This window comes from Callospermophilus lateralis, chromosome 5 (genome assembly GCF_048772815.1).
Source record: "Callospermophilus lateralis isolate mCalLat2 chromosome 5, mCalLat2.hap1, whole genome shotgun sequence".
Taxonomy (NCBI): domain Eukaryota; kingdom Metazoa; phylum Chordata; class Mammalia; order Rodentia; family Sciuridae; genus Callospermophilus; species Callospermophilus lateralis.
Genome location: NC_135309.1, coordinates 9826561 through 9898649, shown reverse-complemented (window position 1 = coordinate 9898649; position 72089 = coordinate 9826561). Strand labels below are relative to the sequence as shown.

Below are 72089 nucleotides of genomic sequence, written 5' to 3'. Positions count from 1 at the left end.
ACACACACCAGTAAGGATGTGTGTCCTCAAGGATGTAGAGCCTGTACCTGGGGGTGAGGTAGGGTTATTACATGGAGGAGGAAGTATTTTATGGTGACTGATTGTGGGCATTGGTTAGAGAGAAACTTCCCTTTGTTATTAAGCATATTGAAATAGCAAATATGAAATCCAGGTTCTGAAAAACATTTAGCACTTTTTTTTTCTTAATGGGAGTCTCCTGCAAACTTGTGACTTTTTCACCATAGTCAATAGGTCATAGCTGGTTGGTAGGGTTTCATTGTTTTGTATACCAGTGACTCCTGTAATTTAAAACAAGCTTACCTTGCCCAAAGCTCTTTTTATATCTCTTCTGGTACTTTGAATTTTATTTTACCTTTGCCAATAAACAGTGTCTTTCCACTGACATTTGTCATCAAGTTGTGCAAGCTGAGTACTCAGTAACTTTGCTGTCTGTCTCATTCAATGTTTTAAGCTCACCCATATTAAAAACTACCTTGCCACTGAAAAGCTGAATATCCAGGTGTCCTGGTGTAAATGCCAGTGTGTTGCACTTCGTACCCTCAACCCCCAACAACCACAGCATGCCAAGATGGAGGATCCTATCTTGGTGAGACCTACAGCTCCAGGAGCAAAGCCTCTTCCATTTTTGTGCTTGAAGGGAAGAAGGAACCCTCAATGCTGGCAGCTGGCTTGGATCAGGGAGGCCCAGCAATTGAGAAGCAAGATATCACAGGAGCTAGAATAGTGTCTGGATCTTCTAAGAGACCCTGCAGTGTAGGCCCCTCCCTCAAATTTCACAGGTTGCTTCTCTGGGAGCTCAGGTGTACGACTGAAGCAAGTGAGGTTGATCAGCACCGTGAAGTGGACCTTCTCAAAATCACAAGTAGAAAGAGAAAAAGGAAAGACCAATATCTAAGATCAGTGTTGTTAAGAAACAGATGCACAGGGGCTGGGGTTGTGGCTCAGTGGTAGAACACTCGCCTTGGACATGTGAGACCCTGGGTTCGATCCTCAGCACCACATAAAAATAAATAAGTGAAATAAAGGTATTGTGTGCAACTACAAGTAAATAATAATTTTTTTTAAAAAGAAAGAAACAGATGCTTAGTGCTAGTCTGACTTACTTATATACTGAGGTCTGGGGTTGAGAGAACAGGAAGTTGTTCTGACCAAGGAAGAAGAAGCTGTGAATGGATGGGGTCTTCGTATTTTTGAAAAAGTAGAATTGTCTGGTGATTGGTCTTTGGCTGACACCATGCACCCCATTTTCCAGGAACATCAACTCTGCTGCTGGTGACATCAGCATTCAGCTCATGGGCCATTATCAATGTGTGCCTCTTTGGTAGCTCTGTTTGGATATGTGGAAGTTCCCGCAGTACTGTTTGCTAGTCAAGACATGATGTTGTTGGTCCTGGTGCATCAGGACTCCATGTCCATCATCTTTTTTTTCCTTGAGAAGCATGGGTGCCAATTTTAAGCCAGAAAATGTCTGTAGTATGAGGATTGCCTTCATCTTATAAAATTTTATTCTTCTTGTATGTATCACAGTATTTTTCACATGTGAACTATAATTCTATATGTAGTATAATTTTGATAATTATTTGACTTTCTCATTTTTTTGTGGTTGGGGATATGTTAGTATTATAATAAGGTTTTTCATTAATGAAATAGGTGGATTGGATCAGGTGATTTCTAATTCTGATTTCATCTTTGATACACCTTTTAATCTTTTACAGTTATTTGATATGTGTTTCTTTTTTACTGAGCACCTAAAAACATTTTTTATTCATTCTATTTAGTTGTACATGGAAGTGGAATGCTCTTTGACACATCATACATAAATGGAGCATAACTTCTCATTCTTCTGGTTGTACATGACGTAGACTCATGCTGGTCATGTAGTCATATATGCACATAGGGTAATTATGTCAGAACCATTCTGCTATTCTTCCTACCTCCATTCCTTTCCCCCTCCCTTCACTCCCCTCTGCCTTATCCACAGTACCTCTGTTCATCCCTAGGAACCCCAACCCTTATTGTTAATTAGCATCTGAAATTCAGTGAAAACATTCAGCCTTTGGTTCTTTGGGATTAGTTAATTTTGTTAAGCATGACATTCTCCAGCTCCATCCATTTACCACCAAATTCCATAATTTTATTCTTATTTAAGGCTGAGTAATATCTGGTTATGTATGTATACCACATTTTCTTTATTCATTCATCTGTTGAAAGGCACTTAGACAAGTTTTATAGTTTAGCTATAACATTGATGTGGCTGCATCACTGTAGTATTCTGACTTTAAATCCTTTGGGAATGAACTGAGAAGTGGGATAACTGGGTCAATTCCAAGTTTTCTGAGGAATCTCCATGCTGCTTTCCATAATGATAAATTGAAAATTTGCCTTCCCACCAGCAAGGTATGAATGAACCTTTTTTTCCTACATCCCCCCAACATTTATTGTTGCTTGAATTCCTGATAATTGCCATTCTGACTGAAGTGAGATGAAATCTCAGTGTAGATTTGGCTTGCATTTTTATAATTACTAAAAATGAACATTTTTTCATATATTTGTTGATGGTATTTTTCTGCTGTGCAGTGTCTGTTCAGATCCTTAGTCCATTTATTGATTGGGTGGTTGTTATTGCTGTTGTTATTATTAATATTATTATTAGTAGTAGTATAAAGTTTTTGAGTTCTTCATATATCCTTGAGATTAATGCTGAAACTGAGGTGCAGGTGGTAAAGATTTTCTCCTGTTCAGTAGGCTTTCTCTTCATATTATTGTTTCTTGAGCTGAGAAGAATTTTAAAGGCTGCTTCTTTGATTCCATCCCATTTATTGATTCTTGATTTTACTTCTTGTGCTGTACTGGTGTTGTTAAGAAAGTAAGTTCCTAAGCTTACATTCCTACTTTTTCTTCAGTTAGTTGCAGGGACTCTATGTTCTAATGCCTAAGTCCTTGATCCACTTTGAGTTGTGTGCAGGGTGAGAAGTAGGGGTTTAATTTCATTTTGCTACATGTGTATTTCAAGTTTTCCCAGCACCATTTGTTGAAAATGCTATCTTTTCTTCAGTGTTTGTTTTTGGTGCTGTTTTATAATATTAGATAACTGTACTTATGTGGGTTTTTCTCTGTGTCTTCTCTTCTTTGTCATGGTTCTGGTACTGATTTTGATGCCTCCTGCATCACTTTTCTTGCTAATGACTGCTTTGCCTATTCTGATTCTCTAATATTTCCAAATGAGTTTTATGGGTGATTTTTCTATTTCTACAAAGGAACTCATTGGTATTTTTATAGGAATTGCATTGAATCTGCAAAGCACTTTGGGTAGTATGGTTAATTTGACAATATTAATTCTGCCTAAGATAGGCAGAATTAGGGCATGGGAGATCTGTCCATCTTCAAAGGTCTTTAATTTCTTTCTTCAGTATTCTGTAGTTTTCATTGTAGAACTATTTCATACCTTTTCTTATATATATTCCAAAGTATTCTATTGTTTTCTGAGGCTATTTTGAATGGAATATTTTTCTAATTTCTTTTTCAGTTCATTTGCCATTGACATATAGGTACATAAATTATTTATGGGTGTTACTAACCCAATGAATTTTGACATATTGTATCCCTGTTCCCATTTATTTCTGAAATTTTTTCTCCCCTGATTGTATCTGTGATCCAATCCTAATCCAAAGTTGTGTATTTTAACCTCCAGGCATTAAAAGGTTTGTTTCTTGTCATTAACTTCTTATTTCTTTCATTTATGATCTTATAGGGTGCAAGAAGTTATCTCTATTTCTTGTATTTACCTTGTACTCAAAAATATGATTTTTTTGGTTCAAGGGATTGAACTTAGAGGCACTTGACAATTGAGCCACATCCCCAGCCTTATTTAGATACAGGATCTCACTGAATTGCTTAGCACCTTTTGTTTGCTGAGGCTGGCTTTGAACTTGCAATCCTTCTGTCTTAGATTCCTGAGATGCTGGGATTACAGGTGTGCTCCACCACGCCTGACAATATAAACTATTTCAAAGAATGGTCATTGTTTCATGGAGAAGCAAATGAATTTATTGTTGATGGATTAAATAGTCCATAGATGTCTGTTCAATCTATCTGATTAATGTTTTCTATTTAGTTCTGAAGAAGCTAGGCTGGCAGGGTTTTTCTTTTTGGGTGGGCATGGTACAGAAAGGTTTCCCCAAACATCAGCAGTGCAAAGAGTATGCAGTGTGGTCCTCACAAGGCCTTTCATCTGCCACAAAAACTCTGTGTTCCATATGTGGCTCCCTCCAATTGTCACCTCAACCACCGCCCCCAACACCAGACCATTTTATAGGAATCTTGTTTTGTTTAAAAGCATTGACCCAGGTGTTGGTTATATGGCTTAGTGGTAGAGTGCTTTAGTGTGTATGAGAACCTGAGTATGGTGCTTATCTCTTTAAAAAATGACTTGCCAAAATTATTTTTGCCAATGAAAAAGCTTATCAAGGGAGATTGAGGGATACTGGCTGATGTGGGCCATATGTGGAGGTCCTGACCTGGAAGCCTAGAGAAGCAGAGAGTCCATGAGTGTCTCCATGCGTCTATTCACTCATTTGGCAAATTTTACTGAGTCCTGGAAGATAAAGTGCAAGTCAGTTATGTAGGTTAGAACAGTGTCCAAGATAGTATGTCTGGTCTCCTTCATTTCAGTTAATATTTAGGGATAAAACAAATTAAGTACAATAAATACAATAAAGAAGGCTCTGTAAAGGACACAAATTAGGCATTCAGTGTTCACGGTTTCAAGACTGGCTTGCTTCTGAGTGAGGGCTTCATCATCCTGTGATGGCAGGAAAAATGGAAGCAAGGTGCTACCAGAGGCATTGGATTAAGTGCAGGGATATGAAATAATGCCACAGGCCCTGAGGGGAGGGAGCAAGATCAAGGGAGGGTACAAAAGGATTACGGAGATCATTGCCTGGTCATGGGGACTGTGGATCGTGGTGAGTATTTTGAACTTTATTCTAAGAGGAATAGGAAGTCATCTGTGCCTGAATCAGGGTGGGTGTCATGGGTTGGCTCCTGGTATAGACTTTCTTCATTGAACTGATTTTGTTTTAACCCAACTGTTATGTTGTTCTTCCATTTTCATTATATCAAGGTCTCTAATTTTGTTGGACCATTCATTTAATGAAGACTTTCTGTATTCCTTGTTTTAACACATTTCTCTGATTCTTCTTGACCCTAGTAGCTTGAAAAGGTGCATGCACATTTGAAGAAATCATTACTTCTTCCAGACTTAAGGACTTATTTGAGGATGAGAAAGCTTTCTCCTGCAGAGCAGTATGGGAGGACATGCTGACCTAATATAGCACTGGTCTAGTGGCATGGAGCAACATCTTTGTTATCTGAGGTTGAAGGATGCATTGCTCCTCTTTTAGCAGGCACAACTGTTGGTAACATGAGAACCTTCATGGTCATTGGTGGCTAGAGCTATGGGAAATCTAGAGTTGCTATGAGGACTAGCTGGGTCATAGATAGTGCCTCTAGATCCATGCAGAGAAGACTAGAAAAGGTGAAAGACATATGGGCCAGGCAGTGTGCACACATTGGTGCAGTGTCAGCTGCAGGCATGTGCAATGTAGACAGGCTACCTGTGGGTAGAGAAGTAGTAAGGAAAAGCTAGGACCAAGGACAGAAGTCAGGGCTGGCAAAGAGTGCCTATGAGGTGGGACCTAGTTTGTTAAAGCACAGGACTGTAAGATCAGATCTGATTGTAGACACACGGGGCTTCAGGGAAGAACCAGAAGCAGAGCTTTGCCTGGCTGCTGTATATCTACAGATCTGGGGCCTAATCATGGATGCATAAAGCTAGAAACCTCACCTGTGAATTGAAGTATGGTGGCAGGGACATGGAGGTGTTGAGGATGGCTGAAAACATGCACTATTTTTTTTTGTGAGTGGAACTGAGGAGAAACGTGTGCAGTGGCACAAAACAACTCTCTTCAGGCAAAGCTACATGGTGGTGGGGATGGTTAATGGGACTCTGGGTGCTTACATATGTTAATATCACCATGAAACAGAGCTGGTGACACATGTGTATGTAACTTCAGAGGCTGCTAAATATGGCAAGCAGTGGCTCATGGCAGGTGTTGGAAGTGGTATTGTGCATGTGCAACTGCCAGTCCAACATCTGGCAGTGTGTGTGGATATGGCTGCAGGTGTACACCCATCACATGGGATTGTGCCTCCAGTATGGACTGCAGCCTTCATGTTCTCTTGCACAGGAAAAGGCTGTTTGGGGACCTTGGGTCTGGATTTGTGGCAACTATAGCTGAGGTTACTTTGGGTAGGCAGAATCTAGAGGTAGTGGTACAGGTGCTTGGAGACTGTGAATGAAAACACCTTTGAGGCTTTTTGTAGTAAGGAAAGATGCAGGGTTCCTCTGTGGCTGTTGGTTGCCTCAGTGGCAAAAACTACTGCAGTCTGTTTGGAGCAAGCACTTGAAGTATGTAATGGCAAACCCTGAGGGAATGCCAGAAATGAAGGCTAGAGTTGTTTACAGAAGGAGACAGTGCAGAGGTTGTGGGGATTCTGGGCAGAGTAGCCATTGGGGATCATGATTTCTTCAGCTGCAAGTTGATCCATGTGTTGCACCACTTCTTCTTTGTTTCAGGTCATCTCCAAATAGCTCATCTATTCTTCTCTGCTCAGTAATCTGGGTTGGGAGAAACTGAATCAGGACATTTTGGTACTACACTGGAAAGCCTAGGGTGATGGTTGTTACACTATTCTCCTTTTGCTTTTGAGTGGAACTGGTGGGCTGCTTACTCCCTCTTTGTGTTGAGCAGAGCTATGTCAGGGAGTGGATGATGCAGCAGAGTGACACTAAAATTGCTTTTGGTGCAGTTATTCTGTTGTTTTCTTCTAATCTGTTGTTTTAAGTTAAATGCATTCCTGAATTTTTCCAGATTTTTTTAATGGACATCTTTAGTCAGGGATCTCCTTTTCTGCCATTTACTGAATAAAGTAATAGGAAGAGTGCAGTATTTGTTTCCTTCTGTGGACATAGGCAGCTGTGCAATGGCAGAGAGGATGAGTCCTGCCCACCCAGGTCTGGGTGTGGGGGGTTCTCACCTGCCCACCATTGAGGCCCACCTGATTCTGGTGGGGCATCTCACTCACTGTATGGGTCTTGGGGGGGTCTCAGGGGAGTCCCACCCGGTTCTTGGTGGGGTCTGTACAGAATAGCCAGGCGCTGATCACAGTAAAAGGGGCGTACCTTCCAGGAGCCAATCACCTAGGGCCATGCAAATTGTGGAATGTGCATTTGTGTTTATCAGTGTCACCTGGCAACGACTATTTTGCCAGTTGGTTGGCAGATAGGTGGTGGCAACCTGCTTCGGTAGGCCACTTGACAGAGGTTTTACCTAATTGTCTTTAGGATGGATAGAGCCTGGAGAAAGTTTATTTATATAAGCCTGGGAATCAAGTTTTTCGGATATAACCCTCTTGGGAAGATCCACCAAGCTGCAAAAAATTGTGAACTTGGAAGAATTAAACGTTACCTGGGACGTGGATGTCATGTTGATCGCACGGATCATAAAGATAGGTAATAGGGTCTGGGAGGCCAGGGACTGAGGGGTAAGGGACCAATGGGCTGATGGAATTGAAGCCTGCACCATCCAGGCTGTGCCAATGGGAGCAGAGCAGAAAGGATACCAGTTCTCCTTTCACCAGAATATTTAACTTTAATATCCTGTGGAGTCCTCAATATCCAGGACCTGCACACCTTGGAAGTTCAGTACCCAGGACTTCTAATGGGCAGCTAAACAAAACCAAATTTTTAACTGGTTTCCCAGACACTTAAAATTTCCCTATAAGGTCACTGATTTTTTTTTAAATAAATACACACAACAGATTTTAATGTACACATTTTCAAAAGCATTGAAAATTTTTCAGATGTAATCTATTACCTGTTGTGTCCCAAGAGCCTCACAAGAACTCTGAATTGGGAAGATGGCTCAATGTTCTTTCTTCTTTTTTATATTTTTAAAATTCCTTCACACTAGTATATTTAGGGGTGTGTCTTCTACCTCTAAAAATAAGATTTTACTTATTTCTCACATGCTTCACTCACTAATTTATGAAATTCTTAGGATAACTTGGTGTCATCTTGATCATCCAACCATTTTCATAACAACAGTGTTGACAAGCCCTGAATTTTCTGCAAATACTTCATTAACTTCAGTTAATGAAGTTAACTACCTTTAACTACCTTTCCACAGAGGACACTAGAGTTCACTGGCAGCTTTCACACTTTCCAAAACACCAAACACAGCATGCTTTTTCAATTTTGTTATCACTTTAGACTAAAGTAAAAAAGCATCTGCCAAAAGCTTCTTGCACAAAATTCCAAAATTGCTGATTCCACTGTTCCAGTACCCTTTCCTGTAGTTATCCATTACTGTGTATCTGTACAAGCATGAAGAGTAGAGCATTGGTTGAGAGCATCCAGGCAGTGCAAGCTCTCAGTCACCAGGGCCAAGGGAGTAGCACACAAAGGGTGCCTAGTCTGTACAGTGCTGCCTGCTGCTGCCCTACTGTAGCTTGCCCTACTCTGTTCTGAAGGGACTAAGAGTATCAAAGGTAGGCCCTGCTTGTGGTTTGTGCATTAGAATACTCATTGACACCAAATGTGAGCTCTCTTTGTGGTTATCAATTTCACAAAAAACAAATAAAAATATCTGTACATTTTTTAGTTCCACACGCAGTCATTTAGGGTCATGATGACACTAAGAAAATGTTTGCAATGAACAAAGACTTGCCATTCTGTGTATCAATATACATTATTAACTTTCACAAATTACTTGTTTGCCAATGGCCAAAAGATAAGTGACTGGAACAGGATAAAAAGAATACTCAAATATCTGGAAGGAGAGTAAAATGGAATTGGTAGGTAGTGGCATGCAGAGTTTTAAATGTGGCACAGCAGTTATCATTAAATCATCTATTTGAGGAGCAATAAACAGCTCAAGCCATAATCAACAGCCCAATACCACTATTCTTCATCTTCAAAATATTGTAGCTGAGAAATTTATTTCATTTGTTAGACTTAAATTCCTTCTATTGCCAAGGACATAAGTATTTTTTCTATGTTCATATGTCACTGTCACTTGAGCATCTGTAAAATTAAGAGTATTTTATCTGATTAAATTAGAATTCCAAGGTTGGAAATGTAGCTCAGTGTTAGAGCACTTCTTGCGTGTCAAAGCAAAGGGTAAGGGTGCAATCACCAGCAAAACAACAACAATACATTGTCATCACCATCAACATAATAAATTTTAAAAAGAGAGGTAGGAAAAAAAGAAGTCTTCTTTCAAATTCATTATTTCTTAGAACGCCTTAGCCAACATGAAGAAAGCATTTATGTTTTCTTCTAGTACATTTCTATATAGATGTCCTATAGTGCATTTCATCTATTGTATATATTACTATACATACATTTCTTATATATGTATATTTTATTTTACATATGCAATTATAGGTTAATAATTTTGTTTTGGTGAGTATAGAAGAGAGCAAGTATAAAAGATTATTACTCCTGAAAAAATATTGCTTTACTTTATAAAAGTTTCACATAAAAATACTAAACTTCTCAACTTTAGTATTTTTAAGTGAAACTTTTATAAAGTAAAGCATTAAAGAATTATTCTTTAATTCTATTCATTTGTACTCATAAAATGAATACGTTTTTAATGCACAAGAACTGCACAGCTACTTATTTTGTATTTGACACATTCTACTATCTCAGAGAACTCTTACATAAAAACTTTCTAGGTGTGACCAGTTAATTAAAACTGACGTGATAGGACTCAATTTCAAATGAAACATTTCTTCCTCCTTTTCAATCATGCATTCATAGAGGTAAGAAATTGTAAAAGTCCCTTGTGAAAAATTAAGACAGTATTAAATACTGAACATTGAAAATACCTGATTTATATATAAATCCCATATAAATAAATACTGAATTAATTTAACCATACTAATTCATTTGGGTTCTTTTTTCTTTGGCATTAAGTTTGCTTTCGGTTTGGCCTTTTACTGTTATTATTCAGCCTACTTTACCTATCATACTTTTAAAACTGAATTTAAATGCCATCCATGTCATGAGAACTGCCATAAATCTATTGTTTGACTCACATTTCACTTAAGGTAAGGCACCATGAATTATGGTGGTTCTTTATTTTGTTTATGAAGAAAAAAATAAATGCTGCCAATTATAGTTGTAATGCAGCCCAAATTATTAGTGGGATTCCATTGTCAGTGTTGTTAAAATGATAAGAAAAAAAATCCTCTTAGACTCATTGAAATACATAGTTTTAAAAATATATTTTTAAAACTCACTACAATACTACTAACTTATTAATTGAAATACTCTTAGTTGATAAAAAGCAATAATATTGATTACAATAGCTACCAATTATGGAGCTGTTGCTGTTGCTACAAAATCTTCAAATGTTTTATATAGATTCTCCATAAAGCATTTTGGTAGTATTCAGGGAGATACTCATTTTAATCCTTACTTTTTTAGGAAATTGAGGGAGAGTAAGACTCTGGGATAACTAGTACATCACAGAGTCTAAAGTAGAATTCAAACTGAAGATGAACTAAATCTCAAGTTCATCTTCTTTCTAGGCAAGTGGGCTGCTCTGCTCTGGGGATGTGGTTCTGTGGTAGAGCCCTTCCTTACCTAGAATGCTTCAGGCCTGGGTTCTATCCCCAGCAATATGAAAACAAAGCAAACAAAAATAAGTAAAATCAATGGAACCAGGCACAGTCACACATACCCATGATTCCAGTGACTTAGGATGCTGAGGCAAGAGCATTGGATGTTTAAGACCACAGTGGGAAAATATAAGGGGGAGAAATGAATTACAGTAGAGGGGGTGGAGAGAGAAGAGGGGAGGGGAAGGGGGGGATAGTAGAGGATAGGAAAGGCAGCAGAATACAACAGACACTAGTATGGCAATATGTAAATCAATGGATGTGCAACTGATGTGATTCTGCAATCTGTATACGGGGTAAAAATGGGAGTTCATATCCCACTTGAATCAAAAGTGTGAAATATGATATATCAAGAACTATGTAATGTTTTGAACAACCAACAATAAAAATTAATTAAAAAAAGACCACAGTGGGCAACTTAGTGAGACCCTGCATGAAAATTGTTTATATAATAAAAATGTGCTTAGGATATGACTCATTAGTTGAGTAACCCAGGGTGCAATCCCCAGCAGTATCAGAAACAAGAAATAAGAAGAAAATGTCAGTGGCATAGGCTGATCATTCATTAATAAAATAAGTAATGACAGCTACTAAATATTGTACTTTCTTCATAAGAAAATAGAGGAATTATGAGCTACTTAATGTTTATAATTGCATAAATAGTTGTATATTTCAAAAGGTACCTTATGAATTCCTAATAAAGCTTCTTACTTGCACAGAACACCTCTACATTATGCCTGTGCCTATGGCAATCCAGCAGTGGTGGCTCTTCTAGTGAAGAGGAAATGCAATGTCAACTTGTGTGACAGTGATGGCAACACACCATTGATGAAGGTAGATATACCAGTGGTTTTGCAGGAAATGAATTTGATGAAATGCTTAGAAGAAAAATTGGTTAATGCCATTTAGTTATAACTAATGAGTAAAATGTGAAATATTTTTCTTGGATTTCCAAAATTTACAATGTATTTCTTGGTTAAAACCAACAGGCCCTACAATATGAGGAAGAGGAATGTGCAATTATTCTTCTAGAACATGGTGCCAATCCAAATATTCACAACAACAAGGGTGAAACTCCGCTCCACTATGTTATCTTTTATAGGAACACATTAATAGCAACAAAACTGCTTTCATCCAACGCAGATATTGAAGCCAAAAACATGGTATATAATCAATCACTATTATTTTCAAAATATTTAAAATTTTTCTTAAAATTAACAGTATTGCATGTTAAAAAATACTGATTATAAGCAAATTTTCTTTTTATTAAAATACTAGTAAATGTTGGGAATTCTCCTCATGTTCTTCCTCCTTCTTTTGTAGTTCATGTGTGTATTTAGTTTGCCTCCATCAGTTGAATCCACACTTAGAATTCAAGAGACTCATGCAGAAATCTGAACTTCAAGCTTCTGTGAAGGAACCTGATGCAGTCCCCTTGAGCCATAGTACTGTGTGGTGTGGTGTGCATGGTTTGCCTCCCACATGCTGGGCACACATGTTCTTCAGTTTGCTTCTGGCAACTGCAGCACTTACTCCCAATCACCTACTTTGCCTGTATAAATGAGGTTACAGCTCCTCTTTTTAAATATAGTGTGATAAAGATTTCATGGTGTTTTCTACTGATATACAAGAATATGGACTACATAATATATTATGAATCTTTTGCAAATGGGATTAAGTGTTTGAATTTAGAATTTGGAAGTTAAATAGTTTTCTCTATATATACTATAAAAATCATGTTCCCACTGGAATTTTTGAAAGGCTGATTATGTCACTCATTGCTAGAATGGATAAATTATTGCTAGAAGTAGATAACTCATGGATTTCACCAGCTGTACTATGAATCAGTCTTCAGCTTTGTTCCTTAAAGTGCAAATGTTTAGTGCCTTTTATGATGCTACAAGTAATCTGTGTAGATCAGCATAAATCTTGATGATACACAAAATTTCTGAATTAAATTTTGCCTAAAATTATAAGTAACTTTAAGTAGCAATTAAAGTAGATGAGAATAAAAAAGAATTTTGGAAAATAACCAAGCATTATGTTACCAGGATTGTCATTACAAGTGAGAATACATTTTCAATGTTATTTTTATTAGAGTTTATAGTTTTACATAGTAGTTGAATTCATTCCCCCAAAATCTTACATGCATGGAATTCCAGTTGAGTCATTGATTTCCTCTTTTCCATCTGTCTACCCCTCCTCCTCCATTCTCCCCTCCTATTCTCCTGGACCTCCTTTCACCTGTCTATTTATTTATATTTGGTTGATTCTTTTTTACTTATACTAAGGGTGCAATTACCTGTGGTATATTTATATATGCATATAACATGAATTTTAAAGATTTCCTTCTTCATTGCCTTCCCTTTTTCATTATCTCTGTGCCTCTCCATCTTCTTTTTCTACACTAATGATCTTCTTTACATCTTTTGATATTCTGTTCTTCATTTCTTTTTCTTTAATTAACTCCAGCTTCCACATATGAAACATTTTACCTTTGAGTTTCTTATTTGACTTATTTCACTTAGCATGATATTCTTGGATACCAACTCATTTACCAACAAATGACATAATGTATTTTTATGGCTGAGTAATACTCCATTGTATGTATGTGCACCAGAATTTCTTAATCCTTTCATCCATTCACAGGTACTTGGTTTAATTTCATAATTTACCTGTTGTGAATTGTGCTACTGTAAACACACATGTGACGGTATTAATATACAGTTACATGTAAAATTTTGTTTTACTAATTTTGGGAAAATACTGAGTCATGGGATAGCTGTTTCATGTTGTGGTTCCCTTCTTAGATTTTGGGGAATCTCCAAAGTGTTTTTCAGGGTGGTTGTACTAGTATGTAGTCCCACCAACAGTGTAAACATGTGCCTTACCCCCACATTCTTTTTTTTAACCAGGGAGAGAGAGAGAGAGAGAGAGAGAGAGAGAGAGAGAGAGAGAGAGAGAATTAATATTTATTATTATTACTTTTTTCATCTTCAGCAGACACAACATCTTTGTATGTGGTCCTGAGGATCGAACCCGGGCCACAGGCATGCCTGGCGAGCGCACTACTGCTTGAGCCACATCCCCAGCCCCACATTCTTACCAGTATATATTACTGTTTGTGTTCTTGATAATTACCATTGTGCCTGGAGTAAGATAAAGTCTTAGGGTAGTTTTTATTTGCATTAACATAATTGCTAAAGATGTAGAAGACTTTTTTATATATAGTTTGGACATTTGTGTTTCTTTTGAGAAATTTCTGTTTAGTTCTTTTGCTCAGTTATTGACTGGGTGGTTTTTTTGTTTGTTTGCTTGGAGTTTTTAAAAATATTTATATTTTAATTCTTATTGGACACAATACATTGATTTTATTTATTTTATGTGCTGCTGAGGATCAAACCCAGGGCCTCACATGTGCTAGGTGAGTGCTCTATCACTGAGCCATAATCCCAGCTCTGCGATAATTTTTTTTTTTGAGTTGGTTATTTCTCTTTGTTAATCCCCTCTCAGTGGATTAGTTGGAAAAATGTTTTCCAATTGCATAAAAATAATATATTTTTGTATTGAACTTTCTGACATGTAAGATAAATATCTTTCAACTTATAATAAGAGAAGACACAGGAACAATTATGAAAAAGCAACATAGTTTACTCAAACTCTATCAATTTTAAGCAGAAATTCCTTACATTGGAATCTGGGATTCTGATTTCATAAATAAAAAGGAATCAAGTGGACTTGTATAACATGGAGAAAACTTCCATGTTGCTGGAAAGCTCTCAGAAATATATTCCTGTAACTTCAATTGTTCACATGTGAATATCTCCAATATAAAATCGGTGTCAAGTAGGTGTTAAGCAATGGAAAAGCTATTTCTGTACTTCTGGACTCACAATGCACAGTTGTGTAAATTTTTTCTAACAGTAAAACAAGGAATCTTTTCTATGCTGCTTGGTATTTCTGGAAAAGTAGATGTTCTTCAGAATATGATTTATACACCCTACTAGTGGGTTGAGAATTTGGCTTGTTAATGAAATATAATACTTATAACCTTTACTAATATGCATTAGGGAATGGGGCTATTGGGATATAAAATACAGTTTATGTCCTAAATATGCTCTTGGTTGAGGAGGGTTCATGTTACATAACTCCAAGATGCCATGATGAATGCTGGACAGCGGCAAAGATCCATGGAAACAGTGAATGTATGAAGCAGTTTTAGAAACTCTGGAGTTCATGTGGCCACTCTAGGCAGAGGAGAGGCATCTCAAAATGAAAGAGCAGCACGTATGGAAGCAGAATGGGAAGAGAAGAGAGTGGCCACACTTAATTTACATTATTATTATATGCTTATATTCATACAGTATTTTGTAAGGTTAACTTCAGTTGAAAAGTAGTAATTTTGTGAATAAATTATATTTATTGTTTTTCAGAGTGGCCAAACACCACTTTTACTCGCCATAAAGAAAAACAGACGGATGATGGTAGAATTTTTTATTAAGAATAAAGCAAACATACATGCAGTTGATGATAAGGGAAGGTATAGTACTTTATATTTTTTGGAACAGGGTTAATATTGTAGTAAAATCACTCAAGTTAAAAATATTAAATTAATGGGAATGACATAATCATTGGAATAGAGTGAAATTCATGAACATAAACTAAAATTGAGGAGAAAAGCAATTATTCAAACTGAGCAACACAAATAAGAGTATGTAGTATGATTCACATGCCCTTATAATTATTGCCTGATGATTACTATTTGATTTTGTTGATCACATAATCTTGAGTTAGCTAGAGTTTTCATGTTAGTTTTGTAAAATATAGACTTTTAGTTTGTGCTTTTATTCAGTATTGAACTTCTTAAATTTTCTGTAATATTTCATCTTCTCCTGGTATAGTTTTCTTTTGGAAATGCTGTGTTGAGTATAGGTAGACATTGAAAATTATTTTTCCTTTATATGACTATTTGCTTTAAATTACTTAATTTGTAGAATATTGATTTCAGATTTTTCCTAAGTGACGTCTAATTAGTCTTGACAAATTTTGAACATTTATAATGAAAAAGAGTGTAACATATGCTTGAAATCTGGTTGCAAGATTATACACGTAGCATTGATTTCAATGCCTGGCAAATGCTTCTCAGAGTGAATGACTGAAGCAACAATTATTATTATTATCACCAGTGCTGCTGTTATTATGTTGTACCTGCAAATACCTTTTTTACTCCTTGACTTTTGGCTGACTGTGAGTTACAATATATTACATCACTCTAAGAAAGAAATGGAGCTTTATTCATTGAAATCTTTGCCAACTCCAGATGAATGACCTCATCATAATTAACGTTCATTGAAGGATTTTAAGTTTGTAACTCTCCTCTTTTGGGACTCGTGATTTATTTTTTTATGTGTTTGTTTTCCTTTTAGACTTACAAATGATTTAGAAAGATAAAGAAAGATAAAGATTTGATCTTCCAAGATGTATATGTCTGTTAGTGTATGTAAAGCTAGATGTCAAAGAGGTAAAATGTATTACAATGGCTTTTTAAATAAACTTATTAAAATACCTAAATTTGAAGTTATCTCTCTTATTTTAGAACAGCCCTCATGTTGGCTGTGGAACATAAATCAACACGCATAGCTGAACTTCTTCTTCAATGTGGTGTTAATGTGTCTGCTTCAGATAATTGTGGAGAGATTGCCTTGTCTTATGCCATTGCTAGTGGAAATACTGAGTAAGTATTTACATTACAATACTAATCAACATTAGCTGTATATCCACAATAGTTACACCTGTTGCATCTTATATATGAGGTGAGATTTCATAGCATTACTATGTATGGAACCGTAGTGAGTTAGGACAGTTCATTAGTCAGAAACCCTTCAAAGTGTAGCCAAGAAGCAGTGATGATACTTTGATTGGGCAAAGAGAAGGATGGAGGGGTAATGGAGGCAAGAAAGATGGTGGAGTGAGATAGACATTATTACCTTGGTACAGGTATGACTGCATATAGGATGCAATGGTACATCCTGTAAAATCAGAAATGAAAGTTGTTGCAGTTGTGTCCAATGAATCAAATTGCACTCTACTGTCATATATACATAATTAAAATGGATTAGTTATTTAAAAAAAATAAGTAGTGATGTGTGCATGAGTCACCTTCAAGGTTTGTTCTCTTCTCTCTCTTCCCCTCTCCTTTCTTTTTCTTCTCATGCATGCTGGGAAATTTTCCTACCACTGAGATATACCTCTACCTAATATCTTAGGACTTTGTAAACCTTCATCCTTAGGGTTTCCAGCATTATCCAATTCATTTCAAGCATAACCCCTCCTCACAGGGACAGATAGTATCACACCTATGATTTTATAATTTGTTATTTGAGTCTTGAAATTCCCTGTTTAGCTGAAGTTAGCTATTCTACCATCCCCCTTTAATTTATCAAGGACCTAATGATATCCTTGAAGTGTAAGGAAGATAATTCTGTAGTCAGATGGAGGGGAATAAATAGATTTTTAAATTGTTCCTTTGTCTCTGTCAGTTCTGTTGCTGTGGTGTTTCTGCCAGACCTGGACCTGCAGTCTGGTAGTGAAGAGCTTTTATTTCAAAATATCCTGACTGATCCAATCCCTGAGCCTTCATGGTAACCCACACTTAGACTCAACACTTTTTTTAGTTCTCATGCACTTATGCTTTTTTATTCAACAGTTGTTTCCTAGCAGAAGCACTCTGCTTTGACAGCTTGGCCTCTAGCTTTGGCCAACAAATACTAAGCACTCTGACCCTGTCCCCCTTTTAGGAACCTTATGTGGAATCCCCATATTAGCCTTGCCCTTTTTGGTGCATTATCCTTTTAGGACTTTGTCTTTTCTGTCATAAAATTAAAATCATTCAAATCTATTAGAAAGCTTCAAGTAAAGCTTCAAGTAATCTCTGGAAGAGATCAGAGTTTTCTGTCTTCTTGGCTAACAGATCTGTGCCCCAAATCCTTCCATCCCTTGAAATAGATTTCCTTTGACTGCAGGGGGTTCCACATCACTGTTTTCCATGGTGAGTGCCAATTTAGATTGGCATTTCTAGTAGTTTTCCCAAGTAATGGAAATTTTCAAGCTGTTGGAATCGCTGCCTAAAGTTTTCAGCATTTATTAAGGTCTGCCTCAAAAGGAATAGATTAAGCAGATTTATTGAATCTAAGAGAGCTAAGCCCCATCATGACTCCTCAGTATCCATAGTTTTAAAGAAAATTTTGTGTTCCAAGTCAGTTGGAGATCAACATGGAAATGTAGCTACACTTATCTGCTGATTCTGTTCAACTAGGTAGAGAAGAAATAGTAGTAGTCCAAGTTTTTGGCATTTGTTAATTTCTTGCCTTTGTTATTATTGATTAGTCTCACAGAAGGGGATGATTATATTCTCTAATTTAAGGAGATATTTATAAATAGTTATAAATTAATTGTTGATTTGCTTTGAGTTATAAAGCACAAAGAAGAGCCCAATTGATCATGAAAATTAGGACTCAAGCATTTTTAAAAATAATTTTAACTTTTGAATATTAGAACCTATGAAAAATGCACATTAGTTCTAGCTGAGATTGTAAGTTGTTAAGTATGCCATTATTTCACTATTTTGCTTAACATGTTTCAATATTATCTTAGTAAATCTCCATAATAACCTGGTGAACTAAAGTGATACAACCCTTATTTTTTAAAAGGCCTTAAGCCTAAGAGGAAGAAGTTGCACAAGAACAAAAAACTATTTTTTACAGACACAAGACATTTTCTGAGTTCAAGCTACACTAGTTAATATATTTACCTGTCCTGTTCTCAATTAATGATCATTTTATCTTTTTTCTTCTTTAACTTCAAGCTATGGGTGCAGTGACACATGCATTTACCCCAGCTACTTAAGAGCCTGAGGCAGGACAATTGCTTGAGCCCAGGTATTTAAGATCAGCCTGACCATCATCATGAAATACCATCTCACAAAACAGAAAAAAACAAACATTGTACAAATAATTTTCAAGTTAACAAAATGCTTATAGGGCATACAGATTAGGAGAGCATATGAAAAAGTTCTGATACTAGATCTAAAACATTATTAAGTATTGAATTATATTTGGTCAGTGTTTTCATATGAGTGTTAAAATACCAATTTTATTACTTTTTTCAAATACAGTAACAGGAATTTAATTCTTCAATACATGAAAGCACAATCTAGAACATCAGTAAATTTCAATCCAGGTAAGACTTGAAAAAAATGAGTTACTTTTGGTGTTCATGCCCTGTGAAAATAAGAGTAAGAATGTTTGATCACAAAAGAAGAGTGGAAAAAAATAAATGTTCAAATTCCATTCATATTTTTTATATCTTTCTTGGTCATATAGAATCCAGGATATCTTAATAATTAACTATAAGAAATTTATCATCTAAATGATATTGTCTGAAGAAATTTTACATTAATTTTGACCCTGAAATTTTATGTCTTTGCAGAAGTAAGAATATTTTTAAATTATACATTCTGTTTTGTATATGGTCACATGATAGCAGATTGGACTTGTTATAAAACCAGGTGTTCTTGTCGACTGTTAATATCAGCTCCTATTGAGTGCCTACATTAGTGAATTTCACAGTGATATTTCTATACACACATATACAATACTTGAATCCTGACCACTCTCCTTACTTCCATTTTCCCCTCTACTCCCTTTTTCATCCCCAGTTACCTTCCCTCTTCCTTAGTATTCCCGCCATCATTTTCTAGTCATTCTTATTTTCTTCCCAGATTCCACATGTTAGGGAGAGAATGTGATAATTGGGGTTTTGTTTCTGATTTTTTTCACCTTAACATGATGACCACCCTTTCCATCCATTTTACAATTATTGTCTTTGTTTCTTTTTTAACATTTTTATTTGGGGTTTTAAATATACCATTTCCTGGGCCTTAAAATTTCTACTCAGAAATCTAATATTTTTCTGATGTGTTTATAATTGCTTTGGCCCTTATTATAGATTTCAGTGTACCTTTGGTAATTTTATAGACTATGATTTGAAGAAGTTCTTTTCGGGCCATGTCCATTTGGTGTTCTAAAATCTTATACCTGGATGTCCATAACTTTCACAAGATATAAGAAATAGTTTTTTTAATTCACTGAGAAAGCTTTCATTGCCTGTAGCCTGTACCTCTTCTCCATTATGTGTACCAGTGATTCACAAAAGTATCTATGAATTGTGTCTAGTGGTTTTGTAATTTGTTTACAATTATTTTGATTGTTGTTGATATTGTCTGAATGTGATATTTCATCATCAACTTCAAGCTCTGTATTTTTTTCTTTCACTTGATCTAGTCTATGGGTCTAACTTAAAATGGATATATTTATTTGAGGTATTGAGCTCTTTATTTTCAAGATTTCTAATTGATTTTTTTCAGAATCTGTATTCAGAATCTTTCATGCCCTGCATTGTTTTCCTTAATCTACTCAGTTTCTCTTTGCTTCATCTTTGAAATAATTCACTATTTTAACATTTTTTTGAATTTTATTCTGGCATTTTTGTATATTGCATTATCTTTGGAAATAGTTTCTAGGGTAATTAACTATAAAACAGTCATGCTACTTTGCTTTTTATCTTTCTTATATTTCTATATTGAAATTTGTACATCTTCAGGGATATATATCTTTTCCACATTTATTTGAGTGTCTGCTTAGAAAACTGTTTTCCCTGGATGATGTGTCTTATGCTATTGATTAAGTGTGTGACATTGAAGTATTTTCCAAATGGTGTCTCTATTGTAGTTTCCTATGTCTTATCTGTGACTCCTGAGTGGTGACAGCTTGCAATGTTAAGTAACAACTTTCTTTGTCAGTGTTGTGAGAGTGGAGTCATGTTAGTGAAAAAGTGATATAGGCAGTAGAGTATCTGAAATTCATTTTCTGTGGTGGTTCCTCCATACTTGTTAATAATATGGTGTCTTCAAATATATGGAAGCTACCTAGGCTGAGAACCTGCATAAATGAAGATCTCAAACTCGCATAATTCTGTAAGATTTTCTTCATTTATTTCTAGTCTTGCTTTAGTGTGTCCAGACCACTGAATTTTAGCCATCTCTTTCCATTACTAAATGTGTATGTTAGGTTAAAGCTTTTTATCGCTGTTCTTATTTTTAATTTTTTTTCAACACCAGGTTTTATTTTATTTTTTTAGATATGTATGACAGTAGAGTGTATTTTTTACATACATGGGCTACATCTGATTCTATTTAGGATCAGAGAGAACTTTTGGCCTTTGGGTTTTTTTGGTATTGGCTTATTTCAGTAAATATAGTAGTCTCAAGTTCCATTCATTTACCAGCAAGTGCCATAAATTTCACTCTTCATCTTTTGAAGCTCACCTAGGTTGTTTCCATAGCTTAACTATTGTGAATTGGGCTGCTGTAGACATTGATGTAGCTGTGTCACTGTAGTATATTGATTTAAAGTCCCTTGGAGATATATATTTATATGCCCAACTCTCCATCATGTCAACTTAGGAACTTATTTCCTCAACAAGACTTCTAAATTGCAACAAATAAAATCAAGATTCAACTGGGGTGATAACTGGTTGAATGGTGTTTCCATTCCAAATTTTCAGAGGAATCTCCATACTGTTTTCCAGAGTACTTGCACCAATTTGCAGTCTCACTAGCAAAGTATGAGTGTAACTTTTTTCTCAAATTCTCTCCATCATTTATTGTTATTTGTATTCTTGATAATTCCTATTTTGACTGAACCAAGAATGGAATATCAATGTAGTTTTAATTTGCATTTTCTAATTTCTAGAGAAATTTAGCATTTTGTGGTTTTTTTCCTACTTTTTATTGATTTTATAATTTTTTAAGTGCACGACAACAGTGGAATGCACTACAATCCTTATTACACATATAAAGCACAATTTTACCTCTGAATATAAAGTATGTTTATGTCAATTTATGCCATTTTACATATACTTTTTTTGTACTACAATTCGTTTTTTATTTTTATTTGTTTCAGTTAGTTACACATGACAGTAGAATGACCTTGACATATCATACATTTAAACCACATGAGATACAATATCTCATTTTCCTGAGTATACAGGTTGTAGATTCACATTGATCATGCATTCACCTATATACACCAATAATAATAATGTCTATTCCATTCTAATATCCTTCCTATATTTCCAACCTCTCCTCTCCCCTCCCATCACTTCTCTCTTCTTAATCTAAGGTAGCACTATTCCTTTGTTTTCTCACTTCTTCATACATGTAGGTTGTATAACAATGAGGCTCTCCTTCCACCATCCGTGCAATTCCCTTTCTCCCACCCTTTCCCTCCCACCCCTCTTCCCTGTGTATAGGTAATCTTCTTCCCATGCTTTTCCTCTCTTCCCCATTTTGAGTCACCCCCCTTATATCAGAGAAGACATTTGGCATTTGTTTTTTGGGGACTGGCTAAATTCACTTAGCATAATCTGCTCTAATGCCATCCTTTTCTCTGCAAATGCCATGATCTTATTATTTTTTTAGTGCTGAGTAATATTCCATTGTGTATATATGCCACATATTTTTATCCATTCATCCATTGAAGGGCATCTAGGTTGGCTCTACAGTCTAGTTATTGTGAATTGTGCTACCATAAACATTGATGTGGCTGAGTCCCTGTAGTATGCTGTTTTTAGGTCTTTTGGGAATAGTCCAAGAAGAGGAATAGCTGGGTCAAATGGTGGTTACATTCTCAGTTTTCCAAGGAATCTCCATACTGCTTTCCAAATTGGCTGCACCAATTTACAACCTCACCAGCAGTGCAATTCTGATCAAAATCCCAATGACATTCCTCACAGAAATAGAAAAAGCAATTATGAAATTCATCTGAAAATATAAGAGACCCAGAATAGCAAAAGAAATTCTAAGCAGGAAGAGTGAAACAGATGGTATCACTATACCAGATCTTAAACTATACTACAGAGCAATAGTAACAAAAACAGCATGGTACTGGCACCAAAACAGGCTGGTGGACCAATGGTACAGGATAGAGGACACAGAGATTAACCCACAAAAGTACAACTACCTTATCTTTGACAAAGGTACTAAAAGCATGCACTGGAGAAAATATAGCATCCTCAACAAATGGTGTTGGGAAAACTGGAAATCCATATGCAACAAAATGAAATTGAATCCCTATCTCTCACCATGCACAAAAGTTAACTCAAAATGGATCAAGGGTCTAGGAATTAAACCAGAGACTCTGCATCTAATGGAAGAAAAAGTAGGCCCTAATCTTCCTCATGTGGAGCTAGGCCCCAACTTCCTTAATAAGATGCCTATAGCACAAGAGTTAAAACCAAGAATTAACAAATGGGATGAATTCAAACTAAAAAGTTTTTTCTCAGCAAGAGAAATAATATGTGAGGTGAATAGGGAGCCTACATCCTGGGAACAAATTTTTACCACTCACACATCAGATAGAGCTCTAATCTCTAGGGTATACAAAGAACTCAAAAATCTAAATACATACATACATACACACACACACACACACACACACACACACACACACACACAGAGAGAGAGAGAGAAATAATCCAATCTACAAATGGGCCAAGGACCTGAACAGACACTTCTCAGAAGAGGATATACAATCAATCAACAAATATATGAAAAAATGCTCACCATCTCTAGCAATTAGAGAAAGAGAAATTAAAACTATCCTAAGATACTATCTCACTTCAGTAAGAATGGCAGCCATGATGAAGACAAACAACAACAAATGCTGGTGAGGATGTGGGAAAAGGGTACCCTCATACACTGCTGGTTGGATATTGAGCATTTTAAAAGTATATTTGCTCACCAATTGTATTTCTTGTTCTGTAAACAACCAGTTTCAGATCCTTTGCACATTTATTGACATCCTATGACCACTAGAAGAGAATATTAACTATATTGGGCTGTGTGTGTGTGTGTGTGTGTGTGTGTGTGTGTGTGTTTGTGTGTGTGTGTTAAGTTTTTGATTTTTTTTTTCATGGGGGCAAGTAGTGGGAATTCAACTCAGGGGCATTCAACCACTGAGCCACATCCCCAGCCCTATGTTTTATTTTATTTTATTTTTATTATTTTTGTTGTAGATGGACACAATTTACTTATTTACTTGTTTATTATTTATTTATTTATTTTTATGTAGTACTGAAGATCAAACACAGGGTCTTACACCTGCAAGGCTAGTTCTCTAACACTGAGCCCCATACCCAGCTCTGTTTTGCATTTTATTTAGACATAGAGTTGCTCAGTGCCTCACCATTGCTGAAGCTGGATTTGAACTCTGATCCTCCTCTTTCAGCTTGCTGTGCTGGTTTGTTTTGAATTCTTTATCTATCCAGAAGACTAATGTTCTGAGGTGCAGGTGGTAAAGATTTTCTCCCATTTTGTAGGTTCTCTGTTCATGTTCTTGATAATTTTCTTTCCTGTGAGAAAGCTTTTTACTTTGTTACCTTCCCATTTATTGATTCTTGATTTTATTTGTTGCAATTTAGAAGTCTTGTTGAGGAAGTCAGTTCCTAAGACAAGATGATGGAAAGTTGGGCCTATATTTTCTTCTAGTGGGTACAGGATGTCTGGTTTAATGCCTAGTTCCTTGATGTATTCTGAGTTGAGTTTTGTGCAGGGATAGGGGTAGGGGTTCAATTTGATTCTGCCACATGCATACTTCCAGTTTTCTCAGTACCATTTGTTTAAGAGGCTGTCTTTTCTTTTAATGTATGTTGTTGGTGCCTTTGTCTAGATTAACAAGACAGTATGTATGTGATTATTGTCTTTGTGATGTCTTTTTTTCGTAGCACTATAGTATAATTTGAGATCGGATCTTGTGATGTCTGCTGTCTCCTTCACTTTTTTTCACTAAGGATTGTTTGGAATATTCTGGGCTTCTTGTTTTTCCAAGTGAATTTTTATGTCTGCTTTTTCTATTTCTTTGTGAAATATCATTGACATTTTAATAGGAGTTGCATTAAAACTATAGCATTTTGGTAGTATGTCAATTTTGGTAACATTAATCCTGCCAATCCATGAACATTTGAAATATTCCATCTTCTATGGTCTTCTTCAATTTCTTTCTTTAGTGTTTGGTAATTTTCATAATAGAGGTCTTTCACTTCTTAGATTGTTTCCTGATTATTTTATTTTTTAAATTGTTTTGAATCCATTGTGATTCATCAGCTGATGCATAATTTGTGTACAGGATCATAATTGATTTATGAGTGTTAATTCTATATCCTGCTACTATGCTGAGTGTGGTTATGAGTTTTAAAAATTTTGTGGTGTAGTTTTGTGTCTTCTACATATAAAATATTGTTGTCAGCAAATAGGAATATTTTGAGCACTTCTTTTCATATACATATCCCTTTAATCTCTTTTTCCAAACTGCTCTGGTTAGAATTTCAATATTCATATGTTGAATAGAAGTGGTGAAAGAGGGCACCCTTGTCTTTTTCTAGTTTTTAGAAAGAATGTTTCATTTTTTTTTCCATTTGGAATCATGTTACTCTTGGGTTTTTTTGGTATAGAGATTTAAAAATGTTCAGTTACATTCATATTATCCCTATTTTTTCTACCATTTTGAACATGAATGGATGCTGTATTCTGTCAAATGCTCTTCCTTGAACTATTGAGATAATTATGTTATGTTTTTTAAGTCTATTAATGAATCCTGTTTTGATTTCTGTAGGTTTAACCAGCATTGTGTCCCTGGGATGAACCTTACTTGATCATGGTGCACTATGTTTTTTTTTTTGTTTGTTTGTTTTTTGTTTTGTTTTTTTTAAAGGTTAAGCTCAGCATGCATTTTATTTTATTTATTTTATTTTTTTATTGGTTGATCAAACCATTACAAAGCTCTTGACATATCATATTTCATACATTAGATTCAAGTGGGTTATGAACTCCCATTTTTACCCCAAATACAGATTGCAGAATCACATCGGTTACACATCCACATTTTTACATAATGCCGTATTAGTAACTGTTGTATTCTGCTACCTTTCGTATCCTCTACTATCCCTTCTCCCCTCCCCTCTCATCTTCTCTCTCTACCCCATCTACTGTAATTCGTTTCTCTCCTTGTTTTTTTCCCCATTCCCCTCACAACCTCTTATATGTAATTTTGGATAACAATGAGGGTCTCCTTCCATTTCCATGCAATTTTTCTTTTCTCTCCCTTTCCCTCCCACCTCATGTCTCTGTTTAATGTTAATCTTTTCCTCCTGCTCTTCCTCCCTGCTCTGTTCTTACTTGCTCTCATTATATCAAAGAAGACTTTTGGAATTTGTTTTTTAGGGATTTGCTAGCTTCACTTATTATAATCTGCTCTAGTGCCATCCATTTCCCTGCAAATTCCATGATTTTGTCATTTTTTAGTGCTGCGTAATACACCATTGTGTATAAATGCCACATTTTTTTTATCCATTCATCTATTGAAGGGCATCTGGGTTGGTTCCACAGTTTAGCTATTGTGAATTGTGCTGCTATGAACATCGATGTGGCAGTATCCCTGTAGTACACTCTTTTAGGGTCTTCAGGGAATAATCTGAGAAGGGCAATAGCTGGGTCAAATGGTGGTTCCATTCTCAGCTTTCCCAGGAATCTCCATACGGCCTTCAAATTGGCCGCACCAATTTGCAGTCCCACCAGCAATGTACAAGAGTACCCTTTTCCCCACATCCTCACCAGCACTTGTTGTTGTTTGACTTCATAATGGCTGCCAATCTTACTGGAGTGAGATGGTATCTTAGGGTGGTTTTGATTTGCATTTCTCTGACTGCTAGAGATGGTGAGCATTTTTTCATATACTTGTTGATTGATTGTATGTCCTCTTCTGAGAAGTGTCTGTTCAGGTCCTTGGCCCATTTGTTGATTCGGTTATTTGTTATCTTATTGTTTAATTTTTTGAGTTCTTTGTATACTCTGGATATTAGGGCTCTATCTGAAGTGTGAGGAGTAAAAATTTGTTCTCAGGATGTAGGCTCCCTATTTACCTCTCTTATTGTTTCTTTTGCTGAGAAAAAACTTTTTAGTTTAAGTAAGTCCCATTTGTTGATTCTTGTTATTAACTCTTGTGCTATGGGTGTCCTATTAAGGAATTTGGAACCTGACCCCACAATATGTAGATCGGAGCCAACTTTTTCTTCTATCAGATGCAGAGTCTCTGATTTGATATCAAGCTCCTTGATCCATTTTGAGTTAACTTTTGTGCATGGCGAGAGGAGGGGATTCAGTTTCATTTTGTTGCATATGGATTTCCAGTTTTCCCAGCACCATTTGTTGAAGATGCTATCCTTCCTCCATTGCATGCTTTTAGCCCCTTTATCAAATATAAGATAGTTGTAACTTTGTGGATTAGTCTCTGTGTCCTCTATTCTGTACCATTGGTCCACCCGCCTGTTTTGGTACCAGTACCATGCTGTTTTTGTTACTATTACTCTGTAATATAGTTTGAAATCTGGTATCGCTATACTGCCTGATTCACACTTCCTGCTTAGAGATACTTTTGCTATTCTGGGTCTTTCATTTTTCCATATGAATTTCATGATTGCTTTCTCTATTTGTACAAAAAATGCCATTGGGATTTTGATTGGCATTACATTAAACCTATAGAGAACTTTTGGTAATATTGCCATTTTGATGATGTTAGTTCTGCCTATCCATGAACAGGGTATATTTTTCCATCTTCTAAGATCTTCTATTTCTCTCTTTAGGGTTCTGTAGTTTTCATTGTATAAATCTTTCACCTCTTTTGTTAGGTTGATTCCCAAGTATTTTATTTTTTTTGAGGATATTGTGAATGGGGTGTTTTTCCTTATTTCCTTTTCAGAAGTTTTGTCAATGATATACATAAATGCCTTTGATTTATGCATGTTGATTTTATATCCTGCCACTTTGCTGAATTCATTTATTAGTTCTAGTAGTTTTTTTGTAGACTCTTTTGGGTCTTCTAGGTATAGAATCATGTCTAGGTATAGAATCATGAGGTAAGTTCCTGTTATCCCTAGTTTTTCTAATGTTTTGAACATAAAGGGATGATGTACTTTGTCGAATGCTTTTTCTGCGTCTATCAAGATGATCATATGGTTCTTATCTTTAAGCCTATTGATGTGGTGAATAACATTTATTGATTTCCGTATATTGAACCAGCCTTGCATCCCAGGGATGAATCCTACTTGATCATGGTGCACAATTTTTCTGATGTGTTTTTGTATCCAATTCGCCAGAATTTTATTGAAGATTTTTGCATCTAGGTTCATTAGAGATATTGGTCTGTAGTTTTCTTTCTTTGAGGTGTCTTTGTCTGGTTTTGGAATCAGGGTGATGTTGGACTCATAGAATGAATTTGGAAGAGCTCCCTCTTTTTCTATTTCCTGAAATAACTTGAAAAGTATTGGTATTAATTCTTCTTTAAAGGTTTTGTAATACTCCGCTGTATACCCATCCGGTCCTGGGCTTTTCATGGTTGGTAGTCTTTTGATTGCTTCTTCTATTTCATCCATTGATATAGGTCTGTTCAAATTGTGTGTATTCTCCTGACTCAGTCTGGGCAAATCATATGACTTAAGAAATTTATCAATATCTTCACTATCTTCTATTTTATTGGAATATAGGTTTTCAAAATAATTCCTAATTATCTTCTGTATTTCTGTAGTATTTGTTGTGATGTTGCCTTTTCATCCCGTGTGTTAGTAATTTGAGTTCTTTCTCTTTTTCTCTTTGTTAGCATGGCTAAGGGTCTGTTAATCTTATTTATATTTTGAAGAACCAACTTTTCGTTTTGTCAATTTTTTCAATAGTTTCTTTTCTTTCCATTTCGTTGATTTCCGCTCTGATTTTAATTATTTCTTGCCTTCTGCTACATTTGCTGTTGTTTTGCTCTTCCTTTTCTAGGACTTTGAGATGAAGTGTGAGCTCATTTATTTGTTGGTTTTTTGTTTTTTTGAGGAATGACCTCCAGGAGATGAATTTCCCTCTTAAAACTGCTTTCATTGTGTCCCATAGATTTTGATATGTTGTGTCTGTATTTTCATTTATCTCTAGAATTGTTTGATTTCCTCCTTTATGTCTTCTGTAACCCAATGATCATTCAGTAACATATTGTTCATTTTCCATGTGATGTAGGATTTTTTTCTTCCTTCTTTTATCATTAATTTCCAGTTTCATTCCATTATGATCAGATAAAATGCATGGTATTATCTCCACCCTTTTATATTTACTGAGGGTTGCCCTATGGCATAATATATGGTCTATTTTTGAGAAGGATCCATGTGCTGCTGAGAAAAAAGTATGTCCACTTGATGATGGATGATATATTCTATATATGTCAGTTAAGTCTAGGTTATTGATTGTGATATTGAGTTCTATAGTTTCTTTATTCAAATTTGTTTGGAGGATCTGTCCAATGGTGAGAGAGGTGTGTTGAAGTCACCCATAATTATTGTGTTGTGGTCTATTGGATTCTTGAACTTGAAGCGAATTTTTTATGAACATCGCAGCACCATTATTTGGTGCATAAATATTGATAATTGTTATGTCTTGTTGGTGAATGGTTCCCTTTAACAGTATATAATGTCCTTCATTATCCCTTTTGATTAACTTAGTCTTGAACTCGATTTTATTTGATATGAGGATGGCCACCTCTGCTTGCTTACGAGGACCGTGTGCATGGTATATTTTTTCCCAACCTTTCACCTTCAGCCTGTGTATGTCTTTTCCAATCAGATGTGTCTCCTGGAGGCAGCATATTGTTGGATTCATTTTTTAAATCCATGTTACTAGCCTATGTCGCTTTATTGGAGAGTTTAAGCCATTAATGTTTAGAATTACTATTGATATATGGTTTGTATTTCCAGCCATGTTTGATTATTTATCTTTTTTTTTAAAATTTAGTTTGTTTCTCCATGATTAGCTTTCCCCCCACGCTCTGTCTCTACTGAGGTACTTCCCAATGTTGGTTTTGGTTATTGTTTTTCATTTCTTCCTCGTGTAGTGTTTTGCTCAAGATGCTTTGCAATGCTCATTTTCTGGCTACAAATTCTTTTAACTTTTGTTTATCATGAAAGATTTTTATTTCGTTGTTGTACCTGAAGCTTAATTTTGCTGGATACAAAATTCTTGGTTGGCATCCATTGTCTTTCAGTGTTTGAAATACGTTGTTCCAGGATCTTCTTGCTTTCAGTGTCTGTGATGAAAAATCCATTGTTAACTTTATTGGTTTACCCCTGAATGTATTCTGCCTCCTTTCTCTTGTAGCTTTTAATATTTTCTCATTTTTCTGTATATTGGATATCTTCATACCAATGTGTCTTGGCATTGGTCTACTGTGATTTTGTATGCTTGGTGTCCTGTATGCATCTACAATTTGTATATCCGTTTCCTTTTTTATTTCTGGAAAGTTTTCTATAATTATTTCATCCAGCAGGTTGCTCATTCCCTTGGTTTGAAACTTTGTACCTTCCTCTATCCCGATGACACTTAAGTTTGGTTTTTTTATGTTATCTCATATCTCTTGGATGATTTTCTCATGATTTTTTACTAGCCTTTCTGAGTTGGCTAGACTCTTTTCAAGATGATATATTTTGTCTTCATTTTCTGATGTTCTGGCTTCTACTTGCTCCACTCTGTTAGTGATACTGTCATTTGAGTTTTTAATTTGGTTTATACTTTCCTTCATTTCTAGAATTATTGTTTGATTTTTTTTTAATAATCTCTATCTCCTGATAAAGATGCTTAATTTCTTCTTTTAACTCTTTATGTAATTCATTTTCAATGTGTTCTTTCACTGTTTTAATTTTCTGTCTCATATCCTCTTTAAGGTTCCATTCCATCTGTCTAAGGTATTCCTTGAGTTCTTTATTTGACCATTTTTCTGATGCCTCTAGGTCCTCTTGAATATTTAGGCTGTTCTGCATTGTTTGTACTCCTTTTCTTCCTTGCTTTTTCATGCTGCTCATGTTACTTCTTGTTCTGTTTGACTGCTGAGTTACTTTTTACTCCTATAAATTTATTTGATGCTTGGGAGGAAAGATATTAGAAGGGAAGGGAAGAAGTCACTAAAGAGAATGAGAGTAAGCAGGTAGAATTCAAGGAAGGGGTAAGATGGAAATTGAAAAGAAATTAAAAGACAAAAGAAAAAATAGAAAATGAAAAAGAAAGAAAAATTTTAAAAATAATTAAAAATTAAAAATAAAAAATAACTTAAAAAATTTAAAAAAAATTTAAAAAACAACAAAAATATGAAAATAAAAAAAAAACAAATTAAAAAAATTAATAAATGCAATCTTAGAGTTTGATTAACTTCTCTTCCAGTTCTGGAGCTGTGCCCACCAGGCCAAGCTTCTCCTCTCAATATGTGGCAACCAATCAGTGTACAGCAGCTCCTCCTCCCTTACTGGGCGGGTCTCCAATCCTGAGTGCCTAGGGCCTTCTCTTGTGTCTAGTCACTTCCCCACTTTTCCTCAAGCCAGGCCCTGCTCATTGGTGATGCTCACCACAATACTGGCTACACGCCAGGTCTGCTGCTTCCGGGAGCCCTATTTTCATGAACGACTGGGCACACTCTCCTAGTTTGCCATTCCCTCAGACCCTAAGTTGTGAAGCTTGGGGCTGAGAACCCTCAGCAAATTTTTCTTGCCCTCTGGTAGCCACGCCTCTGGTAGCTGGTGCAAGAGACCTCAGTTGTCAGCACTGGTGGGAGCGGTAGCCGGGGGTCCCGCGCCACTCCTGATTGCCTTGGTCTGGCTATCATGCTCAAGGGAGAGCTGGGAGGGGCCCTTAAGGTTTCCCTGCTGTGTGGAGAGAAAAGGCTAGGGGGTTGCACACCTGTCGCTGCTGGTTTCAATGAAGTTATCTCCTCTGCCGCATTCTGGTGATGTCAGCTCTCTGCCATGGTGGTATCCCATGCAAATGGCGACAGTTCATTTCCTTTGCTGGGTGACCAATGCAATGGGTGGATCCTGACTGGCTCTTCCAAGTCCCATCTCAATCCTGTGGCCACTGCCTATGAAGGCTCAGTTGGCATTAACCTCCGCAGGTTCAGAAGGGCCGACCAGTTGTTTCAGCGGGATTGTTTAGTGCTGAGTCACAGCAGTTTGTCTGTGAGAAGCAGGCAAACAGGAGCTTGAATTCAGCCAATCCAGGCTTGGTGTGTGTTCTGAGAGGCCCAGACTGTTCACCCCAGATCCACATCAGCTCAGCATCGCCTAGTGATCCTGAGCAAACAGCATTTAGACGGTTTACAACTCCCTATGCCCACTCAGCTGAAGAGGTCAGAGACTTGATCTCTCCGCGCCCACCACCATGTTGCCAGCATGCACTATGTTTTTAATATGTTTTTGTATGTAGTTTTTTTTCAGTATTTTATTAAGAGTTGATGCATGTATATTCATTGGGGATATTTGTCCAAAGTTTTATTTCTTCGATGTATCTCTGTCTGGTTTTGGTATCAGGTTTATTCTTCCTTCATAGAATGAGTTTGAAAGTGTTTCATCCTTTTCTATTTCATGGAATAATTTGAGGAGTATTGGTGTTTGTTCTTCTTTAAGGGTTTGGTAGGGATTGCAGAGAATTTGTCTAGTTGTGGACTTTTCTTTATTGGTAGGTCAAAATGTTGATCTATGAAAAATAAATTGCTTCAATAATGCTAGAAATCTCTGGGTTCAGTGATACAAACCTATAATACTAGCAGCTTGGGAGGCTGAGACAGGAGAATTGTGAGTTCAAGGCAAATCTCAGGAATGGCTAGGAGCTAATCAACACAGTGAGACACTTTCTCTTAATAAAATACAAAGCAGGAATGGGATGTGGCTCAGTTGTTGAATATCCCCAAGTTCAATCCCCAGTACCAAAAAAAAAAAAAAAACTACAAATGAGAAAAAAATTATGAATATGTATAAATGTCCATGAATCATTCAGGTAACAAACAGGAAAGGGAAAAGTATACTTGAAAAAAAAATAGATCTCAGTGCTTTTGTGGTGCCAGTGATCGAACCCATAACATCAGGAAATTGAGGCACATTCTCTGTGAGTGGGCTACATTTAAAGCTGTTGTCTTCCACTTTTAGTACTTTTTTACATCAGTATAGGACATGAGGGCATACAGATTGCATGCTGAAGAAGTGTGAAGTCTATAAACATCTTCCACCTATGAGGAGGATTGAGAAAATTGACATCACATTGTATAACACAGTACTAAATAGACCATCCTGCTCTCCTGGGACCAGCTAAACTCTTCTTTATGGAATTTAAAAGTCTCAATAAATCATAGTTTGGGCTGGGGTTGTGGCTCAGTAGTATAGCGCTCACTTAGCACATGATAAACACTGGATTTAATCCTCAGCACCACATAAAAATAAATAAAATAAAGAAATTGTGTCCAACTACAACTAAAAAATATTTTTAAAAAAGTCATAGTTTATAAAATTGTCATCAAATGGTCTTTTACATCTACCTTGCCATGTGAAATAAGACTAGAATGTGAATAGCATGCATGAATTGAAATACTCCTCTTCTTTTGAGCGGTGAATATAAACTCAGTCTATATAATTTTAACAGTACAAGTCCTTTGTACTTCTCCTCCTCCACATCATCATCATCATCATCACCATCATTGTCAGCATCATCATCATTATTTATTTCACTGTTGGGATTGAAGCCAGAGCTCCTTCATTCTATGCAATACATTACCACTTAGCTCTTTCCTCTGCCCTACCAGTAGATTCTCTCAGAGTAAATGTCTTATTCTTTTGTTGTTGTTGTATTGTTTTGTTTTGTTTTATAGTTTTAATGAAGTGGGAAAGAATTTCTTCTATATGGAGAGACAATGTTTGGCTCATTCTGAAAGCATGAGTGAGTTCATAGCCTATTTAAATATTTAATCATATCAGCTATTACTACATAACAACTTGCTGCTACCTCCCTAGTGCTTCTTTCTGTATTTCCCTATGACCATGTGGTATGGATAAGAGTGTATAAACTCTGAAGGTCGTCATCTTTCAACACTTTTGTCCCTAGGGGAAGTAAAGTTTTGTTTGTACCACACATAAGATAGAAAAAGTAGCTGGAAGTAAGAGATGAGCATATTTGCTGTCTCCTACACTGGAATGTCTTTGTAAGCTTTCTGTCCCTGATCTGTTTACTGCTTTTCTGTAATTTCTGTAGTAGTTTTTTTTTTTTTTCATACATTTGTTGACCATCTGAATTTCTTCTGTGAAGTGCCTGTTGAATTTCTTTGCTCATTTATTAAATGGGTGGAGGTGGGTGATGGTGTTATTATTAGTTTTAAGCTGTTTTTGTTATTGTTGTTGTTGTTGTTATTATTATTATTATTTTATCTATCCTGGAAGTTAATGCGTTTTCTGAGGTGAAGGTGGCAAAGGTATTTTTTCCTATTGTGTCGGCTCACTTTTCATGTTCTGGGTTTTTGTCTTTGCCGTGAAGAAGCTTCTTAGTTTGATGGAGCACCATTTATTGAAAATTGGTTTTACTTTGTGTTGAGGGGCCTTCCCTTTCAGCATCTACTCTTGGGAGCTTGAGGGCATACAGAAACCCCTCCAAAGACAGTTTCAGATAATTGCTTCTGCTATATAATGCAGCAAAACTAGCTTTTATAGTGCCTATGTTCCAATTTACATACAGCAGTCATGATAGGCCAGAGGGGATACACAACATATAATATTATGGGAGTCCTGCCACCAAGAGTCTAGCAACTGGGGAGTAATTTCTTGTCAAAGGAGCAGGCAAATGGTGCTTGCCAGTGTTCTGACAACACTCTGTTCCAAAATATAGTGTTGTATGTTAGGACATCCCTGCTGCACAATGAGAAAGATGAGCATTCCTTCATGTAGACCCAAGGTCAGGCCCACCAACAACTTCTTGTGCTTTAGAGATTTTATTAATAAGTCAGTTCCTGAGCTGATATGTTGGAGTTTTGGGCCTATGTATTCTTCTATCTGGTGCAGGGATTCTGGTCTAATACTTAAGTAATTGATCCACTTTGAGTTGAGTTTTTGTGCATGGTGGGAGGATTAGGGTTCAATTTAATTCTACTACATATGGATTTCAAATTTTCTCAGTACCATTTGTAGAAGAGGCTATCTTTGCACCAGTATATGATATTTATGCCTTTGTCTAGTATGAGGTAATTGTATTTATGTGGGTTTGTCTCTGTCTTCTGTTTCATTGGTGGTCTTATCTGTTTTGTTGCCAATACCATACTGGTTTTGCCTTTATAGCTCTGTAGTGTAATTTGAAGTCTATTATTGTGATACCTCCTGCTTCATTTTTCTTGCTAGGTATTGTTTTGGGTATTCTGGGTCTCTTGTTTATCTAAGTAAATTTCATTATTGCTTTTTCTGTTTCTGTGAAGAACATCTTTGGGCTCTGGAAGGGAGTTGCATTGAAATTATATAGCACTTTTGGTAGTATGGTAATTTTGACAATATTAATTCTGCCTATCCAAGAACATGGGAAGTCTTTCTATTCCTAGGGCCTTCCTCAATTTATTTCTTGAGTGTTCTGTAATTTTTCATTGTAGAGGTCTTTTACCTTTTTTGTTAGATTGTTTCCTAAGTGTTTTTTTTTTATGCTATTTTGAATAGGATAATTTTCCTAATTTCTCGTTTAGCTCATCTTTTATTGGACTATAGAAACAAAGTTGATTTATGAATGTTACTTTTGTATCCTGAAATTTGATGAATTCATTTGTGTTCTAGAAGTTTTCTAGTGAGTATTTTTTGAGGGGATCTTCTTTATATGGAATCACGTTTTCTTCAAACAGTGCTTGTTTTCGCCCTTTCTTTCCTATTCATATCTCTTTAATTACATTCCTTTGCCAAATTGCTCTGGCAAGAGATTAAAGAACATGATTTGTTCATCTCTCTATTTATCATTCAGTCGTGAATTTGGTCTTCTGGTGTTTTATTCATTTATGATCCAATAGATTGCAGAGTATTATCTCTACATTTTGTATTTGCTAAGAGTTGCATTGTGTACTAATAGAAGTAGTGAAAGTGGGCATCCCTGTCTCATTGCAGTTTTTAGAAGAAATTCTGTAGTTGTTCTCCATTCATAATTATGTTGTCCTTGGGTGTGTCATGTATAGCTTTTACAATGTTGAGGTATGATTCCTTCATTCCGACTTTTGCTAGTGTTTGAAGCATGAATAGATGGGGTATTATGTAAAAAATAGATGCTACATCTATTTTGATAATCAAGTGTCCTCATCTCTGTATCTATTTGTGTGATGAATTACATTTATTGATTTCCATTTGTTGAATCAGTGTTGCATTCCTGGGATGAAACCCACTTGGTCATGTGCACTATTTTTTAAAATCTATTTTTTGTATGAGATTTAGCAGTATTTTATTGAGGATTTTTGCATCTATGTTCATCAAGGACATTAGTCTGAATTTTTTTTTCTTGATGTATCTTTGTCTGGACTTAGTATCAGTGTGAGATAGGCTTCATTTAATTAATTTGAAGAATTCCCTCTTTTTCAATTTCATGAAATAATTTGAGAAGGATTGGTATTGGTTCTTCTTTAAAGGTTTGGTAGAAATTGGCTGAGCATCCATCTGGTCCTAGGCTTTTCTTTGTTGGTAGAGTCTTGATGACTTTTTTATTCTCATTATTTGAAATTGATCTCTTTAAATTTTTTATATACTTCTGGTTAAATTTGGGTAGCTCATGTCACCTGGAATTTACAGATGTCTTTTAGATTTTCTAGCTTATTGGAGTATAGATTTTGAAAAATAGCTTCTCTTCATGATCTGTTTCAGTAGTATCTGTGCTGATATTTCCATTTTCACCATAGGTTTTGGTACTTTTCATTTCTCTCTGATAGCTTGGTTAATATTTATCAATTTTGTTCATTTAAAAAATTTTTGATTCATTTCTTTTTCAGTTTTTACATCTTGATTTTATCAATTTCATCTTTGACTTTTATTTTTTTCCTATATTTTGCTGATTTTAGTGTTTTTCTCTAGGTCCTTAAGATATAATGTTAGATTATTTTACTCAGTAACTTTCTATTCTTTTAATGTATGGGCTCAATGCTATAAACATTTCTCTTAGAACTGCCTTACTAGTGTCCCAAAGGTTTTTATATATTGTATCACTATTCTCATTTACATTTAATTTTTTAATTTAAACTCTGATTTGTTCATCTATCTGTTCATTATTCAATAGTGAATTTAGTCTCTTAGTGTTAGTTTTTTTTAAATTTTCATCTTGTTGATTTCTAGTTTTATTCCATTATGGTCTGACAGAGTTCAAGGTATTAGCTCTATTTTTGGTATTTGTGAAATGTTGCTTTATGTACTAAAATATGGTCTATTTTGGAAAATGTTCCCTGTGCAGCTAAGAAGAAAATGTATTCAGTCATTGATGAGTAAAATATTCTGTGCATTTCTGTTAAGTCTAAATTATTTATTGTAATTTTAGTTCTATATTTAACTTTTGTTGGTATGATCTTTCTAGTGATGAGAGACACATATTAAAGTTCCCAATATTATTGTGTTGTGATCTGTTTGATTCTCTATATTGGGAAGGAGCTCTTTGATTACTTAGATGCTTCATAGTTTGGAGCATATATATTTACCACTATAATTTCTTCCTGTTGTATTACTCTACTAAGCAGTATGAAAATGGAATTTTTTATCTGTTCTGATGAACTTTTGCTCAAAGTGCATTATATCAGATATGAAAGTAGATACACCTTGTGTATAAGATCCATGTGAATGATATGTTTTTCCCATCCTTTCACAGTTAGTCTGTGTATGTATTTGTCTAAGAGGTGAGTCTCTCGGAGACAGGCTACTGTTGGTTTCTTTTTTTTCCCAATCAATCTGCCAGTGTATGTGTGTTGATGAGTTGAGTCCATTAACATTCAGTGTTATTATTGAGAGATAATTTATTTTTCCTGTTATTTTGGTTCATTTCTAGTTATCAAGTTGAAATAGATTCTACTTTGATTAACTATTCTTTTAATTTTAGTTTCTGTACGTTTTTATTTGCATATTTTATTTTTTCTTAATAAAATATTTATTGAGTGTGTTTTATAATGCCAGCTTTCTAGTTGTGTTTTTTTTTAACTTTTGTTTATTATGGATGTTATTATCTCATATTAAAATCTGATATAATTTAGTATTCTATGCAGAATCCGTTTTCTTTCAGAGCTTAGTATATATTATTTCAAGACCTCCTAGCTTTTAGGGTCTTTGAAAAATCAGCTGAGATCTGGATCGGTTTGCCTCTGAATATAACCAATCATTTTTCACTATCAAGTTTTAAAATTCTATTATAAGTAAAATTCTATACTTATTCTGTATGTTAGGCATTTTCATACTATTGTGGCTAGGAGTGTTATAATTCTGTATATTTGGAGTTGTATATACCTCCTGTGTTTGATTTTTCATTTCATTCTTTAAATTTTGGAAATTTTCAATTATTTCATTGAAAAGATTGTTCATTTTTTGTTTTGAAATTCAATACCTTCATCTATCACAGTGAATCTTAAATTTGGCCTTTTCTTATTATCCCATATATATATATATATTTAAATTCTGGTCATGGTCTGGTAACATCTTTTCTCCATGATGAACTTTATTTTCAAGATTATGCACTACTTCTTTATTACCTGAATATTTGTCCTTTAAGTCATCTAGTGTATTGGTGATGCTTTGCATTGCATTTTTAATTTGGTTTATTGATTTCTGAAGTTTGAAAATTTCTGATTGATTTTTCTTTAGAACTTCTATTTCCTTCTTGATATTTTACTTCTTGTGTCTTCTCTGTGATTTTACTTTTTACCTTGTCTTTTATCTCATAGATTGGTTGAAATATAAAGTTTCAAAATTCCTTCTCTGATATTTTCTTCACTGTGGTTTTTGTGGAATCTGCTTTTGGGTCATTCTGGTTTGTTTGGGATGCTTTGTTCCCTTGCTTGTTCATATTGTTTGTGTGTCTATTCATGTATCAAAATGGATCTCTAGTAACAGAACTTCTATTCTGTGCATTTCTAGTGATCCTGTAGTTATCTTGTGGCTCACAGATTGGGGGGGAGCCAAATAATTGCAACCAACTGTGCATAAAAATATAGGACTAAATTGCATACTTAATTTTTATTTTCACACAAAGTTAGTTGGCACAATAAACAGAACTGTATCAATTTATATCAGTAACAACAGTAAGTAATCATGAGTTATATCTTTCATAAAATAAAAGAATAAGTGTTTTCTATAGCTTCAATTGTATTAATTGGTGCTTTAGCATTAGTGGTGGTGTGTGGAATTTTATAAACCAAGAGTTCTGGGAGAAATTAAAAATAGAGTTCATTATGAAGAAAAAAGCAATGGTGATAGAAAAGGATTAGCGGTTTCAAGATGTGAGTAGGGCAGAAGCAAAGTGATATACGATGTATTGTTTATGAGGAAGAAGGAAAAACAAGTAAAAGAAATAAAGAGTAAAGTGAGAATAATGGAATTTGACTATTTCTAAAAGAAAAGAAATAGAAACAAAAAGAAATAAAAGGTTTGAAACAGAACACAAACTCAATCCAAAATAGGCTAATTGAAAACTTTAACCCTTAACAACAGAGTAAGGAAAAATAACTGTTTCAGAATAGTACAAATGAGAAAGCATAAACAAATATGTACAAGTGTATGAATGTCCTTCATGTATCCATCAGTACACATACAAAAACTAAAAAGAGAAAAAAAAACAGGATTGTTACTGAGAGTATGTGCTTGCTGTCTCTTCCAAAGTGTCTTTTCATCTCTCAGTTTCTATTCTCCATGGGATGGTATGGGGAGCTGTGAAAGGTGCTGTCAGCTCCACCCCCAGGGTATAGGTCATGCTAGGTTCTACAATATGTTCTCAGGGGAGGCAGTGAGGTCCTGTCTTTGCCCCAGGTGTTTCATTTCATGTGGAGTTACTGGGCATAAATAAATCAGTGCACACCTAGGACTTTACTCTTCTCCCCAGGGCTACATTCATGGGACAGGGAAGCCAGTCCTTTACCAGTTCTGTTTTTTCAGGGTACTGTTCTTTCTTACCTCCTTAGGTCTGCCCTCAAGCACCAAGGTTCATCACTCCTGCTCATTGAGATTTTGAAGCAACTGCCACTGGTCTTGGGCACAGCTGTGTCAAGGGGGGAGAGGAGGACAGGCTCTCTTTGGCCTGTCTGACTATTATTACCCCCAGGAGAAATACTGTCCATGTCAGAAATTCTCCTGATTTGCTAGGCTCAGTTTATGTCTTGTGGATGGTGTCTGCCAGATTTATATATCGGACTGAGCCCCAACACATGGATCTAAATTTCCAGTCTGAGTTGGTGCCATTGCAGTGCAGATGTTTAAATATGTCTCCAGCTTCAGCTCTCTGTACATTCCAGGCAGACTGGTGGTGACTTTCATGCACAGTTTAATGAGTAGAATAGCTTGACCCTGTGGTCCCACATTCTGCATTCCAAGACTGTCTGCTGCACTTTTCATATATGTAATTAGTTTTAGGTAGACACAGTATCTTTATTTTAGTTTACATGGATTGAAACCAGTGCCTCATGCATGCTAGGCAAACACTCTACCACTGAGCCATAACCCTAGCCCCTTGTCTGCATCACTTTTTAGTCTTTTTTTGTCCTAATGTACAGATTTCCCCCAATCACATCAGATCCTAAGCTCCAGCTCTGTTTCTCACCTTTGTCTGATATACCCCAAATTCCCCAGTTTTCAAGGTCTCTGTCCAATATTGAGTATCAGTGACATGCTTTTATCTCCCACCTCACAGAGAAGCAGTTTTCTCACTCTCTGAGTCCCATATGGTGGAGCTGTGAGAAAATCCACTTCCTGCTAATTCACCATCATGTCTCCCCTTGTTTGACACTTATATATTTATGCTACTTTATTTGACAATGATAAGGTTTTTTTTTTTATTTTTGCAACTTTTAATAAGGATTATGATTATGGGACCAATGATTTACTTTTAAGTATCAAACTTTGATAATTCCTGTTGATTCTTCCTTGCATTTGATAAGTACAAAGTTGGAAGCATAGGAGTTGTTAATGCATTCATTACTTACCTGTCATAAATACAATTAATATTAATTCTAAAAATTTCTATGAGTATGGGTCTGGAGGAACATTTTATAACAAAACATCAGAGTCGTAAAATTTTATATTTTATATTTCTGTTTTTGATTAATTATATATTTTACTGTTTTATTTAATAGTTAAAGAAAGTCCTAAAGATGACTCATTAAGAAGGTATGAATTTATAGATTTTAAATAAAAAATGTCTATTAACTAAGTGGAGAGTGGAGGTAGAAGGATTTGTTGAGTATTCTAGTGTGGGACAGACACCACATTCAGTTAACACTTGTTTCCTAAAGTTATCTTATAAGCACTTTGAAAGTATCTGTGCTATTATAATCTGTTAATTACTAATAAAGAGCTGTCATTCATAGAGGTTGACTATTTGTTTCATATTTGTGTAATTAATAAGTTTCAGGCCTGTGTTTAGACTGTAGTCTTACCTGGCTGACAACTCCATTGTGTTGTTACACTGTACAGGTTGATACCAAGTGGGACGTATACAGGAAAAATCAATTTTACAATTTATTTCAATGTGTCTGACAAATGTATTCTAAATAACATATATATTCACATTTTAACTTTCAAATTGTGTATCATCATTTAGAAAGTCAAAGGCAGTTGTGTGTTAATTCTGATTTATATTTTACCTGATAAGCCAGGTTGTAGTCCAAGATTTTGTCCTGATATTGACAGTTCCACTAGTAATCAGGATTTTTTCTTAATATATCAAAAGCTTTTATGGAAAATCTCACAGAGCTATGGCCTCATGGTTTCTAGTAAACAAGAAGATCAGGCAAGTGCTGTAGAGAAATTATTTTACTGAAAGTTATGAATAACATTATTTAGACAATGTTGTATTACTTATATTAATCCTTAGAGGACATTCTAATTTCTCTACTTCCTGATTTTCCAGTTAGTTTCTCTTCAATTACTACCCCTAACAATTTTATGAAGACTTTTACTTTTATATTTTTTTCCTTTTTTATGACTATAAACTTTTATCTAATTTCTATTTGTATTTTCTGTTTTGTTCTCTTTGTGTTTCTGTTTTATTTTGTCAATTGAATACTTTTTCTTTTGACAGATCAAAAGTTAAGAAATTTAAGAATTTTAAGGAATTTTAGAAACCTTCTTATCTTTCAGCATGTGTTCTACATGCCAGCCAAATGATAGTTTTGAGGATGTACCGGAAACTTAAATATATTAAAGGGAGTTTTCTGGGTACAAACAATGAGAACAATGAGATTTAAACTTCAGTTTCTTAATTCTGAGCTCAGTACATTTTTGGTTATCATTTTTAAGGTGATTTTTTAAATAATAGATTGAAGATTGACTATAGGAATCCAACTAAAGAGGATAAGACTAGAATTTTTAAGTGAACACATTGGTAGAGGTTCAAAATTTAACTAGTGAAGGAAAGGGCTATAAAAGTATTCACCCAGAGTAACAACACTGTGTTGGGTAGGAATAAGCATTTTAAAAAAGAGACCAAAATCTTAGGGTTTATGATTAGTTTGATGAGCACAAAACAGGAATGAAGGACACAGAATATTAAAAGCTCTCTATAAAGGCATATTAATACAAAATTTAGAGGAAGTCTTAATAGCATGTATTTTGCCTGTTTTCATCTCTGTGATGCAAGAATGGATTAGAGAGTAGTGAAACAAACTGTGGAAATTGTTAGAATACATGAATCTGTGGCACAAAACAGGTTTTCATTCACCTTCACTTTCTTTCCAAACTGCTGATGTCCTTAAAATGTACATGTAGTGCTGGGCAAAGGAGTGATGGGCAGGGAAAGTTATTACAAATCTTCAGTTGAGTAGTTGAAAAGGTATTCAGACAGGCCAATGATTGAGACTCCATTTAGTTTAACCTTGTGTCAGGAATCTGAATATTCAAGGGATGTAGATTTCAAGTTTACAGACTGCCACTGAGTTTTGCAGATGAGTGACTGGGAAATGGATTCCCAGAGAAAGGAGGGTATTTACATAATAGCTAGGGAAACAGAGGTACAAATACCAAGACTCTGCTTTTCTGGCAGTCTTTCCCCCCAGGTGCCTGAGTGCTTGTAAAGGTTTTAAAGGGCTTGCTAGTTTATGAGGACCTGAATAAAGTGAGACCTAATCAGGAAAAATCAATTTTATAATTTATTTCAATGTTTCTGACAAAGGTATTCTAAATAACATATATATTCACTCTTTAAATTTCAATAATTTTTAAAGTTCCAGAGAACTCTGTGCATTATTTGTGGGTAGAGGGAATAAATAGTGTATTATTATTGGTGATTTCAATGCTGAAGAACAACATTGCTTAGTATTTGACTCCTGGATATTCACGAGAGAGAACTGTGCCTCTTGTTATCTTGTCTTGTGTTACCAGAGGTTTATTTCAGTTCAGGTGAAAAAGAAATGTCAGCCATTAATTGGGTTTTAAATTCAGCCTTTAAGACAGGCAATTTGCAAGAACAAATTATTATCTGTTTCTGCTCATGTATTGGCTATTGCTCTGAATTGGAACTAAGAGTGCCTTAATATCTATATTGAATATTTTATAGATTCACAGCAGTAGAGTCAGAAAGAGGTGAACACAAGCTATTTTGTTAAATTGGAGGTCATATTTTAATGAATCAATCAAGAAACACCATTTAATAAGTTATACCTTAAATTAAACAGAGTTTATTTTAAAAAGAAAACTATTCACCATTTTTGTTATACATTTTTGCTTTAAAGATCTATCAAAAAATCACACTCAGGTGATTCCTTGTTTGCAATGGTTCAGGACAGCTATGAAGCTCCTATTAAGGTAAAGTGATCTTTTGTAAAAAACCTCATGTTCTTGCTCTGAATTTTGTATTTTAAGATGTTAATGCTGAAAATTTAGCTATATTTTTCTTATATTTTATATGAATATTTGCTAAGAATCCATTTTAAAGAATTATGTTGATTTTTTTTTTTAAAAATGCTTTTTGTATCACTCTTCTCTCAAGTACTTGGGGATCGTGGGGGCTGGAAGTAACAATGGGCTGTGAAATACCTAGTGAAAGAAAAATTGCATTAAAAACAGCTTTCTAACTGTACAGGAAATATAATATTTATTCAAGGATTTTTTGTATCAGTTTTTATTACTGGGATTTTTAAATCATTCTTACATGACTTACAATACTCATGCCTAAATTAATTTTTATAAAATTGTGGAATTTCCCTGGTACCTTTAGTTTGGAATATATAATATACATTGCACATAACTTTTCTTTTTTTACTTGGACCCTTGATATTTTGGTATCATAGCATTTGAGGAGACCTATATTCTCTATTTCTTTCTGTGGCTCCATATTTATACTAAAGTAATATTGGGAATTATGGCAACCCAGAAATCTAAAATCTGTATCTTAATACTTGTATTAAAATGGCTTGCATATCCATACTTTGAGTATTTCTACTAAAAGTGACAGTAATTAAAAAAAAAACTATAAGTAAATAGCAGAAAGATTAGAAGAACAGAAGGAAGTACTAGGTCCTGAATTAGAACAAATTATATTCTATGCTTTTATAATTATATTCTAGTATATGACTTCTATTTTGACGTATAACTGAAAAGAACCAATAAAAATTCTAAAGAAATTTGAGGTAATGAAATTTTCTAAAAATTTCCTCTTAATCTAATCAAAGAATAAATGGTGTGTGCAAAGTAATTACCAGTTCTGGAAGCAGAAACACTCAATAATTGTATGGTAATAATTTAGTTTCAGAATTGTTGTTTTTCCATTATAGTTTCTTAAAATATATAAATTCTACGTCAAATTTTGAAATTTCAAATTTTACATGTTTCTTTATCTACTTACTTTAATGTTTATTGTAAAACACTACTATTTTTATGAACTATTCCAGGTTAGGAAATATATTTGCAAATATCCTGGAGAAGCTAAAATAAGGTTAAATGTAAATGATATCTTTTGTTTTTGAAATTACTTTAATTTTATTTCAGTTATGAAGAGCTAATGGATAAAAATTATTATTCATCTATTTTTATGTTGAACATTTCCACCTCTAGTTTTCCATGTGAGAGAAATATATGATTCTTGTTTCCTGAGTCTGGCTTATATTATTTAACATTATGCTTCCCTGTTTTATTCATTTTCCTAAAATTAACTTAGTTTTGTTGTTCTCTAAGCATAGAAATCTTCCTTGTTTATATATACCACATTTTCTTTATCCATTCTTTTATTAACTAGCATCTAGCCTGATTCTATAACTTGCCTATTATTAATAGTGTCATGGCAAGATGGGCATATGTATATCTCTAAAATAAGCTGACTTTAATATTTTTTGGTAAGTACTGAGTAGTATATTTGAATAATAAAGTAGTTCTATGTTCAGTTTTTGAGTAGCCGTCATATGAATTTCCATAGTGATATAGTAATTTATGTTTCTGCCATTCACATGTAAGAGATTTTTCTCCTCATCTTCCCAATATTATTTGCCTTCTTGATGATTGCTTTTTTAAATGATGGAAAATGGGAACTTGATGTTGTTTTGATTTGCATATTCCCGCTTGATAAAGATGTTATGTTTTTTTTTTTTTTCCCTGAAGTGTTGGCCATTTGTATCTCTTATTTTGAGAACTAGCTGTGCATTTGCTCATTTATTTAAAAGGTTTTTGTTTTTGTGGTGTTAAGATATTTGCATTAATATTTTTAGGATATTAATCCTCTGTCAGAAGAATAGCTGGCAAAGCTTTTCTCCATTTCTGGAGTCTACCACTTCTTACTGTTTTGTGTTTCACTTACTACGCAGGAATTTTTCAGTTTGATGCACCTTCTCTTATCCATTGTTGCTCTTATTTTCTGAGCTGTAGGGGGCTCTATTCAGGAAGTTATTGCCTACATACTGAAGTGTTTTCCATATATTTTCTTCTAGTATTTGTAAACCTTCTAGTCTGGTACATATGTCTTTAGTCCTTTCTGAATAAACTCTTGTACAGTGTTAGAAAATAGGCATCTAGTTTTCTTCTTTTACATATGGATATCTAGTTTTTCCAACACTATTTCTAAAATGTTGTTTGTCTTATCTCCAAAATATGTTTTTGGTGTCTTTGCCTAGTATCACATGACGGTACCTGTGTGGGTTTGCTCTCTGACTTCTTTTCTATCCATTGATCTATGGGTCTTTCTTTACACCAGGACCATGGTTTTTATTACTATGGCTCTGTTTTATATTTTGAAATTGGGCATTGTGGTTTATCCATTGTTTCTCTTATGATCAGTATCACTTTGTCTAAGTATATTTTTGTTTGTTTGTTTTTCTTCCATACAAATTTAGAAGTAGTTATTTTCCCCCCATTTCTGCAAACAATACCATTTGAATTTGAATGGGAATACATGGAATCTATAATTCATTTATGGTACTATGCCCATTTTTACAATATTCATCTGCTTCTCTGTGAACATAGCAGATCTTTTTACTTCCTATTGTTTTCTTATTTTTTTCTTCAATGTGTAATTTTTCTTGAGGAAGCCATTCACTTTCTTGTTTAGGGTTATTCCTAGCTATTTTTAAAGTTATTTGAATGAGCTATTACTCTTGCTTTATTCTCTCTAGGTTTGCTATGGTATATAGACAAACAGTTTATTTTTATATGTTTATTTTGTATCCTGTTACTCTGATGAATTCATTCATCAAAGTAGAATTTTCATAATATATAATTTATGTTCTTCTAAGAATAGGACTAAATCATTTGCATATAGAAATAATTTAACATTTTAACTTTCCTATTTGAATCCCTTTTATTTCTTTCTCTTTTTCTAAAATTTTAAGTACTGTGATTAGTGAGATTGGTGGCAATGAACATCCTTGTGTATTTCCTGATTTTAGAGAAAATATTCTTGATTTTACTATTGGCTTTGGATTTGGTATAGTTGGTCTTTATTATCTTTTAATAAAATTCTCCTATTTCTAATCTCTCAGGGCTTTGTCATAAGGGCCATTGAATTTGTCAAAGGCTTTTCCTGCAGCTTCTTAAAAGATCATGTAATTTTGCTCTTGATTCTATATGTGATGTATTAGTTTTATTGATTTGCATGTATTGAATCATCCTGGATCAAAATCAGCTTTTATGGATTTTTTTTTGTATGTGGTTAGAGTCTCAAACCAGGAGCATGGTACGAAGGAACCACATTCCCAGCACCTTTTATTGTTCACTTTGATAACAGGTCTCACTAAATTTCCCAGGCTGGCTTTGAAATTACAGTGTTCCTCAAACAACCTGATGCTTTTCTGAGAGTATAGACCTACACAACTATGCCTGATATGTATGTTATTTTGTAATGTGTTGTTGAATGTGGTTTGCAAAGATTTTATGAGAATTTTTATACTATGTTCCTCAAGGATATTGATATCTGTTTTTTTCTTGTTCTGTCCAATATTCACTTTTCCAGTCAGGGTAATACTTTGCAGAATTGCTTTGGAAGCATCTTTCCTTTGCTCTTAAATGTAATGGGGGATTAATATCAGTTCTTCTTTAAATATCTGATAAAATTTAGCCATGTATTCACCTCTGAACCTCTGGTCCATAAGGCTTTTTATTATTGCTTCAACCTAATTGCTTGTTATTGAGCTATGGTTTTCCTCTAGCTATTTGATTCAACATTTTATGACATATTTCATTAATATCACTTAGATTTATTTATCTTTCAATTTTATTCTTTAAAATAGTCTAAATTTTTCCCATTCATTGAAATATAAGTTTTCTAATAGTCTCTAGAGATCTTCTGGATTTCAGTGGTATCTGTTTTAATATTTCACTTTTTGTTTCTAGCTTTATTCATCTGTATCTTCTTTTTTCTTTTAGTTCCCTTGGCCAAGGGTTTATCAGTTTTATTTACCATTTTAAAAACAAACTATTTGTTTCATTATTACTATTTTTTAAAAATATCTATTTTATAATTTTGGCTCTGACTTTAATTAATTCTTTTCTTGTATTGGTTTTAGAATTCATTACTGAGGTTTTTCTTAGACCTTGGGATGCATTATGAGGTTTTTAAATTGAAATATCTTAGATTTTCAAATGGAGGTAGCCCTTAGTATAAACTGTCCTCATACAACTGCTTTTGGTGGATTAGTGGAGGGATATCGGAAGGGATAGAAAATGTACTGGGCAGTAAGATTTGTCTAAATATGTTATATGCATTTCTGTGTAAGTTATAATGAACCCCATTATCATATATATATATATATATATATATATATATATATATATATATGATCCAAAACCCTAGCCTTCATCTTAATAAGATGAAGTTCTCTATTGTCCTTCTATCCTGGTTTTATAGAGTTAGTAGACAAATGAATATAATATTTGGCTGATTTGCAGAGTATATATAACACTGTGATATAAAATATTTCAATTTTTAATGTGTACTTCTCTAGTTTTTAAATCTAATTTATTTAAAATCTGGAAAATTAGGTGTCTCCTTAGAATACTGATTAGGCAATCTTCATATAATTCATTGGTTGTTTAATTTTACCAGACGACTATCTCTCAGATTCTTCCTCAGAATAGTGTTGGTCATTCATTTGGTGATGCACATCAAAGAGAAAAAGATGGTATAAATGGACATACAGAAGGTAAGAACCACTCATTATAAAATCATTGGATATAATGCATGTTTAAAACATGAGCACTAGTATGATTTAATAGTGGAAGAAATGAAAATAATAAATAGAATGGGAGTTGAAATAATGTATCTTATCAAGTTGCAACCACAGGGTAAGTTGGAGTGATCCTAGAGGAGCTGAGTTATTAGGTACAGACCTGCTGAAATTAGAGGAAAGTTGAGACATAAGAAAGGGGAGAGAAGAATTCAGAAATGAAGAATGAGAAAAGACTATAGACAACAACAACCAAAAAAAAAAAAAAAAGAAAGAAAAAGAAAAAAATAAGCAGATGCACATTGATGATGGCCTGATAAAATATTCCTTGGAAAGATTATGACTTATAATACATCTACAAATTAGAGTACAAAATAGGGAGAATTTTAAATAGGTGAAATAAATGGCCAGGCACATGGTGCATGCCTCTATTCCCAGTGGCTCTGGAGGCTGAAGACGGAGAAATAATTTTTATTTTAAAGCCAGCTCAGTAACTGAATGAGGCCCTCAGATATTCAGCAAAACCCTTTCTCTAAATAAAATATAAAAAGGGATGTGGATGTTGCTCAGTAGTTAGACACCCATGGGTTCAATCCCCAGTACCAATAACAAATAACAAAGCAAAAAGAAACATCAAATAGGCATGTTAAGTTAGAGGAATTGGTAGAAGATTAAGCATGCATAAGAACTCTCAAATTTTATTGAATCATATGTTGGGGACCATGTACAAAATGTATGTTCTGACTCAGCAGGTCTTTGGTTCTACATCCTGAATACATTCAAAGATGCTTCCAATGCTCCTTGATCCACAGACTACATTCTGATTTGCAAGAGTAGTTGAATGAATTGCCCTTTAGAAAATCTAAATTAAGAGCCATTGTTTCTTAGTTAATGGTATAATTATATTAAATCATAGCATAAAACTTGCTTTGTTTTTGATTATGTCTGTTGGCAAAGGGGAAGAACAAATGGATGAAACATAGAAATTGTATTTTTTAAAATATCTTTTGTAGTTGTACACAATAACTTTATTTATTAATTTATTTATTTTTATGTGGTGCTGAGGATCGAACCCAGGGCCTTGCACATGCAAGGCAAGCACTCTACTGCTGAGCCATAACCCAAGCCCCCAAATTGTATTTTTAAAAGATTTTTTAAGTTGTAAATTGACACAATACCTTTATATTATTTATTTTATATAGTGCTGAAGATTAAACCCAGTACTTCACATGTGTTAGACAAGCGCCCTAAGACTGAGTCAAAACCCAGCTCCTAGAAATTGTATTTTTAAGATACAGTTACTGCATTATGAAGAAAAAGTAGTGGGAATAATCTAAACAACAACAGCAACAAAAAAAGAATCAAGACTACAGGTCTACAGATAGCTTTTGAAAATCAAAGGGAGAGGGTAGTGAGGAGGGAATAAAATTAGCTAGGTAATTTTGAAGGTAATAATAAGGAGACTGAGGTGTAATGCATTTCAGCTGGTTTCATTATATTTGCCTTCAAACAAAAGTGTGAATTTCTGGTCCAGAGATGGTTTTAAGCAGGGAAAACTGTTAGAATTGGGGCAACCAGCCACTTTAATTCCTTTGCTCCATAACTACCAAGTATAGGGATGTATTGATATCAGTATTTGAGATCAGAAACATAGCATTTAAGAAACATGGGGCATTTTAAAAGACAATTAGTTTTTTTCTTTAATGAAACCATGGCTTTGGGCATGCTAGGAATGCACTCAATTACTCTGTCAAGTCCTTTTCTCTAAATAGCTAGTATTCTGATATGACAGATATTTTATGAAAATCTTTGAAAGTCTAAGAAGTTATATGAAACAAGACTCATTTTGTAAACAGCAGACTCTTTAGGTTAATTTGTTGAATACCAAAGCTGTTATTTTTTGTATATATGCTAATGAATTTGAAATATAAAAGGTTATTCATGTCTGATAATTCTTTTGCATTTCAGTTCACTTTCCCCCTTTGGATTACCATATATTAATATTTTATGCTTATTAAAAATTATTTATTAGATACAGTTCCTATGTCTTCTCAAATGAATGAATCAAGAAACTTTGAGTGGGTCAGACCAGAGGATATATTAAAAGAAGATACACCACTGTCCTCCATGGGTATGAAAAAATGATTATTTTAATAAATGTATACCAAAGCTGATCATTTCTCAGAACTTTCCTCAATGCAAATGAATTATACTTTCCACTTGACGGTTTTCACAACTTTGGACTTACTATATTGTAGGACAAATGGAGGAACAGGATACATACCTGTAATAAAGTTAATGAAATGATTGTGATAGGCTACATTAAACACACCTGCTGTTAAATTATTTTCTTTATTTTATATATTGATGCCCCAAAATTTCTTCTTTGCTCCTCTGATTAGATATCCCCATTCCCTCAATCAATCCGCACCTTTACTTGGTATGTGTGCATTCCCTATTATATTTGTGGTAATTGGAAATGTAATCTCACTTTTGAAAACTGAACTCTATGCTTAATTAAACTAATATTGGATGTTTTTCTTCAATATATTTGAATCATGCTGCTGTACTCAACAAAAAACAGCAAACACAGAAGTCCAAATGTTAAAATATTATTTATCAAAGCTAACCCATGGAACTTGACTCCATGTCAATTCAGCAGGAAGGTGTGGGTGATTTTGTCATATTCATGTTTTGTGGATTGTGTACCCCTTTTGCTTTTCAGTACTTCAGAATTTCACACATCCTGTTGTGAAGGTAATTATAAACTTCTATGTTTATCTTGAATTATTAACTGTGTATAGTATAAAATGTACAACACGTATTTAATATCTACTTTCCAAACCCATACAGCCTATCTTAGACAGGAGGTATTTTCTTCAAAAGAATACAGTGGGGACAACAGAAGAAAGGATATGCAAATCAGGTAAAAAATATATAAAATATACTTACATACACACATACATACACATTCCAGTGTCTTTATTGGCATAGAAGTTTAAAATAATACCTTTAAAGTCACAACAAAATAATTTCTAAAAAAATCTTTATCTCAGACATTTTTAAAATTAAATTTCCCAGAATTCTTATACCTGATAGGTGAATTATGAGGCTCTATTTTCCTCCAAAATTTTATAAAAACTTATTGCATAGCTGCCAATAATTTCCAAATCTTGGGAGATGAACATAAAAATATGTGTCTGAACCCAGAGATTAAGTATAGTGTGTGAAACAAGACCCAATTAAAATTTAATCTTAATTCTAATATAATACCCACTTTATTGAATAATTACATTGAACCCGAGTTGTACTTTATGCAGTTGTGGATTCTATTCCTTCATCAGTTGTGATTATCTGTGTATTAACCATACAAAGTATTATTATATATTCTTTATATTATTCATTTTCTATAAAACTAATAGAGTATTTTTAGGAAATTACTCTTTTATGATTTTTATTGACCCAGAGTTGTAAATTCAAAAATACTTACACAAACCACTTTATATATTCCCTCTTCATGGTTTTCTTTCTTTCTTTGTTTGCTTTTGTTTTTAGTTTACTTTTCAGTGGTGGGGACTGGACACAGATACTTTGGCATGCTAAGCAGTGGCTCTGCCACAAAGCTTTTTCTCTTATTCATTGGAGGGTTGGGTAAATCCAAGATTCAGGAAACTGACCCCCAAGCACTAAAATGAGTCCCTTAACATACAAAAATGAGAAATTCATATATTACATGGTAAACACAAAGAACTTAAACAGTTGGTGTGTTTTATTCTACATGTTAATTGAAACCTTGTGTAACAGTACAGAGCCTCTTATTCCAGAGACCCAGCTTTGTCCTTTATTACTTAATGGAACTTCATTCTACACTGGTCCCAGAAAATGATATATCCTCTATTTTTTATGGAACATTTTTTCATGCTGGCCTGCTTCCCTCTATTTGGCACTCCTGCCACCTTCTTATTCATTTCTGCTCATGCATATGCTCTCCACACTCATCCTGTCTTCAGCATTTGGAGCCATCTAGCTAAAATGCAAATATGACTATGAACCTCTCTAGAAGATAAAAGGCCAGCTTTTAAAATTACCCAGAAATCTTTCATGTGTTCAGCCTAACACTTTTTCCTTTCCCTTAATTTTACTGTCATCTTGATGGCTCCTCACCAGTCCCTATATTTTCAGACAAATACTGACCCATTTAATGCTTCACTCTGTGTCTAGCTACAGCGTTTTAAGCTTTCCCCATTTTCTGCCTCTTACTGGTAACCTCATTCCTTTAGTCTCTGCTGAATCCTAGCTCTAGGAAAGCCACTATTCCTGGCACCTTTTTACTCTATTCTCATAGGGAACATAATAATTCTTGGTTCAAATAAACTGTTGATGCTAAGGTGATATAAAAGAGGTCTTCTCAATTTCAGGAGCCAAAGGGCTAGACAGGGGAAGGAGTAATTTACAAGTCAACTGATAGATATCCAGTTGAACAGTGGCTGAAATGCTGAGATACCTCAAGGGGGTAAAAAGCAGTTTATGACAAGGAGATTGATAATCATGCAGGCCTGAACAGACTAAGACAGAAGAATACATTTTTTAGAGTAATGTAGAAAAACTTTGCATATGCAAGATGTTCATTGATAACAGTAGAGAGAGTCTAAGTCACTGTGGAAATGACTACTGATGAATAGTTGTTTTTAAAAGTTACTGTTATGGGGAGGAGAATACCAAATTGTGTGTATCCCCACATTTCTATAGTGTTTTTAAAATTTAATTCTGGCAAATTTTCATTCATCTTGAGTGGATATACCTTTGAGATATTCTTGTTTCTTACACCTGGTGATACATAGTGTCTCCTCAGGTAGACTGTTGAAGTTTTATACCACTAAAAACATTCCCTGAAAAAAAATTCTCTGCTGGGTACAGTGGATCACCTCTAAACACAGCTATTGGGAGACTGAGACAAGAGCATGGCAAGTCTCAGGCCAAAACAAACACTTTAGAGAGACCCAGTTTCCAAAAATAAACAAATATACAACTCTGGTAGAGCTCTTGCCAATGTTGCAATGTTCTAGGGTTAAATCACTGAGTACACACAAGTATACCCCACCAATAAATAGTTAAAGAGGTAATAGCACCTAAAATTCAAGCTTATTATTACTTTTTATTTTTGGCAGACTACCATTCTCTCTAAATGTTCTAAGTTGTTTATGTAAATCTACATATATTTTTCAGCTGAACCACTTTGGTTCTCATCATCTGAAGAAGAGGAGGAAGGTCTTGATGACACCAAAAATAAGCAGCCACAGGTGTGTTCACTCAGATATATATTTTTTAAACTTCTGATTTCTTACTTTATTCCTTGTTTTAAGAAAGTCAATATGGGCAGATTTGATTACCTTTCATAAAAGTGGTTTGAAATCCAAAGATAATTTAATATTGAAACCTAATAGAATTTAACTGGTTATGAATCTGAAAATAGCATTAAAATTCAGGATAACATGTAGATAAATATTATCTTTGTGATTCGGGCAGAATTTTTTTCTGAATATTACTTGGGTTTACATTTTTTTAACCCCTGAAAATGATGAAAAAGTTGAAATTAGTGGTTTTGCTAATAACCATTTTAATTAATGAACATATATAGTGGTGATGGTCATTGAGTACATTTATGGTAAGATTGTCCTTCCCAGTGGCTCAGTTTTAGTTACATATAAACATGGAAAATCACATCCATCTCAGGTGCTCTGTGGGTATCACAGGCAGAGTTAGTGAAAAGACACACATACATGCAGATCCTAATCAGACAGCAATTTCAGACCAGTTTTTCTCATACACTCAAATGTGCATAGCTCACACACCCAGCCCATGGATGGCTGGTGAAATCCTTGAATTCATTTACTATTCTAAAAGCCAAAATTTTAGGTTTCATTTGGTCTGAGGCACTCTACGGTGCCTCTCCAGGTTTTCTTTTTTCCATAGCTGCTCTTTTTTTTTTAATCCAGAATGCACACAGGAGCCAATATGACTCAATCTCTGAAAATAGTCAGGAAGTGCTGTACATTTTTGTGCTGTCATTTTTCTTCATTGGTGTACTTTTTAGTTCTCTCTCAGAGGAACATGTTGTTTACTCTACCCAGATCCTGTGTGTTGCTTTCTAACAGTATGATAGAAACATTTCTTCACCCTACTTTGTCATTTTGTTAAACTGGAATTTCTCTCAGTGAAACACTTACTATAAGCTCTTTAGATCCTGTGAGAAACTGTGATGACCAAAATGAGGCAAGTCCAATAAAGTCTTATTCCTGCTCATCATCACATAATTCCAAATCTCTTATCACACTGAGTCTCATAAGTCTGTTATTTAAAACATGTAATGCAACATAATATTAATTATATTTCTCAAGAATGTTTAATTAAGTATTTAATGCATTCTCATCTTGTGGGGTTGTGATATATGGTTGTTTACACTCTTAGAATACATACATGCATTTATGTTATTAAATTTTCAGGGAATACCTTTTCTATGATATCCATCCTGCTTTTACCAAATCAGGAGCCATTGGAAGACAAGAGTTCAGTTTCATCTGAAGCACAAATTCTAGGTTGCCCTGTGGAAAATATGACTGTACTTATCTACATTTAGCTGCTTTCAAGACCAAAATTTGGGTGATGTCTAAAAGAGTGATAGTGAAGTTTTCATGCAGCTCATTGGGGTTCTTTATTTTGCAGGTATTTTCTGAGGGTGATCCACAGATGTGCATTTCTCACTCATCTGGAGAGAAACATTATATAGCAAAAGAGAAAGCAGATGGACATGTCCATGGTAAGTACTACATACTCTACACAGTTCTTTGGACAGAATATTGATTTCTAACATGAATGCTGATTTATTCTAATACTTGGAAAAATGAACCTAGTAAACAGGTAATAATGAAAAAGTGAGAAAGATAATGAGTTGTCTCTCTTAAGACCAAAGTCCAGAAGCAGGTTATAGTGGGAGTGTCACTCTTAGTTTCTATACAAAACATGCATAGATCATAGGAGAGTTGGAAATTGTGAAGTAGAGAGGATAAGGGTGAATACACATTGGGAAAGGCAGAGAGAGTGAGTGCAGTGAGTAAATGAAGGAAAAAGAAGCCATGAAGGCTGATAAATTTTAGTCATGTACCAGAATAAAAAGACCACCTGTTCAAAATGTGGAAGGAAAATGGGAGTTTCCAGTTGTGCAAATGACTCAAGGTGTGAATATTTTTTCTCACCACTCATTTCTGAGTTGTCATTAGAAAGGAATTGACACGTGAAGAACTGATCATGAAGAAAGGAAGTTTATTTTCTTTTTAAGTGAAATGTAAATCCATGTGTCTAGTCATTAATTTATATAAAACAATATTGTAATTAAAACAAATAAAAAATAAAAATACCTATATCATAGACATTCTTGCCACTACCTGGGATGGAGCACAGATGGCAGACACAGAAGTATGGGAAGTGGAAAAATGTGCAAATTGTTATGGACTGATACCTAAATTCATAGGTTTTTAAAATATTCTTTGGACCATTTGGAAAGGAGAAGGGAGAATAGACACTGAGAAAAGCAGAGAGAATACAGTGAGTAAGTGAAGGAGAAAGGACTTCTTCTCATCGTTCAGGTTTGTTAACATGATTGGGTGAAAAACTTGCTCTATTATTGTAAGGCATTTGAAGGCAGGGAAATGAGAAGCAGACTAAGTGCAGACCCAGACTCTCAGACTCTAGTAGATCATCTGTGGGGATCCCTATTCAAAATGCATACTCTGACTGACCTGGCCTGCACATCTATGTTTTCTTCCATGTAAGGTGATTCCAATGATCACTATCTGCCAGCCACCATGTAAAGAGGTCAGGAAAGGATTTCCTTTTAGCAAAACTAAATGCAGAGCCACTGGAACATCAAATGTAATCAAGTTATTGCATACATCTAGTTTTTATTCTGATCTTGTCTCTTGGCAAGTGATAAGAACTGAAAGTACAGAATTTATATTTCTTAGGTCTAATCCTTAAATTGGGAATTAAGAAAGACTGGTGGACTGGAGTTGTAGCTCAGTGGTAGAGTGCTTGCCTTGCATGCGTGAGGCACTGGGTTCTATCCTCAGCAACACATATAAATAAATAAATAAATAAACAAACAAACAAATAAATAAATAAATAAAAATAAAGACATTGTGTCCATCTACAACTAAAAAAAGAAAAGAAAAGAAAAAGAAAGAGTGGGGATAATTCATAGACAAAATGGAAAATATAAATAATCAAGACCAGAGATCAAGATGTTGCTTTTGAAAAGTTCCTGGGAAGGAGAAATGTGGAAGAAACAAAATAAGTTAGCTGGGTAATCTTGGAGGGAATGATGGGGAAACTGAGAGCATGCAATTCAGGGGCTATCAGTATATCTATCTTTCACAATATGTGAGAGATTGTAACTTGTCCATCATTTGAATCATGAGGGGCTTGTAAGTTGGGGAAAGATTCCAGCCATGACCATCTTTTCTCCATACCTATCAGACATACTGCTTGCTGTGGTTTAAATTGAGTCATTCTGAGGAGCAAAATTACATTTCAGAATCATTCATGGTTTTTAATGACAGCTCTGCTCTTTCTCTTCTTTCCTCTCTTCCTTCCTTCCTTCCTTTCTTCCTTCTTTCCTTTCTACTCTCTTCCCTCCCTCTCTTTCTTTTTTTCCTTACATAATTACTTTCTGTATTTCTTTCCTATTTGCCTGAAAATAAAATTTTGATCATGGGCATTCTAGAAATTCACTTCATTACAGAGGTACATCCTCATCCTTCAAAAGCTAATTATAATTTTTTGATAGGCCTGGCCTTTTATGAATACACTTAAAACACTGGCAAGTCACACCAAACCAAACTCATTTGTAAACAGAACTCTTTATACAGTTTACTCTTTGAATACCCAAAATCTTTGTCATATATGCGTGTGTTTGTGTGTGTAATAATATATTATTGTTATCAGATAAAGCTGTGCTCTTCCATTTCAACTTTCCTTTTAAATTTTCATGTCTCAAAAGTTTAAACCAATTAAACCTTATTTCTTAGATGTGGAAACTATCTGTTCTCACACAAGGGGATCATGAAAATCTAATCTGTTTAAACCAGAGAATACAGGAATAGAGGATGCACAAGAGGAACCAGCATCCCACCTGAATATAAGAAACAAACAATAGGTGTCATAGCTTTCAGTGTCAAAATATGTATTTCAACTGACTCCTTCAGATATCTTTGTTGAGAAATGAACCTAACATTTCCCTGGGATCTGAACACAGCTTTGGCCTTACTAAACAAAAATGAAAGGACAAATGCAGTAAATATATCTATATATATTTAAAATTATAAAGATAAAATCTTTTCAATAGTATTTCAGTAAGATAGGTTCTATGGCTTGTTTTTGTTTTGACTTCACCTTTGCCATTGAATCTATTAGGGACCTTCTTTGCTTCTCCACTAGAGGATTGTTGGATTCTCCATCAATCTGTATCTTTGCATTGGTATATATTTCCTTTTTCTGTTTTATTTATGGTCATTGGACAAATAATCTCAGGTTTGTGAAATGAACAGCATGTTTCACAAAACCTATTCACAAAATTCCTTTGGCAGATTTTAGTCACATGATCGTTGTCAGCCAAACCAGCCAGCACAGAAACCCAGGAGATAGCATAATTTTTAGCACAGCTGAACCATGGACCTCAGATGTATGTCGAGGCATCTGTAATGTATGAGTTGTTTTGTCCTTTTCAACTTTGCTTGATTATATACCCCTTTTGTTTTTCAGCCTCTAGGGATTCATCTGATTTCAGAAAGGTAATTAAATTTCTATATTTATTCTAAATTATTAACTTTGTAGTCAATGAAAAATACACTCTTTATGTACTATCTTCTTTCTAAGCGCACCGATCCCATCACAATAAAAGAGGCCCTTCCACGGAAAGGATTAGGCAAGGTGAAAGAAAAGACAGTCAAATTGGGTAAGTTTCACATTACAACACTCCAGGGAACACAATGTTAAGACACTTCAAATGCTACTAGTGTTCTCACATGTAAGGTGGTTTTCCCAAAGAGGTGGGAGGATTTTCCTCACAATGTCATCAGTAGTCACAGAAAATGATCTCTCCTCTGTGTTTCTGGGAATATCCCCTCAATTCTGAATTGTTTCCCCTACATATCATACTATTACATTCTCCCTATTTCCAGTTTTTGGCGTGAACTAGCTACCATGCAAATGTCACCATAAGCATCTTTTTAGAATGTGAAAGGTCAACCTTCTGAAATTTCTTAGAAATATTTCCTGACATGAGCCAAGCCTCATTCTGTATCTTTATACCTTTCCTCTGCCTCAACTGTCCTCTGGCATTAGGCCTCATCTATCCCTTTATTCTGAGACAAATCCTGACCTATTTCATACTTTTCTCTGTGTGGTCCTACAGCATTTCATGCTCTCACCATCTCCTGCTCTCTGGCTACTCACCTCTCACCTGTCTTTTTGAGGGGTGAATAGCCAGAAAAAACACCATCCCTGGGGGCACATTTTCTCTTCCTTCTTAGGTCATTTTCTCTGACACTTCAGCTGGTCACATTAGCTTCCAGACACATAGGTTCCCCTTTGCCCTTCTCACTGGAGTCACGTAGGTATAGTCTAGCCTGCACCAGTTTTTTCTACCTTCCATCAGGCACAACCTAGGTCCCTTGATAGGCACTTCCAGGATCCTCGTGTGTGTGTGTGTGTGTGTGTGTGTGTGTGTGTTGTTTAGAGGAACTGAATCAAAGAAATTACTGTTGTACTCTTTCCAAGGATGGCTATGGCTTCAGCACTTCCATCACCAATTGAGAGAAGAGCATGCTTTTTAAGCACCAGTGCATAGTGCAACTTTTGGTCAGATCAGTTTAAGCAATATTTTTGATCTCAGGTTTCGCCTTAGCAGGGCACATCATGGTACAACTTAGAATGCAACTTCCTCTTCTCTCTCCCCCTTTGTCTGAGGCAGATCTGCACTGATATTTGCATGCAGGTTGTAGGCTTTTTTTGTTTATGGTACACAGATTACTTAATCTCTGGACCTTTTCAGTGTTCAGAAATTTTAGGGATTTGAATAAAATCCCTCTTTCACTCACTTTGCTGAGAAGCTTTTCACCAACTCTTTGGTCTCCATGCAATAGTGCAGCTTAGAATGCAGCTTACTCTATACTAACATTTTCCCAGAATCAGCCCTTCTTTCCATGTGTATTTTCAAGCTTGTTTCTGAGAAAATTTCATTGATCTTGAGTAGACAAATCTTGGCAATATGGTTTGCACTGAACCTTGTATCCTGTCATGTCTCTATAAGATGTGTGTTGAGGATTTGGATCAAGAAAAAATACTCCCTGAGAACTCAATGTTTGTTGGGTGCAAATGGGTACATCTTTATTCACAACTACTTGGAAGTCCAAGCCTTGAAGGATGGCTGTATTCAGTCCACTCAGAGGACTCCAGTTGCCAATTAAAGTGGCCATGGGATAGAACTAAATGGTAGAGTATTTGACAAGAATGCATAAGTTTGTGGGTCCACTCCCAAGGTGTATATACAAAGAAAGAAAAAGAAAAAAAGAAAAACTGTGGAAAGTTGAAACCAGTAATTATTCACCAAATCTTAAACTTAATTGGAAATCATATTTGGGAATATTAAGTTATTTTGGTGTTACAATTACCTTTTCTATTTGGATTGATGTTCACGCTTTCTAATGCAGTTCTGAGGAATGTGAGTAAATGTATTCATTTATCAGCAGAGACCCATTTTGACATGACTTCAGAAGAAGAGCACAAAAGTTTTGATGATGCTCAATGTACCCAGTCTCAGGTATGTCAACATATAAAGCATTTCTTCCTGTTTCTTCTTGTTTTCCTTTCTTGAGGAAAGTAAAGGAGGCCAAATGAAAATACCTTTTAAATAGTCTTTTGGAATCCAGGCATTATATATTATTAATTACATCTAAAACCACTCTGAACTGGTTAGAATCTGAAAATAGCATTAGTAGTCCTGTCAACTTATAGCTAAATTTACTATGTAATGGAGGCAAAACAATTCTAAATGTTGCTTGTGCTTCCACTTGCATAAACATTTTGAAAAATAAAAAGTTGAGACTAAATTTGAGACTGACGAATAACCACCTGGGTTATGAATGGTAATGGTCACTGATTGCATTCATGTGAAAGTGTGATGTTGTCAAAGGCTCAAAATTCTAGTGAAAATTAGTAGTTATTTGCTACAAGTTGAAATATATATATATATATATATATATATATATATATATATATATATATATATATATATACCTTACATCCTGGTTAATGTTTATTTGTTATTTTTTGTTTATTTTTTATTGATTTTTTAAAAAATAAATGACAGCAGAATGCATTATAATTCTTATTACACATATATAGCACAATTTTTTATATCTCTGGTTTGTATAAAGTATGTTGATGCAATTTCTGTCTTCTTACATGTATTAAACAATTTTTCAGTTCACTCAGAGGACTCCAGTTGCCAATTAAAGTGACCTTTTCATTTTGTTTCTCATCCTTGCAGAAAATTCAGTCAATATGTTGAATAATTTTATCAAAATGTCTTAGTATATTAAAGAAATGTATTTGTGTGCATTAATGGGGGAATGATGGAATTTAGAGATGCTGTCTCATCTTTTTTCTCACATTGCCAACATTCCTGGTGTGAGATTTAGCACACATCTAGATTTATTTTATTTGGCTGGCATATGTAGGTTCTTGGGTTTACAGCTTTCCCTTTGGGGTGTATCCTGGGCAGGGGCCATATCTCAGTGTCAAATCCCCAACTGAACACCTAAGTCTCATATTTTCAAACAAAAACTTTGTTAGTTCATTGTTTAAAAAGTGTAATCCTATTTAATATGAAACATACTCCTCAAAATTCTTTAAAATAAGACTTGAAAGCCTTCTCACATTTGATGGTGAATGCAAAGTCGGATGAGTTACAATGAATATCATTCCTCCCGTCCTTTGGGGTATATACACCTTTGTTAGCATGTTGTCAAGGAATGCCTTTTCTGTGACATCCACCCTGCTTTTACCAAATTAGGAGCCATTGGAAAATAAGTGTTCAGCTTCATCTGGAACACAATGCTAAGACACCCTATGGAAAGTATGACTGCTCAGTCTGTAGTTATCTACATGTTAGTTAGCTGCTTTCAAGACCAAAATTTGGGTGTTGTCTAAAAGAATGATAATGAAGTCTTCATGCAGCTCATTGAGGTCCTTTATTTTGCAGGTATTTTCTGAGGATCATCCACAGATGTGTGTTTCTCACTCATCTGGAGAGAAACATCATAAAGCAAAAGAGAAAGAAGATGGACATGTCCATGGTAAGAACAACATATTCTACACAGTTCTTTGGATAGAATATTGATTTATAACATGAGTGCTGATATATTCTAATACTGGGAGAAATGAACCTAGTAAACAGGGAATAAAGAAAAAGCAAGAAAGATAAAGAGTTGTCTCTCTCAAGACCAAAGTCCAGGAGTAGGTTATAGTGGGAGTGTCCCTCTTAGTTTCTGTACAAGACAAGTATAGACCACAGGGGAGTTGGAAAACTTGAATTTTTATGTTAGAAAGAATAATGTTCTTCACATTCTACCTGCTTTCTGTTCATTTCTCAGTGTATTTTCATTTTCCTCAGGGAATCTTTTCTATAGATCAGATTTATGTATTGGATCACAAACCTCTTTTCTAATATCATCTGTCTAAAATTATAATGATCTTTTTTTTGTGTCTGTCTTCTCCATTAGACTTTAAGCTAAAGAGAAATAGGGGTCTAATCTCATCTGCTATATCTTCAGAGTTCAGCATATTGTGTCACGTGTTTTATGCACTCATTGCTTTAGTGTATAAATAATGCATGTGAAATATACAGCATTCATATATTTAAAATAGTCACATACTTTATTTCTATCTTCTTTTTTCTGACAGATTCTGTTAGCCTGTCGAAAACCCAGAAAGCAGTTCTATCACTCCAAAGAATAATAAAAAGCAAAAAAAGTCACTGCACACAGTGTTCACTACATGTTAAAAAAAATGCACAACTGGAAAATGAGATTCATGAGCTAAAAAAGAGGGTATCAGAGTTTAAGCAAGAAAATATAGAATTGAAACAACAAGTCCACAATTTGAGGTATTATATCCTAGATTGAAAGACGGAGTGAATCTTTTTCTTTAATCCAGTAAAATAAGAAGGACAAAAATTTTTAACTACTGCCTCATCTGTTAGCACTTTGCAAAGGAAAAAACATGAATAAATTATAAAATTCTTACAAATATGATAGCATATTATTAAATGTGATTACTTCTAAAAGTTAAGTTCATATTTTTCCCCATCACAATTTTAATGGCTCTATGGAACCCCATCTGCTAGTAATTTATTTATTTAACAAGCATAATTTGGGATTGTTATTTGTTTATATTTTTAACTTTTTATTACAATTAATATTTCAAGAAATATCATTTATAAAAAAATCATTTCCTACTCAGATACTATGGCATGTGCCTATAATTTCAGCAGCTTGGGAGACAAAGATAGGAGGATCAAAAGTTCAAAATAATCCTCATCAACATAGCAGCAATGTCCTAAGCAAATTAATGTGACCCTGTCTCCAAAAAAAAAAAAGAAAAGAAAAAGACCTTGGGATGTAGCTAAGGGATTTAGCTTCTGTGGGTTCAATCCCTGGTACCAAAGTTGGGGATGAGAAGAAAAGAAAAAAAATAACTTTCTATATTTCTGTTTACTTTTGAAAAAAATTTCAATATAGAGTTATTTGGTTAAAGTTGGGAAACTTTAAAAAGATTACAGGATTTTTAAATTTCTCTCAAGAAAGTTTGTATTCCACCAGTGAGGCATTTTTCACTGTCCTGAAACATGTTATTATACATTTATAGTTTTTAGGCTGATTTTGGGAATCAAACTCAGGGTTTTGTGTTACTAGTGTGATGTGCTAGTGCTGAGCTAGACACTTGGCTACACTTCTAATATAAACATTCATTAAAAATGAAATTAAAACAGATTATTTTTTTTCAAATTCATTCTCATTCATTAATTTGTTCATATTTCATTCATAAATTTGTTCATATTTTTATTCAAATTCATTCTCATTCATAAATTTGTTCATACTTTTTATGTTTTTAAGATATACATGACAGTAGACTATATGTTGGCATAAATTTATTTTTGTTATGTCTTATATTCCATTGTGTGTGTGCCCACTCACACACATATTTTTTTTATCCATTCATCTGTTGAAGAATATTACTCTTCATTATTGGATTAAATATTAGGTCCCATCTTGTTCAAAAATGGATTTTGAGTTTTTTTGTAAAATACATAATGATCAAAAATGTAAGTTGAGAGTGTTACCATAAAAGAAACATAAAAAGTATAATAACAGGTATTAGATTATTTATCCCAGTTCAGGGTTATAGTAATACAAAAGATACATATTTTTTATATCTTTATTTTATTTATATGTGGTGCTAAGGATCAAACCCAGCACCTTACCCATGCTAGGCAAACACTCTACCACTGTGCTACAGCCCCAGCCCCAAAAGACACATATTGAAAAAAGAATGTCTGAATATGCTGTTACACTGTAAGCCAATTATAGGTACACCTGACATATTTTATGAAGATAAATGATATTACTACTGAATTCATAAGTTTGTATATAAACAATATCTTTAAAACTTATTTGAGATGAAATTATTTTTTTAACTGGCGAGGACCTATGATTGTGCAAAAAAAATTACCTTAAACTTGTCAATTTACCAAATCATTTCTAAATTCCTATTCTGTGGTATCTAAAAGATTTGCTAGTAACAGAAACTTATCAAATAACAAAACAATCTTTTATTATTGACTTTCAATTATGTATGTTTGACACAAGATTAAAGGAGAAATTTAAAATGTTAAACTATAAAAGCTTCAGAGAACATAGAATTTTTATTAAGATACTAAATCAGCATACAAAGAGCCAGAACATAAAAAGACATTTTTGGCAAAAATCAATTAAAAGGCATCCATATTAACTTCAGATATACCTTAAAAGAAGATGAGGTGAAGAGAAAAAATGATGATATGTTACATGAAAAAAATGAGAACCCATTAAAAGAAAAAGAAAGAGAATTTAACAAAGAGGATCATGTGAGAAAGCAAGCTGAAATCTCTGTTTGTACAATAGATACAGAATTGGAGACTGCAAGAAATCATTTTAATCAGGTAAATGAATGTTCAGTAAAGTTTCAAATTTTTACTGTATTTCATTAAATTATTTATAAAATCCCTTTAACTTATTGTATGTGGCCATGTTTCACTTAGTGATGGCAATGTGGTCTGATGAATGTGCTGTTTGGCAATTTCACCAACATGCAGTCATCATGTGTGTGTACTTCCACACACTTCAGACATCTCCCACAATGCCAGGAAACACAGACTTATAGGACCTCCATTTATATGCAGTCTGCTGTTTCCCAAAGCACGGGTATGTAAGGTGTGAACTACTATTTTGATTTAAAACACAATGTTCATTATTTGGCAATAAAAAAAATAAAAAAAGATCTGACAAACCAGAAAAAAAAACACAATGTTATCTGACTCTAAAATTAAATATGATATTTATGACAAAACTAGTTACAGCAAAACTTAGCATCTGGTAGTTGTTCAGCATTTGTTTTTCGAATAAAGAAGTTTAGTTTGATCACTGACATAAATACAAATGTAGGTGTTTTATGTTAAAATACAAACTAAATATCTATGCACCTATTTAAATCATTTAAAAAAAAAGTGTTTCACAATTGCATTTCTGTCTGCATTTAAGAAATGTTTTTTTTAATTTTTTAATTTTTTTTAAAGAGAGAGAGAGAGACAATTTTAATGTTTATTTTTTAGTTTTCGGCGGACACAACATTTTTGTTTGTATGTGGTGCTGAGGATCGAACCCAGGCCGCACGCATGCCAGACGAGCGCGCTACCACTTGACCCACATCCCCACCCCAAGAAATGTTTTCACTCACCCAAATTTATCTGTCATTTGTGCAGGTGAAATGTAAGACATTTACTCATAAAGAATAAATCTACCTTTTGGAATTATTTTTTAATCTTGAAGGTCCCACTCTTAAATTAAGCTTTTAGACTTCTGTCACCTGCTCATATACAGCCAAAACCTTGCTGAAATAAATTTGTAGATTTTAGCAGAACAAAATGAAACCTACAGACAATTTCCATGAGACCATAATGCCAGAATTTACAATATGAAATTTCGGTAACACATCTTTGCAAACAAAAAAGATAGACATGTGCAGAAAGGACATGTTTCCTGAATTATTTTCTTCTGTTTTCAAATGATTGAGTGTGTGTGTGTGTGTGTGTGTGTGTGTGTGTGTGTGTGTAACATAGTTAAATAGTAAATTTATTAATTATGGGAAAGTATAGAGGGTTTTGAATCCATATACTTATAACCATAATGTACATATTTTGGAGGTGAGGGGTGCAATTTTTGTCCCATTGAATTAAATAATGTTCTTAATTCAACTGTATTTCTCCACAGCAGTCCCATGATGATTTTCAGAGTAGCCTTATAAAGAGAAAAGACTTAATATTTTCCAGAGGAATAGATGATTTTTCTATGATCTCAAAACTCTTGCTTCTAATAGTAGATCTTCTAGTTTGGGGAAGTGACTTTGCTCTCTTGTTGTATTAATGTGCATTACTACTCCCACTGTTAAGTAAGGAGGAAAAGTGGGGCCAGCAAATATTCTGGTTTTGCAAATCATTTTCTCACTTTTAAGAAGAGAAACAAACACTTTGCTTCAAGTAATCTCCTACTTCAGTACAAAACACCTTTGGAAAAAATGGCATACCATAATATGTTCTTAGAAATAAATTACTGGTAAGTATTTGTTCCTAATACATAAGATCTGTTTGTTTCCTTTATTTTATATTGACTCATGTTTCAATATTCACTGAGATGAAACAAATGCTACTGAGTAGAAATCTCAGGATTTTCTCAGTAGAGCCTTACACATTTTGCCTTATTTGTCATTTGTAATTGGAGACACAGGCCTTCTTTGGTGTTTATTCATTCATGGGACAGAAGTAACTGGCTTTGTGGATGAGCACTAGAAGCAGAGGCAAAAGACTTGCAGAAAAATCATGCAATTTGCCTATGTTTTTAGCCTTGTGCTCCTTTTAAGAATTGTGATACATTGTTCATTGATATAGATCATGTGTTTAATGCTGTTTCTACATTTATAATTCATCAATAGATGTAATTCTCATTCTCAGCTACAAAATGTTAGAAAACAGAATATGCTAGGAATATTTTTAGGAAAAGACCTTGGAGAACTTTTGTATGTCTCAGTAGATTTAGAGCTAAGGCTCTTACTATGGTCTGGTTGAATACATGAGGTGTCAGATTGCAAACTTATTCTTCTTAAAGTTAAGTGTTCTTTTATTTGCCACTGAAGCCATTCCAACAGATAGGTACATGATAAAATATTTGGAATTTTTAACTGTTTAAAGGGTAGATCATATGATCCTAAAAGTGGATCAACAGAGAAATAGTGAATTCTGATTTTTATTTATTGTTTTTAGGTATACATTACAATAGAGTTCTTTTGGTGTATTACACATACACAGCATATAACTTCTTCTATGTAGAGTTTTTCTGGTCATGTATTCATATGTGAACATAGGAATGTAATGTCAGATTCATTCTACTATATTCCCCTCCCCTCTCAGCCCTTTATTCACTTTTGTCTAACCGACAAACTTCTATTCTTTTATCCTCCACCCTTATGTGTGTTAGCAACTACATGTTAAAGAGAATATTCAGACTTTGGATTTGAAGGACTGGATTATTTCACTTGGCATGACAGTGTCCAGTTCCATTCATTTGCCAGCAAATGCCATAATTTCATTCTTCATGGCTGAATCCATTGTGTATATATGACACATTGTCTTTATACTTCCATGTGTTGAAAGGCACCTAGGTTGGTTCCACAGCTTAACTTTTGTGAAGAGCTGCTATAAATATTTATGTGGCTGTGTCACTATAGTTTCATTGGAGTATACACTGAGGAGCAGAATAACTGGGTCAAATGGTCACTCCATTCCAGGTTTTGTGAGAAATCTATATACTGCTTTCCTGAAAAATTGCTTGGTGCAATGTATGAGTGAATCTTTTCCCCACATTCTCACCAACACTTATTGTTACTTGCATTCTTTATATCTCAGTGTAGTTTTAATTTTCATTTTTCTAATCACTAAAGATGTTGAACATTTTTTTCATATACTTGTTAACTGTACATATTTTTCTTTGAAGTGCTTGCTCAGTTTTTTGTTCATTTATTGATTGGGTTATTTTTTGTTTGTGAGTTATTTTTCGAGTTGTTTATATATTCTGGAGATTAATGCTCTATCTGACATGGCAGTGACAAAGATTTTCTCCCATTCTATATGCTGTCTACTCACATTCTTAATGGTTTCCTTTGCTGTAAAGATACCACCCCATTTGTTGATTCTTTATTTTACTTCTTGTGCTTTAAGTGTCTTTTTGAGGAATTTAGTTCCTACACTGACAAGATGGAGCGCTGGGCCTGTCTAGTCTTGTAATAGGTCTAGGGTCTTTTATCTATTATCTAGGTCCTTGATCCACTTTGTTTTTGAGAAATAGGGGTTAAATTTCTCCTATGACATATGGGTTTTCAGTTTTCCCAGCACAATTGGTTGAGGAACCTATCCTTTCCCCAATGCATGTTTTATAGTGTGTTCGTCTAGCATTAGATAACTATATGTGTGGGGTTTTCTCTGTCACTTCTCTTCTGCAAAGTTATTTTTTTTTTTACATTGGCAAACTAACTAATCACTTAATCTATTCTTTCATTCTGGTACAATGCAGATTTTTTCAATCTTTAATTTTTTTCTTTTTTTATAACCAGGTATTGAACCAGGGTGCTTAACCACTGAGATGCATCCCAGCCATTTATTTATTTATTGATTTATGAATGAGTCAGGGTCTCACTGAATTGCTGAAGACTGGCTTTGAACCTGTGATCCTCCTGCCTCAGTATCCTGAGACACTGGTATTACAAGCATGAGCCCCTGAACCTGGCAGTTCTTATATTCTTTAAGTTATAATTTTCCTTTACTCTCATAGATCCATCTTCTTGAATTAACTTTTGAACTCTTGGGAATTTATATTTTTATAAGCTCAGAAGTTTACACCTAATTTTTCTTCTGTGGGTATCAATTTATTGAAACCCTTTCACTATACAAATAAACAGGTTTTTCTTTAAATTCAGTGAAAATTATGAAACATCATTTTATTGAGTGCTAGCTAAATGTATCCTTGGTTTTATTTAGGTTTCTCCTAGTGATGGGACAGAGAACAAGCTATTGCATAAATATCACAAGAAGAAGGATGAGGTCTCTATGAAGAGACTGGGAATGGACACAGTAAAATATCAGAACCAGGAAAAGAAGTGCTTTGAGAATACTGAAATTTTAAGAGAAAAGAATAGCAGACTTCCATGGACACAAAAATTGAATGAGGAAACACTTATGGAAATATTTCAGGACAATGAACAGTTGGGTATTTGGAAAGTTGAGAATACATTGCAAAATTTCACACCTGAGAGTGAAAAACAAAGCACAGACAGACCAGAAACAGATGTCGAATCTCACCCTGCCAGATCTGATCCTGCTCCACCCCATCAAGGTGAAAGTCCAACACCAAAAAGAAATCTAGAAATTGCTTTCCAGAGAGGCAGAGATAAAGACTTTAGTTCACAGGAAAAAAAGAATATTGATGTATCTAACCTAAACGGTAGTAGTGAGATTCCTTCCCAACAGGTTCCAAAGTCTGAAATAAAAACAAGTGACCTAGAAAACGAGCTGCATCAGACGAGAGTAATGACTTTGGCTACAGATCAAGTAAACAGACACCAAAAGCAAAAACATTGCCAACTGAAGGAGATGGAACACAGGTATCAAAACGAAGAAAGAAAAAGGAATGAACACCTCAGAAAGCAGGAAGCTTCTAAAGAGAAGGTACCTAAACTACAAAGAGAAACTACATTGCGTGAAGACCAATTGCATGACTATCAGAACAAAGGTGAAAATAAAATAGATGGAATTATTAATGTCCAAACCCAATTTTATAATGTTATAAAAAAACTTCAAGCTCGGAATGACAGATATCGTCTCATGCTGGAAAACAAATATTTGGAATTAATCAATGAAACTAATCATTTAAAAGAACAACTGGATCAATATGGAAAGGAGAAAGCAGAAGAAGTAAGTATCAAGCAAGATATCTTTATAAAGAGTCCTCAAAGGAATACTCAAAGTGATATCTGCTTATGGCTAAATGTTGAATCTTGATGAATATAAAAATGTAGATATTATGAATGTGTTTCTGTATCAACACAGAACTACAACCTGTTGTCCAGCAAAAATAACTTAGACCTCATTTGCAGCACAACCAATCTGTGTTTGAAGTGCTGAGTATTCCCATTTCCCTGCTCTGATTCTTACACATTGTGTACATATTTTAAAATAACTATAGGTACTCATGTGTCAACTAAACACAAAAGACTTAGTTAAAATGTATTTTAATATTTAAAAAGGAGGAAATTTTTAAAACTTGGGCCTGACCCTTCAATTTAAGAAATTGTTTCTTATAAAGATTTAAGAGGTTGAGTTAAGATTTTTTTGTAGGTTTATATGCTGACATTAGTAATATGGTCTCAATAATGCTGAAACAATATCTAATTTTGGTGCTATTAATTCAACCCAAAGTTTGCACATGCTAAACACATGTTCTACCAATGAGCTACATCCCATTACCGAATAACAATTTTAATGTCTTCTTGTTGCTATACTTGAAGATCACAATGAAACACATAATGGAAATGCTCATACCTAGTTTCAAATAAATTAGTTACTTCTACAGTTCTTTTCAGATTTTACAGTTGAACTGAAATGTATATGCTGTATTTTGTAATAGACTTTCTTCAGTATATTTTTGTAAATTTCTAGTTGATAAATTTATTTTTAGTCATTTAAGTTTAACATAAATCTGAAAATAACTGTCCTGATATTTTTTTTTGTTTTCATTCATGTCTTGACCACCTCTTAAAAACATCTATTTGTCATTATCATAAATTGGGACTAATGTGATGAATTGCAGCAAAACCACAGTTGATTTCATCTGTAATTTGATGCATATATTCATGATAACTTGCTAATAGTTTTCTTTATTTCATGGCCTAATTCCTATTATATTGTGACAAAGATAATTGTAGCCATCTAAAATTCATTAATTTGGCATTGAACCCCCATGTCCAGGTTAATGAGGGTGGCAGGGTTTATGTAAAGCAGGAGTGGTGTGAGGACCAGTGAGAAATCTAGGAGATGTGGACAGGCAGTGAGGTGGAGACCATGTTACCTAGCATCTCCTTTATTCTTTGTGAAAGTATATTGGAATTATTTTAGCAAAGCTTTAAAGATGTGAGGATGTGGAGTATTAACTTGAGTCTCTAATAAGAGAGGGATAATAACCTCTGTAGAATTCACCACTACCAATGAGACCTGTGTAACCATTTTTGATTGAGATTTCAGTAGTTTGTTAAATATTGCAACTTTATCAAGGGCAGTATGTAGAGATACAGGGCCCACCCTGTTGTGTAAGGAATGTGATAGTGACTAAGCAGGAGTACACAATCTTCTATTTTCTTAAGGGAATTCAGAAATAAACAGCAGCTTTCTGTTGTGTGTAGTGATATTTTTTTCAGAGTAAACATCATTATATAATAATAATAACAATAGTAATAATAATAACAATAACAATAATAATAATAAATTTTTAAAGTGAGCTGAGTAACAAAATCATTAACAGAAATAACAGGTAGTTGCGAGACATCTTGAAAAACAACCAGCTGGTACACTGAAACTACACGTGTATCAGAGTCTTCTCTAGAAGATTTAGCACATTTTTACATAAATTTAAAATATAAAGACAGGATTTAATGAAGAAACTAAGACAAATGACAAGTCAAGTATGTAGAAAATTGAACATGTCATCTGTAAATCAACACCTGCTTAAGTAATAAAAGTTATTCTGGGATACTAATTTCAATGAACAGCTTTCTTTATATTTTCATTATAATTGATTTTATTATATTTGGGGATCTTTATACTGCACTTATTTCTTACACTTAAATTTTTCTTTTAGAATTTTTCTCTTACAAAATCAGCAACTTTCATTAAAATATCTAGTCTGAGGAAAGCTGATATTTTTTCTATAACCCAGCAGCTTTTCATGCTGTCTCTACTTCTATGGTACAACAAGGAAAACTAAATTAGAGGTACTATTTAATAGAATGTTTCAGGAAAATTTGTTATTTTTACTTCATTTTTGTGCATCTATTCAAAATCTG

At 34.4% G+C, this 72089-nt stretch overlaps 1 protein-coding gene and 1 long non-coding RNA gene across 2 annotated transcripts; both read left to right on the top strand.

The window, feature by feature from the left end:
- The first annotated feature begins 16427 nt into the window (after window positions 1-16427).
- On the top strand, window positions 16428-58806 carry LOC143386933 (uncharacterized). The gene is made up of 13 exons (XM_076841699.1): window positions 16428-16504; window positions 18944-19008; window positions 41043-41076; window positions 43638-43710; window positions 48434-48530; window positions 50587-50685; window positions 51280-51311; window positions 51408-51480; window positions 53781-53854; window positions 55278-55371; window positions 58371-58399; window positions 58485-58563; window positions 58790-58806. The coding sequence occupies exons 2-13, from the start codon at window positions 18969-18971 to the stop codon at window positions 58804-58806; spliced, it is 741 nt and encodes a 246-aa protein (XP_076697814.1). The 5' UTR covers window positions 16428-16504; window positions 18944-18968.
- A 3873-nt stretch (window positions 58807-62679) lies between these two features.
- Window positions 62680-69129, top strand: LOC143386939 (uncharacterized). Its single transcript, XR_013089746.1, has 3 exons — window positions 62680-62775; window positions 64686-64869; window positions 69013-69129. It is a non-coding gene; the product is annotated as an uncharacterized LOC143386939 (long non-coding RNA).
- The last annotated feature ends 2960 nt before the right edge of the window (window positions 69130-72089 follow it).

Excerpts from the sequence above, each read along its gene's own strand:
- LOC143386933 (XM_076841699.1), top strand. The coding sequence starts at position 18,969 with ATGAAAGCACAATCTAGAACATCAGTAAATTTCAATCCAG. Across the intron at positions 41,077-43,637 it reads AAAGATGACTCATTAAGAAG|ATCTATCAAAAAATCACACT; the intron begins GTATGAATTTAT and ends TTTGCTTTAAAG. Across the intron at positions 51,481-53,780 it reads AGAAAGGATATGCAAATCAG|CTGAACCACTTTGGTTCTCA; the intron begins GTAAAAAATATA and ends TATATTTTTCAG.